Source organism: Microtus pennsylvanicus, chromosome 14 (assembly GCF_037038515.1).
Source record: "Microtus pennsylvanicus isolate mMicPen1 chromosome 14, mMicPen1.hap1, whole genome shotgun sequence".
Lineage (NCBI taxonomy): Eukaryota > Metazoa > Chordata > Mammalia > Rodentia > Cricetidae > Microtus > Microtus pennsylvanicus.
In genome coordinates this window covers 8,248,970-8,321,058 of record NC_134592.1, presented here as the reverse complement: position 1 = coordinate 8,321,058, position 72,089 = coordinate 8,248,970, and the positions used below count along the sequence as shown (strand labels likewise).

At 46.5% G+C, this 72,089-nt stretch overlaps 1 pseudogene; it reads right to left on the bottom strand.

Annotated features, from left to right (window-relative positions):
- Positions 1–40,923: 40,923 nt before the first annotated feature.
- Positions 40,924–49,541, bottom strand: LOC142835220 (large ribosomal subunit protein uL6 pseudogene; annotated as a pseudogene).
- Between the last annotated feature and the right edge of the window lie 22,548 nt (positions 49,542–72,089).

The window sequence follows — 72,089 nt, the reverse complement described above, 5'->3', positions numbered from 1 at the left end:
AGAGTACGACATGACATGGTTGATCTCTGTCCCACATACAAACACATATACATGTGCACTCATAACACTCAGGGGCAGAGAGAGACAGAGACAGAGAGAGGAGGCTTCACTTTCAGGTGTACTGGCCTAATTTCTGTAGCTCTGGTAAACACCACAACCAAAAGCCACTTAGGAGAAAAGCATTTATTTGGCTTATACTTCCACATCACAGTCCATCACTGGGGGAAGCCAAAGCAGAAAGGAATCTGGAGGCAGGAACCGTGGCAGAGGCACTGGAAGAATGTTGCTCACCGACTTGCATCCCATGGTTTGTGCTGCTACTTCCGTCCCTATATAGCCCAGGACCACCTGCCCGGCCGTGGTAAGACCCATAGTGAACAGATCCTCCCATATCAATGAGTAATCAAAAATGCCTGGTAGACTTGCCCACAGGCCAGTCTGATGGAGGCATTTTCTCAATTGAGGTTCCCTCATCCCAGATGACTTGAGCTTGTATCAAGTTGACAAAAAACGGCCTTGAGAGCCCAGGAAGCCCTCTGTCTCATGGGGTTAAGATGAAGACAATTCACTTGCATGTGTGGCAGGTGGGCAGGCTTTGCCATTCCAGATATATAAGGGGAATCTGTCACTATCCCATTCATAATTCTCCCCACACTGGACATTTTACTGCAGTGTTTTCTATTTCGTCCAACAACCCTTCCCTTCCTCGCAATAAGAGTTCCCTGCACTGTAGGACACCAGCACACTCAGCCAGTTTAAGGGGGATATAATGTGATCATAGACTGGATTTTAAAGATTCTCTTGTTCCCTCCATGTAGAAAAGCCAAGGCAGAGCTAAGAAGAGCAGGGAACTAGGAGGAAGGGGAAGCCCTGTTGGTGCTGGGTAAGTGTGGAGGCCAAAAAACTCAGGCCCATTTCCACCTGTCTGACAGTCAGAGACTGGAGATTTGACAAACATAGTTGCACGTCCTAACTCAGGAGGTGATGGCTCCGTTCTTTTGAAATTAAGATAGCTCCATTCCATCGTGGTATGTGGTCAGGATTTGCAAAACTTCCGCTCCTTCTGTTGTAACTATGAGATCACCTAGGGAAGGGCAGTCTTCAGCATAAGTGGTTTAGAGCATCTTCGTTACCTAGAGGACAGAATGCTAATGTTTTGATGTCTCAGAGTGATAAATCCATTGACAGTGTGAGTTGTCCTTTTGTGTCACGTTAATAAATTCTTTTGCTATCTTCTCCCCTGTTTATGTTGGGTATAGAAGCTGTGGAAAAGTAAACACGGGTGTATTTCAGGATTTCAGTCACTGGAATGCCCTCCTGATGCTTTTTATGTTTTCTGTCTTATTATTTTTATGGTCTTCATATTTTTTACTTATATTTCTTCAATTCCCACGCCCCTACCCTGGTAAGAAGTATTTTTGTCCAGGCCGGTCCTTGACATACAGCACCCAACATGGAACTGGCCTGGGAACCCCAAAGTGAATAGAAGTGTGGCCGTGCATACAAGGGAGAACACGAGGACCCCGTGAGAAAACTGCATCACAGGTGAAGAGAAGAGCCGTGAGCACCCGAAAAATAAATAGCAGATAATAAAAAATGAAAGAGAAAGGTAGGGGAAAATACGGAGTAAAACGGTCAATAGTTGTAAACACAGGACAAGGAAATAGCTTGTTCAACTACAGGTACAGTTGCTTGGATGTATTTTGATAGCTAGAGGAACTAAAGTGGAGCAGAAACAAAGGCAGAGATATTTAGAGTTTGTAGATATTTTATTCCCGCCCCTGTGCTGGTAGCATACGACACACTGCTGCCTTCGGGCTGCTCCGGGTCTCATAGAGGCCAAAGTTATGCCTCGCCTTCGCCCCCCCACACACACACCGTGCAGCCAGGAAAGGCAGGAGACAAAGAAGTTTAAAGGGCTGGGTGTGCCTCCCACAGGCAGCATCCAGAGTCTATCCATGGAAATGCCTAGAGGCTAATTGGTCCATGAGCCAAGGAGCCTATATGGATAGATCTATGGCTTTTAACAGAGGAGAGGACTCAGGAAGTCTCCAAATTTTATGATTACAAAATTTAAAATAAAAAAGCAAGGATAGTAAACCTAAGTTGTGGTCTAACAGTGCAGGCTCAGAGCCGCTACAGTGGCGGACAACGCCTGAGAGAGTCTATAAATTTATCAGCCACCCCTAACCCTGGCCTCTGATGGGACCGTCAAAGATAAAAAGTGTGGCCACAGCAAGCAATGAGGGACAGACACCTCCTGGTCCCTAGTACCCAAGCAGGACAGCCAAGGGGCAGAGGGGACATGGCTCATACCCTGTCGTGTGGCCCAGCTTCAGCTAAGAGCCTAGCCCGACCTGACAGCCAAGCTGCAAAAAGGTAGCGTCAGGGAACTGCGGCTCCAGGCCAGCCAAGTGTCTGTGAAAATGTGGAGGGGCAGGTTGAATGTGCTTCCTTTTTTCCATTTTCCATTTGTTCATAGGTGTGTGGATTGATATCCAGGTCTTTGATTTGGTTCCATTGCTCCTCATATCTGTTTTTATGCCTATATCAAGATGTTTTTAGTACTGTAGCTCTCTAGTGGAGTTTAAAGTCAGGGATTGTGAAGTCTCCAGACGTTCCTTTATTGAGCAAGATTGGTTTTTTGTTTTTGTTTTTTTTTTTTTTGGCTATCCTGGTTTTGTTGTTGTTGTTGTCTTTCCATATAAAGTTGAGTATTGTTCTTTCGAGGTCTGTGAAGAATTTTGCTGAAATTTTGATGGACATTGCATTGAATCCATAGATTGCTTTTGGCAAAATTGCCTTTTACTATATTAATTCTCTCTACCCAAGAGCATGGGAGATCTTTCCATTTTCTGGGGTTTTCTTCAATTCCTTTCTTCAAAGATTTAAAGTTCTTGTTGTACAGGTCTTCCACTTGTTTGGTTAGAATTACTCCAAGATATTTTATTTTATTTGTGGCTATTGTTAAGGGTGCTGTTTCTCTGATTTCTTTATCAGCCCATTTATCATCTGTGTAAAAGAGGGAAATTTAGGTTATTTCCAGATTCTGGTTATGACAGATAAAGCTGCTATGAACATAGTTGAGCACATGTCCTTATGGTATGATTGAGCTCCTTTGGGTATATACCCAAAAGCGGTATTGCTGGGTCTTGAAGTAGGTTGTTACCTAATTTTCTGAGAAATCGCCACACTGACATCCAAAGGGGCTGAACCAGCTTGCACTCCCACCGGCAATGCAGGAGTGTTCCCTTTTCCCCCACAACCTCTCTAGCATAAGTTGTTATCAGTGTTTTTGATCTTGGCCATTCTTACAGGTGTAAGATGGAATCTCAGAGTGATTTTGATTTGCATTTCTCTGATGACTAGGGATGTTGAATATTTCTTAAGTGTCTTTCAGTCATGTTAGGTTCATCTGTTGAAAGTTCTTTGTTTAGGTCTGTACCCCATTTTTTATTGTATCATTTGTTCTTTTGATGACCAGTTTCTTGAGTTCTTTATATGTTTTGGAGATCAGCCCTCTGTCTAATATGGAGTTGGCGAAGATCTTTTCCCATTCTGTAGGCTGTCATTTTGTCTTGTTGACCATGTCCTTTGCTTTACAAAAGCTTCTAAGTTTCAGGAGGTCCCTTTTATTATTTGTTTCTCTCAGTGTCTCTGCTATTGATGTTATATTTAGAATGTGGTCTCCTGTGTCAATGCGTTCAAGCGTGCTTCCTACTTTCTCTCTATGAGTTTCAGTGTGGTTGGTTTTATGTTGAGGTCTTTGATCCATTTAGACTTGAGTTTTGTGCGATGTGATTAATCTATTTTCATTCTTCTACATGTTGATATTCAATTATGCCAGTACCATTTGTTGAATATGCTTTCTTGTTTCCATTTTCCCGTCAGCTCGGCAGACTTAAAACTTAGATTAGAAAGATAGCTTACAAAATTTTAATAAGACATACAATGGCTAAAAGCTTAATTAAAATTTCTTATGGGAGACCTTGAGCCACTAAGTAAGATTCTTAAAGGGAGCAGGGATCTGAGTTCCACTAGACAGCTTACAGAAGCTGCCAGACAGGTACTCACCCAGGTTGAGTATGCTATACAGAAACAGTAAGTACATTATATTAATTACGATCAGCCTTAACAGGCATGTATATTACCTACAAAACTTACTCCTACAGCAGTTTTATGGCAAAACACTTTGCTTCTATGGCTGCACCTTCCGGTTTCTACCAATTAAGGTATTAGACCTTATTTTGAAGCAGTCGCTTGCCCAGCCCAGAAGAACAGGATGGAATCTAGAAGTTATTTTGACAGGGAACTGTCTATGATCAAAGTTCTTATACTAAGCAACAAATTAGTTGATTATTTCAAAATAGTGATTCTTGGGCAATTGTGTTTGCTCAGTTTGAAGGCCAGATTAACAATCTTTTCCCAGTTAATCCATTGCTGCAATTCTCACAACTGCATTCCTTTATTTATTCTTCCTCAAGTTGTAGCAAAAGATCCCTTAAAGGATGCTACGCTAAATTTTACAGATGGTTCTTCTAATGGAAGACCTGCATATATTGTTAATGGCGAAAAGGAATTGTGGAGCGTGCCCATGGCTCCTTGAAAACAACTAAAAGGATAAAAACAGGAGAATTAAAAATCGCCACCCAATGCCTTAAGTCATGCACATTTTATGCTTGTCCATCAGCAATCTGCTGTGGACAGATTTGGCATAATGACACCAAGACAACCTTTGCTCTGGCAAGGTGAAAAAGCCCTCGCACTGGATCATGGAAAGACCTGATCCTGTATTAATTTCTGGTAGAAGATATGTTTATGCTTTTTAAACAGGAAGAAAATAAAGCCGGATGAGATGACTGCATATACAGCAAAGGAGTGCCGGGCCTGATGACATCACAGCTGCTCACACCCCCACAGAGGAGTACCAGGCCTGATGACATCACAGCTGCTAACACCCCACAGAGGAGTACCAGGCCTGATGACATCACAGCTGCTAACACCCCACAGAGGAGTGCCAGCCCTGATGACATCACAGCTGCTAACACCCCACAGAGGAGTACCAGCCCTGATGACATCACAGCTGCTAACACCCCCACAGAGGAGTACCAGCCCTGATGACATCACAGCTGCTCACACCCCACAGAGGAGTGCCAGCCCTGATGACATCACAGCTGCTAACACCCCCACAGAGGAGTGCCAGCTCTGATGACATCACAACTGCTCACACCCCACAGAGGAGTGCCAGCCCTGATGACATCACAGCTGCTAACACCCCACAGAGGAGTGCCAGCCCTGATGACATCACAGCTGCTCACACCCCACAGAGGAGTGCCAGCCCTGATGACATCACAGCTGCTCACACCCCACAGAGGAGTGCCAGCTCTGATGACATCACAACTGCTCACACCCCACAGAGGAGTGCCAGCTCTGATGACATCACAGCTGCTAACACCCCACAGAGGAGTACCAGGCCTGATGACATCACAGCTGCTCACACCCCACAGAGGAGTGCCAGCCCTGATGACATCACAGCTGCTCACACCCCACAGAGGAGTGCCAGCCCTGATGACATCACAACTGCTCACACCCCACAGAGGAGTACCAGCTCTGATGACATCACAGCTGCTCACACCCCCACAGAGGAGTACCAGGCCTGATGACATCACAGCTGCTAACACCCCACAGAGGAGTACCAGCTCTGATGACATCACAGCTGCTAACACCCCACAGAGGCGTGCCAGCCCTGATGACATCACAGCTGCTCACACCCCACAGAGGACCAGCTCTGATGACATCACAGCTGCTCACACCCCCACAGAGGAGTACCAGGCCTGATGACATCACAGCTGCTAACACCCCACAGAGGAGTACCAGCTCTGATGACATCACAGCTGTTGATGATCCTGATCTTTTCGTACCACCATGTGCTGCAGGCTAAGGAAGGGGGAACCCAAACCAATGTTCCTGACTGACAACAGCTTGCTGTAGTCTGACAAGGGAAAGAAGATCACGGCAATGACTGGTGATTTCCAGCCTCTTGATGGACTTGCTACACAGACCTCCAGACCTCCTGAGTCCTATTTACCTTGGAGCCAGACCAGACACGCAGACTAAACATTTGACTGTTTTACTCTTTGGAACACAGAACTCATTTTGACAGTATGGTATTCAATCTGCTGTTGAAATATAGGACTTGAGAACTGAGACCTAAACTTTCCCCTCAGGGTAAAAGGGACTCATTACAACAAGTATGAAGTCCCTCTTCACAGATGAGGAGGGTAGCATAAGGGTTTTTGCTGCTGCTCAGAAACTGGGACAATTATTTAAAAGCAACATTGTGCTTGAACTCCTCACCCATCAGAAAAACCTTTTCTTGTCTTTTGATTAGAAAAGCTGTAAGAGAATTGTGATATGACAAACTGTGGATTTATTGTTCATTTCCCTTCTAGAATTATGGTGTTGACCTGGTAATGTTTATAACTGCTTCACTTTACTATAAGATGTTAAAAAAAGTTTGACATTTCCTATGAGTACTTGGAATTAAAGTATTTGATAAATTTAGATTTTGATACAGTAAAAAAATTGTTAAGAAGCACTTTAAACCATCTGAAGAGGACATTCCCAACCCTGGTGATCCGCCTCTCCTTTAACAAGGAGACTGTAGCCATTAGGAGCATGATTAGTCACAAAACATTGTCTAATTGCAGATGAACTCTCGTGACAAAAAAATTGGCTCAGAGACACAGAGCCCAAAATTATTTCTCTTCTTTAATCCTATGTTTACAGAGGTCGGTAGTCAGTGATGGGTTTGATCCTTTCTCCCCCCAGGCACCTAAGACATGGACTTGCATAGTTAGAATGCATGTTATGAAGACAAGTAAGTCTGGGAAATGGGGAAGTGTACACCTAAGACAGACTTAATCATCTGTCCTGTTACAGAAGCACAGGCTTTATTAAAATTAATAAAAAGGGAGAAATTGTGGAGGCTGAAAAGTGCAGACCCGTTTCCACCTTGTCTAACAGTCGGAGAGTTTGGAGATTTGGCAAGCATAGTTGCATAGCGTAACTCAGGAGGTGATTGCTTGGTTCTTTTGAAATTAAGTTAGTTCAATGCCATCCTGACAGGTGGTCAGGATATGCAAATGCACCTCTGCTCCTTCTGTTGTAACTATGAGGTCACCTAGGGAAGGGCGGTCTTCAGCATAAGTGACTTAGAGCACCTTAGGTACCTAGATGATAGAATGCTAACATTTTGATGTCTCAGAGTGATAAAGCCATTGACAGTGTGAGTTGTCCTTTTGTGTCATGTTAATAAAGTCTTTTGCTATCTTCTCCCCTGTTTATGTTGGGTATAGAAGCTGTGGAAAAATAGACGCAGGTGTATTTCAGGATTTCAGTCACTGGAATGCCCTCCTAATGCTTTCTATGTTTTCTGTCTTATTATTTTTATGGTCTTCATAGCCTTTACTTATATTTCTTCAATTCCCATGCCCCTATCCTGATAAGAAGTATTTTCGTCAAGGCCGGTCCTTGACAGATAGGTTTACATTTCCTGTGGCTGTGATAAAATACTCTGACAGGCACAACCTAAGGGAGGAGGTTTGTTCTGCCCCACAGTCTGAGTGTTCAGACTGCCACAGTGAGGAAGGCACAGGGGCGGCAAGGTGAAGCAGCTTGAAGTCATAGCACATTCACGGTCAAGAAGCAGAGAGCAGCAAATAAGGGTGCTCAGCTAGCTCCCCCCTTTCTACACAATCCAGGATCCAAGCCTAGGGAAGGGTGCCACCCATGTTTAGGGTGGGGCTTTCCCATCTCAACATAATCACCATAACCCCTCACAGGCGTGGCCAGAGCTCACATAATCTAAATAATGCCTTGTCTGGGCATATTCTAGTTGACCATCAACATCAACCATCACAGGCATTGCAGCTATACTTGAATCCAGAGACACCCTTGGATTTCCTGTAGTGATACTTCATTTGTATTTTAATAAATAAAGCTTGCCTGAAGACTAGAACAGAAAATAGCAACACTGGTCAACCATGCAGGCCAGGCAGGGGTGGCACACACCTTTAATCCCAGAAACCACACTAGTTAGCCATAGAGGCCGGATGGTAGTGGTGCACACCTTTAAGCGCAGAACTAGAGAGGAATATGAAATTGGAGGAGACAGGTCACAGTTCAGTCTCATTCTGAGGACTAGTGGAGGCAGGATCACCATTTTCAGTCTGAGGTAGCGGTAAGAACCAGTGGCTGGTGGGTTGCTTTACTTTTCTGATTTTCAGGTTGAACCCCAATATCTGTCTCTGGGTTTTTATTATTTGTGCTACAATTTCCCAGTGTGGGAAGTGAGTTTTCCCTTTAACTAGTATGATTTGTGTTTCTGCTGTTTGCAATGAAGCCTATCTACTCAGTTGCCTCATAGATGCCTAGGTGCATGCTGGGCACCAAGATGTAGTAATGAGCAAGACCCCCTGCGCCTCCTGCATCACAAGAAGCAAGCAGTTCTGGAACAGTCTGAGCCAAGAACTATCCCTGACACTTTTGATATATTTGCTCACAGATCTGCTGCAGCCAGGAGCCTCTGTGAGTCCAAAGTCCAACAGGGTGAAGGACAGACATGAGCTAGCGTGGGAAAGCCTGACTCAGGGTGGACAAAGGTCACGGCTTCTCTGGAGGACTGTCCAGCAAAGAGAGTCACAGGTGGACGGTCCAGAAGTATGCCAGGAAGCCAAGTGCAAGTCATCCAGAACCAGCAAAGAGAAAGAAGACCAAAAAACAGGAAAAGCAAAGTTTCAGAAGACCCACCCTCACTCGGAAAATGTGCACGCTCTCAGCTGCAGACGACTACACAGGACTGTGTGTGCCCTGTTCAGACGCCATGAAGAAAGAGCAGAAGGAAACGCAAGTGTTGACTGCAATTGCCACCGACAAAAGGAACGGAAGGCTAGCTTCTATTTCATTTGTATATTTTTCTGCATTTTCCAAATTTCCTATGACAAACCAAGTTATATATTTACTAGTAAATTAAAAGGCACCCCAAGCCCTCTTGGTCCTGCTCAGATAATCCCCACCGGCATACACAGAGGCCCAGCTCCCAGCTGATTCTAGGTTCTGCCAAGTCGACACTGCTAATCCTTCCCACCTTATGAGCAAACCCTGTTCACAGCAGGACAAAGGACACAGCTCCTAGACATGGGGATAGTGATCCCGGGCCAGAGCTCAGCTTCCTGTGGGCCTGTGAGTCAGAAGGTGGTGACAACAGGGCAGACACCTTCACTCCCCATCCCCTCATCCCACCATAGCTCAGGGGAGGCCTCAGAGTGAAGCTGCACTCAGACTTCAGCTCTGCCGCAGACCTACTGCCTACGCCAATGCAGCGATAGCCCTAACCCCTAGCTAGTCCTGGAGGAACCATACAGTGTCCACTCCATTTGGTGACAGCCTCAAAACATGCTCCACTAAGAAAGCATGTCAGATATGTTGATGAATGTCATTGGTGACTGCTTGACCCTTGCCTACGCCAAAGAGGAAGGAGTTCAAAGAAAGGCAGGGAGAGAAACGAGGCCTCTCCTGACCCTAGAATAGTCCTACCCTGGAAAAAGATCAGAGCTTCAGCCCAGCGCAGGCAGGTGCTGCCTGGCGACAGTGGAGGAACAGGTGCCGGAGAGACCCTGTCTAAGGTGCAGTGCCCCAGGGGACCCAGAAAGCAGATGGGGGCAGCACTGGAGAAGGAATGGGAACCCAGGCCTGCGACCTGCAAGTGCCGAGGGGAGGAGGACAAGGAGACAGACTGCAGAGTCACCTGGCTCCAGGAGGAGCAACAGGAGTCCCAAGGTGAGGTGAACTTGGAGAGGTTCAGGTGTGCTTCAGAATAAAGCCGGGGAGCAGTGCTGGGCGCTGTGGCCACTCTCAGTGCTGGGTTCTCCGTAAACCCGCTCTCCATGAGTCTCACTGCACCTGCCTTGCGAACAACCCCAGGGGACACATGCCTGAGGGATACCCTTGGGTCACCCTGCCCACATCCGCTGTGGGCTTCACCTGATGCTTCCATAAAATGGGTAGACACACAGAGAAAGAGAACTGCAAGAGGCCAGCAGAGTCCTCTGAACCTCCGCTGTTCTGCTCCAGGTGCCGGTGTGGCATCCTTGACTCCACACTCACCCTCTCCCTCTCTTTCATCATTTCTCTTCTCTCCTTTGCTTTACTCCTTGGCCATCAGTTGCAGGATGCTGTGCTCACTGACCTCTCCCATCAAAAGCAGCCCCGTTTATTTACCCTGTACCAGGTGTGCCTGGGCCTGAACCATGGCATCCCTACATAGCGACCTCAGCGAACTTCACACACAGCGGACCAGAGAGCTCCTGTGTTTCAGGTCCTTACAACGCTGGTCTTTATGCAAAAACAGCAGGCACCATTTTAACAAGTGTGCCCTTTATGCTGGCTATGTGCTCTTCTATCTCACTGTGTCAGATAAAGTTGGAGATGTGGTTAAAGAAATCTCAAGTCAATAAAAGTTCACAAGAGTAAGAGAGTAAGAAGGGCTTTGTTCAGGACCCCCCAATCTACTCTGCTCCCATTCCCAGGCTCTCAACTCACAGAACACAAGGCCCCAGGACAAAGGGAGATTCACCAAGGCCATGCTGGGGGCGTCTCCCCACAATCAGGACTCTAGCATCATTGGCTTTCCTGCCTCAGCGGCAGTTGCTTCTGCCACCCCCGCACAGGCCTGTGGCAGCTACATTTTATAACCTAGAAAGTTCCCCTCTTAGCTTGCCAGAGTGAGGCCCTGAAGCAGGACCTCAGCCTTCATAGCAGGCTCCCCTCAAGGCAAGGCAGGCATTACCCCACTGTGCAAACCAGCCTCCTTGCTGCAAACCCTCTTTCTTCTCTCAAAGGTTTATGCTTAGAATCTGTTGCTCACCCTGTCTCATCGGCTCATGTTCTAACACTTGCTTATTCTGAAGATGCTGTTTGTGGGAGCAGTAGAGTTTTTAGTAGACGGACCTATCTGGTGAATGTAGGTCACTAGAGGTCGGTGTTTGAAGGCCATGCATGCTCCCTAGGTCCAGACGCATTCTCTGCTTCCTAATCCACTTCATTTGAATAACTTCTGACACACTCACGTGGCCATGAACTGAGCAGCTCCCTTCTGACACACTCACGTGGCCATGAACTGAGCAGCTCCCTGGGGATGGCCTGGAGGCAAAATAAGTCTCCCAAGGAACTGGGAATGGTAGCACGTGCCTGTGATCTCAGCACTCGGGAGCTGGAGGCAAAAGGATCAAAGTTCAGGGTCACACTTGGCTTCACGAGGAGTTTAAAGCTGGACTGGAATACAGGAGAAAATAATGAACAATAATTGGGCTGGAGAGATGGCTCAGTGGTTAAGAGCATTGCCTGCTCTTCCAAAGGTCCTGAGTTCAATTCCTGGCAACCACATGGTGGCTCACAACCATCTGTAATGAGATCTGGTGCCCTCTTCTGGCCTGCAGACATACACACAGGCAGAATATTGTATACATAATAAATAAATAAATATTTTAAAAAAAATAATGAACAATAATTAAAGTAAAATAAAATGTGACCTTTCCTCCTTTAGGTTGATTATGTCAGGCATTTTGCCAGGGTGCCCACAGGTAACCAATACAGAGAACCGGCACCAGAGAAGTGGGGTTGTAGCTACGACTAAACTTGACCGTGCAGTGCTCAGGCCTTTGGAACTGACTTGCAGGGGGAGTTTGAAAAGGTCGAAAAAGTCCTACAAAGCCCTAATCAGATCTTGATGGGCAATTCTGGAAGATCAGCATAGAGGAAAAACTGTGTCCTGGAGCTCCAGGTGGGAACAGGGACTTGACTTGAAATTGTGATTCAGGAAATTTGTGTCACATTTTCTGTGGGGGGAAAAAAGTTCACATTCTGGACCTGTCCCCCAAATCTGATGATGTTAAGTTTTTAAAATAATGGACTGATGAATTAGCAGAGGAAATCTCTGGACAATATAGCATTCAAGCCACGGCATAGGTATGGTTCACTGTTCTTAGCCACGTTTACAATGAGAATTGGCAGCAAGAAGCAGATCAAAATTTTTGAAAACTGTGCAGGATGGGGCTTGAACATATTTAAAGTTGCAAACAAGGAGAAGGTGGACAGAACAGCGTAGTTGTTAAAGAAGCCCGTGTCACCAAGGCACAGCCATGCATTTTGCACTGGGACGATAGGAAAGATATCTTGAGGATGAGAGTTCAGACACTGAAAGCTCCAGGGAGTAAAGTTAAAAACTGATGGCGGGAGAGACAGCACAGGGGCTAAGGGCGCTTGCTGCTCCTGCGGAGAATCTGTGTTCAGATGTCAGAATGCACACCCGTGCTCATAACTGCCTGTAACTTGAGTTCTAAGAGGCCCAAAGCCCTCCTCTGACCTCTACAAGCACCAGCACACAGAGCGCACATACATGCATGCAGACACTCACACATAAACATAAAATAAAAAGTGATAAATCTTTTTCAAAACTGGACACTCATATGCAAGACTTTCATGTAAAAACAGAGGGCCTTCTGGAAAAGAATCATTGAGCTGGTTAGCTTTGACTGTCACCTTGACACAATGTAGGCTTTAACTGTCACCTTGACACAATGTAGGCTTTGACTGTCACCTTGACACAATGTAGGCTTTGACTGTCACCTTGACACAATGTAGGCTTTAACTGTCACCTTGACACAATGTAGGCTTTGACTGTCACCTTGACACAATGTAGGCTTTGATTGTCACCTTGACACAATGTGGGCTTTGACTGTCACCTTGACACAATGTGGGCTTTGACTGTCACCTTGACACAATGTGGGTTTGACTGTCACCTTGACACAATGTGGGCTTTGACTGTCACCTTGACACAATGTAGGCTTTGATTGTCACCTTGACACAATGTGGGCTTTGACTGTCACCTTGACACAATGTAGGCTTTAACTGTCACCTTGACACAATGTGGGCTTTGACTGTCACCTTGACACAATGTAGGCTTTGATTGTCACCTTGACACAATGTGGGCTTTGACTGTCACCTTGACACAATGTGGGCTTTGACTGTCACCTTGACACAATGTAGGCTTTAACTGACACCTTGACACAATGTAGTCTTTGATTGTCACAACACAATGCAGAACACAGGTCAAATGAAGGACTGCCCAGATCAGGTTGGACATAGTTATAGAAGATTGTCTTAAGTTGACTGATATGCAAAGACCCAGCCCACTATGTTTGTGTCTAGACTGTATAAGAGTGGGAAAAAGCACCTGCAGAGATGGCTTAGCAAGTAAGAACACATACTACTACTACAGAGGAGCCAAGTTTGGTTCCCAGTAGCTACACTGGATGGCTCACAACTGCCTTGAACTCCAGCTCCAGGAGCTCTGATACCCTCTTCTGAATCCCATAGGCACCTGCACTGGCACATGCATAGACCCCCACACATATGCTGGTTGGTTTTTGTCGACTTGATACAAACTAGAGGTGTCTGAGTAAAGGGAAACCCAGGTGAGAAATTCCCTCTGTCAGATCGCTGCCCGGGCATGTCTATGGGGCATTGACTTTGTGACTGATGACTAATGTCCAGTCCACTGTGGGTGGTGCCACCCCTGGACAGGTGCTCCTGGGTTGTATGGGAAAGGTAACAGAGTGAAGTGGATGGTTTGAATAAGAATGGTCCCCACAGGCTCATATTGGAATGTTTAATCACCAGGGAGTGGCAATATTTGAAAGGATTAGTAGATATGAACTTGTTGGAGGAAGTGTGTCACTGGGGGTGAGCTTTGAGGTTTCAGAAGCCCACACCAGCCCATTCTCTCTCTCCCTCCTTCCTGTAGACCAGATGTAGATAGAGCTACTGTGCTGTCGGGTGACTGCACCATCCCGCCACCATGACAATGAACTGAACTTCTGAAACTGTAAGCTAGCCTCAGTTGAATGCTCTTTCGTGAGAGTTGCCACGGTCACGGCGTCTCTTCAGAGCAGTAGAACAATGACTAACACCCCGAGCCAGCCCTGAGAAACAAGCCAGTATGGAAGGTTCCTCCATTGTTTCTGCTTCAGTTCCTACCTCTGGGTTCCTACTTGAGTCCCTGCCCTGGCTTGCCCTGATGATGGACCGTGACATGGGAGTGTAAACCAAATGAACTCTTTCCTTCCCACATGTCTTTGGGTCATGGTGTTTATCACAGCAACAGAGAGTGTAAATTAGAACAGTATCATCACTATTAAAAAGAAACAACTCTTTTAGAAGAGTAGAGAAGGGGTAGCTAGTAGTAGCACGCATGCCTTCATTCCTTCTCTCTGCTCTTGACTAAGGATGTGATGTGGGAGCTGCTTCAAGGTCCTGCCTCGACTTCCCTACGGTAGGCTGTAGCCTGGAATTGTGAGATAGAATAAGCCCTCCCCTGCCCCAAAATTACTTTCTGTCAGGGACTTTTATCACAGCAACAGAAGCAAAACTAAAGCTGCCAACTTCCGACGTGCCTTGGGGGGCGGGGTAACCCCCTAAGTGCTCAGGCTGCTGCCATCATGGTACAAGCGGATCTCACAACCCGTGTCCTGCAGAGTTCATGCCAACCAAACAGGCGGATGAAAGCCAGCTTCCCCTCTAGGACCATGGTCCTTAACCAGGGCAGGTGTGTGGAAGTTGCCTGCGATTCTGCCACAGCCCTGCAGCAAGTCACTTTCCTCCACTGTCCTACCCTGCACCCCTCTTTCAACAGGAGTGACCCTAACCAGAACCTGGCGCTCCAAACCCATCTGGTCAAGAGATGGCACGGAGGCCCCACTATGGGTGGTGGGTATGGCACAGGACAGGCATAATGTGAGAGTCTGGGTGTTAGAGTGTGAGAGTCGGGTGTTAGAGTGTGAGAGTCTGGGTGTTACAGTGTGAGAGTCTGGGTGTTAGAGTGTGAGAGTCTGGGTGTTACAGTGTGAGAGTCTGGGTGTTAGAGTGTGAGAGTCTGGGTGTTAGAGTGTGAGAGTCTGGGTGTTAGAGTGTGAGAGTCTGGGTGTTACAGTGTGAGAGTCTGGGTGTTACAGTGTGAGAGTCTGGGTGTTAGAGTGTGAGAGTCTGGGTGTTAGAGTGTGAGAGTCTGGGTGTTAGAGTGTGAGAGTCTGGGTGTTACAGTGTGAGAGTCTGGGTGTTAGAGTGTGAGAGTCTGGGTGTTAGAGTGTGAGAGTCTGGGTGTTAGAGTGTGAGAGTCTGGGTGTTACAGTGTGAGAGTCTGGGTGTTACAGTGTGAGAGTCCGGGTGTTAGAGTGTGAGAGTCTGGGTGTTAGAGTGTGAGAGTCTGGGTGTTACAGTGTGAGAGTCTGGGTGTTACAGTGTGAGAGTCTGGGTGTTAGAGTGTGAGAGTCTGGGTGTTAGAGTGTGAGAGTCTGGGTGTTACAGTGTGAGAGTCTGGGTGTTACAGTGTGAGAGTCTGGGTGTTAGAGTGTGAGAGTCTGGGTGTTACAGTGTGAGAGTCTGGGTGTTAGAGTGTGAGAGTCTGGGTGTTACAGTGTGAGAGTCTGGGTGTTAGAGTGTGAGAGTCTGGGTGTTAGAGTGTGAGAGTCTGGGTGTTAGAGTGTGAGAGTCTGGGTGTTACAGTGTAAGAGTCTGGGTGTTAGAGTGTGAGAGTCTGGGTGTTAGAGTGTGAGAGTCTGGGTGTTACAGTGTGAGAGTCTGGGTGTTACAGTGTGAGAGTCTGGGTGTTACAGTGTGAGAGTCTGGGTGTTAGAGTGTGAGAGTCTGGGTGTTAGAGTGTGAGAGTCTGGGTGTTAGAGTGTGAGAGTCTGGGTGTTACAGTGTGAGAGTCTGGGTGTTAGAGTGTGAGAGTCTGGGTGTTAGAGTGTGAGAGTCTGGGTGTTACAGTGTGAGAGTCTGGGTGTTACAGTGTGAGAGTCTGGGTGTTAGAGTGTGAGAGTCTGGGTGTTAGAGTGTGAGAGTCTGGGTGTTACAGTGTGAGAGTCTGGGTGTTAGAGTGTGAGAGTCTGGGTGTTAGAGTGTGAGAGTCTGGGTGTTAGAGTGTGAGAGTCTGGGTGTTACAGTGTGAGAGTCTGGGTGTTACAGTGTGAGAGTCTGGGTGTTACAGTGTGAGAGTCTGGGTGTTACAGTGTGAGAGTCTGGGTGTTACAGTGTGAGAGTCTGGGTGTTACAGTGTGAGAGTCTGGGTGTTAGAGTGTGAGAGTCTGGGTGTTAGAGTGTGAGAGTCTGGGTGTTAGAGTGTGAGAGTCTGGGTGTTAGAGTGTGAGAGTCTGGGTGTTAGAGTGTGAGAGTCTGGGTGTTAGAGTGTGAGAGTCTGGGTGTTACAGTGTGAGAGTCTGGGTGTTACAGTGTGAGAGTCTGGGTGTTAGAGTGTGAGAGTCTGGGTGTTAGAGTGTGAGAGTCTGGGTGTTACAGTGTGAGAGTCTGGGTGTTACAGTGTGAGAGTCTGGGTGTTAGAGTGTGAGAGTCTGGGTGTTACAGTGTGAGAGTCTGGGTGTTACAGTGTGAGAGTCTGGGTGTTACAGTGTGAGAGTCTGGGTGTTAGAGTGTGAGAGTCTGGGTGTTAGAGTGTGAGAGTCTGGGTGTTACAGTGTGAGAGTCTGGGTGTTACAGTGTGAGAGTCTGGGTGTTACAGTGTGAGAGTCTGGGTGTTACAGTGTGAGAGTCTGGGTGTTACAGTGTGAGAGTCTGGGTGTTAGAGTGTGAGAGTCTGGGTGTTAGAGTGTGAGAGTCTGGGTGTTAGAGTGTGAGAGTCTGGGTGTTACAGTGTGAGAGTCTGGGTGTTAGAGTGTGAGAGTCTGGGTGTTAGAGTGTGAGAGTCTGGGTGTTACAGTGTGAGAGTCTGGGTGTTACAGTGTGAGAGTCTGGGTGTTAGAGTGTGAGAGTCTGGGTGTTAGAGTGTGAGAGTCTGGGTGTTACAGTGTGAGAGTCTGGGTGTTAGAGTGTGAGAGTCTGGGTGTTAGAGTGTGAGAGTCTGGGTGTTAGAGTGTGAGAGTCTGGGTGTTACAGTGTGAGAGTCTGGGTGTTACAGTGTGAGAGTCTGGGTGTTACAGTGTGAGAGTCTGGGTGTTACAGTGTGAGAGTCTGGGTGTTACAGTGTGAGAGTCTGGGTGTTACAGTGTGAGAGTTTGGGTGTTACAGTGTGAGAGTCTGGGTGTTAGAGTGTGAGAGTCTGGGTGTTAGAGTGTGAGAGTCTGGGTGTTAGAGTGTGAGAGTCTGGGTGTTAGAGTGTGAGAGTCTGGGTGTTAGAGTGTGAGAGTCTGGGTGTTACAGTGTGAGAGTCTGGGTGTTAGAGTGTGAGAGTCTGGGTGTTAGAGTGTGAGAGTCTGGGTGTTAGAGTGTGAGAGTCTGGGTGTTACAGTGTGAGAGTCTGGGTGTTACAGTGTGAGAGTCTGGGTGTTAGAGTGTGAGAGTCTGGGTGTTACAGTGTGAGAGTCTGGGTGTTACAGTGTGAGAGTCTGGGTGTTACAGTGTGAGAGTCTGGGTGTTAGAGTGTGAGAGTCTGGGTGTTAGAGTGTGAGAGTCTGGGTGTTACAGTGTGAGAGTCTGGGTGTTAGAGTGTGAGAGTCTGGGTGTTACAGTGTGAGAGTCTGGGTGTTACAGTGTGAGAGTCTGGGTGTTACAGTGTGAGAGTCTGGGTGTTACAGTGTGAGAGTCTGGGTGTTACAGTGCCCCCCATGATAAACTAGAGGGAATGTCATGTCTATCATGGACAGTACACCTGGGATGCATATGTGACTGGGAAAAGAAAAGATTGCTGGGATTGGGACTGGTGTCTGTTGCCTGGCATCCCAATGCTCTATAGATAGGTTACAGTAAAGGCTAGTATTAACTTGAAGCCAATGTCAAACCCAGGGGCTTCTTTGAAGCGCTCCTCTCCTACAAGAGCAGGTCAGAGAGCCTTAAGGCCAAGACTAGGACCCAACCGTTCCAATGGCAGAAACTCAAAGGATGTGAAGTACAACCAAGGAGGGTCTATTTACCCTGAGGCTGATACACTAGGTCCCTAACAGGGGACATGGACGCAGAGGCTTTGGAAAATTTCCCCTTCAGCAATGGACCTCTCAGAGCCTGTAGTGAGATCTTCCTCCCAAGACAGCAGAGGGCCTCCCTAGAGAGGAATCCAGAGCCCACCTTCTCCTGGCCACTAGCCTTGGGTTAAGGGTTAGGTAGTAACATCACCCAGCAGGGAATATGCTGCCTCCAACAAGGCAGGTGCCCCCCAAAGAGCCATAGGACCTGGCAGCTCTACCCGAATACCACCTGCAGGCTGCTGGCCCCAGTAATGACTGAGTAGGGGAGGTGACGGGAGAGGGTCTGCATCTTAGAAAGCCCACTGATCGCTTTCCTTCCCAGGATCCCCAGAACCCACACAGAGGAGTACTCCTGGTCAGCAGCCCAGAAGTAGCTGTTCAGAGGGCAGGTGTCTCAAGGGTAGATACTCACCTCTCAAGGGACCTTGGCTGGGGTCTCAGGGACACTGCCAGGGAGGAGCACCCTGTGGTGGTGTATTAGGTTTCTGTAGAAGAACTAAGGCACACACACACACACACCTGAGGAAGATCCAGATTCATATGTATATGGAGCTGAGGGGTGATTCGGCAGTTAAGAGCACACACTACTCCTGAAGAGGACCGTCACTCACTTCCTTGCACCCACCTCAGGCAAGTCACCCCCCCCATAGCTCCTGCTCAAAGAGAGCAGATCCCCCCTTCAGGATTCTGCGGCCACCTCCACTCTCACACACATGCAGCCACACATATATACATAGTTTTAAAAAGAAACAGTTTTAAAAAAGGAGATTTATTAGTCTGGCATATATGATACAGTCCGGGCATGTATGGCCACCTTCACATCGGAAGATGAGAACCGGTAACTGTTCAGTTCATGGTGCTGGATGCCTTGCAGTCAAATCTTGTACTGAAGGCCTGGAGGATTCTGGAGGGTCTTCAGACCACCCTAGAAGAAGTCGAGTTCTCATGGCAAACAGAATAGTCTCATTTCTTTTGTGATAAAGTACCCCGACAAGAAGCGACAGAGGATAAGAGAAGCTGATTCAGCTTACAATTCCACGGTCTACCATGTGGGGCAGTCCAGGCAGGAACTTCAGACAGCTAGTCACATCATGTCCACCATCAAGAGATAAGTGAATGCATGTGAGAACACAGAGATGGCCCAGTGGTTAAGAGCACAGTTTGCTCTTCCAGAGGACCTGGGTTCAGCTCCCAGCATGCACATGGTGGCTCATAACCACCTGTAACTCCAATTCCAGGGAATCTGACGCCCTCTTCTGACCTCCACAGATACTGCATGTCCACGGTACACATGCATGCTGGCGAAACCCTCATACACATAAAATAAAACTAAAAGGGACTGGAGAGACAGCCCAACAGTTTAGAGCACTTGTTGCTCTTGCAGAGGACCAAGGTTCAATTCCCAGTCCAACATGGCCATTTACAACCTCTCATAACTGCGGTCATAGGGGGTCAGATGCCCTCTTCTGGCCTATGTGTGCACCAGGCACACACCTGGTACACATGCTTACATACATACATATATACGTGCATGAAGGCAAAATACTCATATACATAAAATGAATGAATTCAGAAAACTCAATTTTAGATGAATGCATGCGTGTTCTGCTTGCACTCAGCTGTATTTTTCCACTCCTCAACAGGTCAGGACCTCTAGCTAGAGAACAGCATAGCCCACAAGGGACTGGGTCTTCCTGTATCAATTAATTAAGACACTCTCCCACGGGCCAGTTCAATAGAGACAATCCCTCATTGAGATTCTTTTCCCAGGTGACTTTGAGTTGTATCAAGTTGATAATTAGAGCTGACCATCACAAACACCAGCCAAGTGAAGGTGCCACTCACTCTGAGGGAGGGTCCCACACACCCCTAATCCTCCCTGGAAATGCCCCCACAGATTTCTCAGAGGTGTGTCTGTTAGTTGATTCTAGATTCGATCAGGTTGACAATAAAGATGAAGCGTAGGGGCCGAGAAGGATGTGGAAGAAGACCGTCTCCCATGTGTACTGTGAGGTAGCCTAGGCTAGCCCTCAGAGTGAAGGGAGTCCAAACGCATGTCTGCTAAGCCCAGTACTTCCAGGTAGAATCCCTGGTTCCATTTCTAAACATCACCAAGGAATACAATGGAGATCCAACAAGACACACAGGCTGGTGGTGGCTCTGCCACGCCATCTGTGGCACTCGCCATCTGCGGCGCCCACTGTCTATGGCGCCCACTGTCCACAACATCTACCGTCTGCAGCTTCCACCATCTGCAGCGCCCACCCACCTGGTGGCCCTGGCCAGGCCCCTCCTCCTTTGGATCATCAGGAGAACCTACAAGGGCCTGAAATTTTTTCTCATCTTGAAAATAAGCCAATGTGAGTACCAGGCAGTGGTGGCGCACGCCTTTAATCCCAGCCCTTGGGCGGTAGAGGCTGGCAGATCGCTGTGAGTTCGAGGCCAGCCTGGTCTAAAGAGCTAGTTCCAGGACAGGCTCCAAAGCTACAGAGAAACCGTATCTCGAAAAGTCAAAAAGGAAATAAGCAAATTTCTTACCATGCCCCCACTCACTGATGAGGTCAGAAACAGTGGAATTAGAAGAAAGACCCAAAATAATAACAGGGAAAAGCGATGAATACAATTCCTAAAATCAAGCTTTGGCTTAAGCGCTGAGTTCCCCGGCAGTCAAAGCAAAAACAGAGCCATGCTCTATTATAAGATCTAATCTGTCCACATAATGGGGCCAGCCATGTCAGCACTTCAGGAGACGAGGAGCCTAGAACTTGCCTGTGACCCCGCCAAGCCAGGGACAGAAGAGGGAAGAACATATGGCTAGGTCTCCAGAGCCACCGGCATTTGTCAAGTCCCTGCACTGCCAGGCTCTGCGCCAGGAAGGCACATCAAATTCAAACCTTTCTCCTGTGCCTCCTCGGGCAAGGTTCTGTCAGTCAGGGGAAATAGGAAGAGAGTTCTGCTGAGATTCCAGTCAGTGTCCCTGGAAGCGGGATTCTGGGGGCTCTGGGGAAAAAGGCAGCAGGACCAGGATCACTAGCCTGCCACTGATTTTCCTGTTTGAAGCCTCTGCCCCCAGGAAACGGCCTGCAGATGCTCACTGATTGGAGACAACAGCATTGCTCGCCACAGGTGACCAGGCACTTGACTTGCTCAGCCTCTGATTTCTGGTCACACAGTGGTGTGAAATGCACTATGAATACTAAAAATTTACAAATTTTTCTGAGCTAGGGACATGGGTGTAATGGCCTCTCCTGATAATAGGGGACAGCAACAAACCACAAGCCACAGCTAATCTGCCCCAAAGTCCCAAGAGGAAAGATCTGGCACTGTGCAGGTGACTAACTAGGGCCCTTGGGAGGCCAGGAGTCCTAAATGTATCATTCCACCTATAATTGGGTCACCAGGATGTAAACCCCCCCAGGTCAGGGATTCCTGCGATGGGACATCATCACAGTGACAGCAATGTGGACGCAGACGCAAAGCCTGGTGTCTATTTGGAGATTCCAGGCTTTAGATGTGGCTCAGGTAATGAGTGTGCAGGAGGTTGTGTGGGAAAGGTTAGGCAGCGTTCTATCTAGCCTTGGAGTCCTTGGGAATAAAGTGACTTCTTGCCAGATGTTTGCTGACACAGACTGAACATGCACCATCTCCCTCTCCAGCCCCGTTAGCCCCTTCCAATGGCCCCATCTCTGACACAGGCTTCTTTTCCTTTCTCCTATGGTAACAGAATCCTGGCGTGGCTGGGCACGTGGTCAGTCAGAAGAAAAGCTACATTTCCAGAGCTGAGGAGATAGCTGGTAAATTGCTTGCAAGACAAGCATGAGGACCTGGGTTTGGCCCCAGCAACCACCTGGGAAGGCCAAGTGTGGTTCTCAGGTCTATAACCTAGTGTTGGAGCAGCAGAGACAGGGACCCCTGGGGACAGCTGACCAGCCAGCCTAGCTAATTAGTGAATTTCATGTCCAAGAAGACATCCTATATCAAAATCTACAGAAGGGCAGCAAGATGGTCCAGAAGATAAAGGTGTCTGCTGCCAAGTCTGATAAGCTGAATTCATTTTCTAGGACCCACGTGGTAGAAAGAGAACTGACTCTTACAGGCTTTCCTCAAACCTTCATATGTGCACAAACACGCACACACACACACACAACTCACACACTCACGCACATGCACACACACACATGTGCGCATGCATGCATGCACATGCATTCAGAGGCTACATTTTCCAGATTTCTTTGTGGTTGAGGATGACCATGTGACTAAATTCAGACCAATAGCAGAAGTGCCATATTCCACTTCCAGGTCACATTCTTAAAGGGCAGAGGAACCTGGTCCCTCATCTCTTTGCCATGCTCTTCCTCAGAAATGGGATCCACCTAGGGGCATCTACCCTGAACCAGGAACACAAGGAAGCATGCCGAGGTGCTGGAACTTGGGTCCCTGGTGTATTTTCAGCACAGCAGCCTGATACAGGCATTCTGAGTCTGCCCCATGTCAGATTCCAACTGCTATGCCAAATAAGGAAAATCTCAGCTGGTCTCTCTCCCATCATCTCCCAGGATGGAACCCAGGAAGTTCAAGAGCTGAGCTGAGGCCTTCAGAATCCTCGTCTCTACACATGGAGTTTGTCCCTCATGGACCACATTATCCCTCCTAAATAATTCAGTCACCTCAAGACAGCCTCAGAGAGTGATCTCATGTTGTACCCAAGTTGACAGTGGAAAGAACACTCGGGAAGGGCAATCTGTTTCCAGGGTTCCAGAAGGCTGTTAGAGCCCAGGAGGGAGTTCCAGGCTGAGGTTCCTGGACAAAGATTTGGAAAGGGGTGTGCACTACCAAGCCCTATGCACCTGCTAATCTTGATATCTCACTACCTTTCTTTCCTTCCCCATCAAAGTCACATTTTGTGACTGACTGGGACACTTTTCAGAGGTCTCACTCTCCTGTAGACACACCTGCAGCCCTCCCAAGGGCATCGTGCAGAAACAATGGCTGTCACGTCCTTGGCCCATTCAAGCCAAGGACTCTCTCCTTGGGGACCCAAGGAGCCAGTGGTGGGCCGAAGACGCCTGAGAGGTCCAATAGAGGAAGCCTTTGGGAGCCAGGCTGGCACTGACCCCTGACCCTGCCTGGGGAGGAGCCTTAAAGGAGAATTCATACGCTCCCCACAGAGCTGCTCCCTCCAGCTAGGGGCCTGGGGAGCCCCTCAGCCCTGAGCTCCAGCTCTGCCACCTGTGACATCAGGTTACAATGGGTCCTGCACTGCCCTTATCTTTCACAAGGAGGGCCTTCCTGTTGGCCCTCTGCCCCCAGGCCTGCAAGACCAGAGGATTGGAAGCTGTGTGGAAGGGTATGGGCAGTTGTGGGGAGGGCTTTGTGGACTGAGCGGATGTAGAGCCCATGCCCCCTGAGCCCTTACTTTTATGCCCAGGCCCAATGAACCCCTTGCTTCTTTACTCAAGTGTGTCATTGGGCTACTGGCCAGTGAACCAGGGACAGTGGTCCTGCTCTCAGCACTGAGATCCACATCCAGCAGTGAGCGGATGTTATCCAAGCCTGTAACTACCATCTACTTCCTACTTCTCTTTTCCTCTTATTTTTAATAGGTCTTTAGAAATTTCTACACTGTACTGTGATCCTATTCAACCCCTCCCAAAAGTCCTCACAAATTTGCTCCACCTCTATACCTAACCAAAATTTTGAGTCCTCTTTAAAAAAAAAAAAGACAACCACCAAGTGCAATTTGTGCTGCTCATGTACCCTTGGGTGTGTGGCTTTCCACTGAACATGTCAATCTACCAGGCGCACGCCCTTACAAATCGACCGCTTTCCAACACCTATCCACAGACAATCGTTCCTCGGCTGGGGGTGGGACTTCATGCCCACCCACCGTGCATGCTGGGCTTTGGCTTTCATGAGCTGGAGCAGGTCTTGTGTGTGTTGTCACAGCTGCTGTGAGTGCCTCTTCCTTGCTGGGTCTGGAAAAAAGAACAATGGTGTCCCCTTGCAGTCCTCCCCACTTCTGGCTTTCCTGATCTTCCTGGGCCCTCTTCACAAAGATGCCCCAGTCTTACGGAGAAGGCTGTGATGGATACGCCCCATCTAGGGCTGAGCACTCTGTCGTCTCTTAGTCTTTGTACATGGACCAATTATGAGTCTTGGTGTTCATCACCATCGTTTGCTAGTCTGTGGGGTATTGTCCCACTCACTATAGAGTCATTCCATTTAAATTCTTTTTCTATATGTAAATACTGGGGAAATTCTGCAGTAGTTGGTGGCTGTTAAGGAAGGATTAAGAGATATGGCCCTGTCAGGGGAAGTTTGTCACTGGGGCAGAGCTTGAGGTTCAAAAGGTTTCCTGCCATTCCCAGAGTCTCTCTGCTTTCTGCTTGCTCCTTGAGATGTGAGCTCTCAGGTGTTTCTGACACCATGCCTTCACTCCTAAATCATGGACTCTACCCTTCTGGAATCATAAGTCAAATTAAATGCTATCTTTTATAATTGCTCTATCACAGCAATAGAAAAGTAGCCAAGACACAGGCTGTCGCCACTACTCCTGTTTACCCTCCAGAACTTGATAGTGAGGCCCTGCTGCAGAGGGCGACCCTTCATCAAGTGGGTGCTGACCTCGAGGTCATGCCTTCTCGGTGGCTTCCAAGCACTGGGAGCCACTACTTAAGCTACCCTGATAGCATTAATAGCATGTTGTTGAGTGGGGAGTCGACATCTTACCCAGTGTGAGCCTTGGGCATTACGATACTGACTGGCCTGCCAAGGGACTGGCATAACAGTGGCCAGTATTATGGGAGCAATCAACCACTTCGTGATTGGATTTAAAGGCTGCTGCACCAGCCTTACCCACCCAGCATGCCTGGTACCGTGAAGTGGCCCACGGAGAGAATGTACTACTATTATTCTGCTAAACACACATAGTATTAAACTGCCCCAGAGTTCTTATCTTTATGCCAATAGATTAGTGCATTTCTCAACCCTCGTCAAATAAGCTTCTTTTTGCTGTAGGTGGAGACTAACACAGAAACCCATAACTGGTCAATGCGAAAGTAAGGTACTCTGGAATCAAGTCCTGAATGGGACACTTAGATCACACTATCTCCCCACAAGGCTCATTCTAATACTTTCAGATGTGATTAGATTTAACTTAGTCATGATTGACAAGAGACTGTGCACAAGGGGCCCAGGTGTGCAAATTTGCTTTCCAATACCATTTGCATCCGAGCACAGATGGGGTCAGGCGGCACGAAGTCCCACTCCTAGCTGAGGAGCGATTGGCAGTGGAAGCTGCTGGAAGAGGAAAAGTCAGCTTTCTTCAGGAATGTGGTCCCTGAGTATCTACCCTCGGTAAATGACGCTGCACCTAAGCGCATGCCCGCAGCATGAAGTGGATTCACAAGGCTTTTAAAAAGGGAGACAATGTGAAGTTGGGAGAGGAAAGCAGTGGCAAAGAATCAGATGGTTAGAAATAAGGAGGTGATTAAAACATTATGCGCATGTATGAAATTCTAGAACAATAAGAAAAGACATGTAGACAAATGGAATACAATAGAGAACCCAGAAATAAACCTGCATTACAACACCTGACTCTCAACAAAGAAATCAAAATGAATGTTGGAGAAAAGAAAGCTTCTCCTGGTTCTGAGGAAACCAGAGACCCACACATAGAAGAATAAGACCAGATCCCTGTCGCTCACCCCGTACAAAAATCAATTCAACATGGATCAATGACTTTTATGTAAGACTTCAAACTTTGAGACTTGGGGAGAAAAGGCTCTCAGACGAGAGCTTTCTGCAAGGAGCTGCAGTAGCTCAGGAAATAGCAGCAAGGGTTGACAAATGGAACTGAATCCAATTTAAAACATAGGAAGCAATTACCAGAGTGAAGCAACAGCTTACGGAGTGGGAGAGAAACCTTTGCCAGTTCTTCATGTGGTGGGGTTAATACCCAGAGTACTCAAAGAACTAAGAGTTACTAAACCAGGAGAACAAAGAAGGCAATAAGTAAACGGGAAAATAAACACACTTCTCAAGAACAAGGGTCGATGGTCAACACATGAAGAAAAAGGTCCAGCATCCTCGTCTGCAGGGATCCACAAATCAAAACTGTAGTGGGGGCGCTCACTTGAGCAGCACGTAAGCTAAAACTGTAAACCAAGACCCAGCCCTGTGCAAAGACGGCGTGCAAATTCATGAAGCATTTCTTATCTTTACAATGGCAGAGCTTCGTAGCTGGCCAAAGTGCTGAGAATAAGTGACAAGAGCTCAGTCATGAATGGGACATCCATATCATGCATGCACACGCAACACATGCACACGCATGCACAAACCCTCTGATGCTCAGAGAATGCGATGGAAGAAAGGGCGGAAAGGATGCAAGAGCTGGAGAAAGTGGGGCGCGGTTTTAGAACATTGATTTCCAAACGTGGCTGCTGTGCTGTTGACCTCACAGCTGTTGGGATGACCTGCCAACATATGACTGCTGTTAATAGCAGTGTTTTGTATTCAGTTGATAACAACAGGTTTCAGCTGTTCTCACCACAAATAAATGATATGTATGTGAAATAAGACAAGTATTAATCAGCTCTAGTTAGCTATTCCACAGTGTATACGTACTTCCAAACTATGCACTGCACATCACAAATGCAATTTAATCAATTAAAATAAATTACTTCAAAATAAAAGAGAAACCTAAAATCTATAATCTACACTTGTATCTTAGGAAAGTTTGAAAATGAAGATCAACTCAAGTCTATGGTAAGCTCAGAGAAATAATCATAAATTGAGCAAAAATTAATGGAGTCAAAAATAGCATTACAGTAGAAACAACAACAAAAAATGGTCTTTTGAAAAGATCAATAAAATGGATTAAAAACTCTCACACAGCTAGCCATAGAAAAGATGAGAGAAGATATAAACTATTGACATCAGAAATAAGAGCTAAGTACCACTGAGGCCATGGTTGAGAGACCAATAAAGGAATTACCCACAATTCCATGCCTATCGCTTTAAAGGCTTGCATGAAACATGCCAGTTCTGAGAGAGACACATTGTACCATAATTCACACCAGGAGAACTAAACAATCTCAACTTCACCAAAGCCCAGCCATTAGGGAAGCTGAAGAGAGAGTCAGAGAGAGATGGCTTAGTGGAGAGGAGGGCTTGCATACAGGCCTGAGGGCCTAAGTTCAACCTGGATCCCAAGAAGTGACAGAAGAAAACCAAGTCCTGGGAGCTGCTTTATGATCTAGACATATATGCTGTGGCACATGCATGGCTACGTGTGTTCACACACACACACAAAAGAAAGAATGAAAGGAAGGAATGGAGGAAGAGAGGAAAGAAGGAAGGAAGGAGGAAGGAAGGGAGGGAGGAAGGAAGGAAGGAAGGAAGGAAGGAAGGAAGGAAGTTGAATCAGTAATTAACAATCTTTCAAAAAGGAAAGTCCCAATCCCAGATAGTTAAAGAGTTAAGAAAGAGATGCTGTCCATCAGCTCTCTACCACACCTCCAGGAAATAGAAACAGAAGGCGCATGCTCAGACTCATTCTACAAGCCCACCATGACCTCAGCACCAAAGCCAGATGCGACATTGTAAGAGGAAAAAGTTGCACGCCTGTGTCCTCTGTGCGGTCTTCCGTCATTTATGAATAAGTTAAATTTCATCATAAGAAACATGTTATATAGCATGTCTACAGCTGATTTGTTTCAGAATGCAAGACTGGGGCTGGCAAGATGACTCAGTGTGAAAACACTGTCACCCAGCCTGAGTTCAATCCCTAGAACCCATGTGGAGGAAGGAGAGAACCAACTTCCAAAAATTGTTTTCTGAATTCCAAATGTGCTATGATTGTGCACACACACAGATGCACAAACACACACACGCATACACACGTATACACATGGGCACATGGGAGCATGAATGCCCATACATATGTACACTTGGGATGTATACACACACACATACAATAAATTCAATAATATTTTTTTAAAGAACACAAGACTGAGTCAACGTTTGAAAAGCAATTAATGTAATTTTCAACAATAGCAGCATAAAGAGCAAAACATACAATCATATCAACTGCAGAAAGGGCATTTTAGAAAAATCTACATTTGTTCCTTTTTATTTTACTTCTCAGCAAACTAGAATGAGAAGGAACTTCCTCAGCTTCATTTTAAAGCACCTGAAAAACCCTACAGTTGATATTACACTTGACAAATGGGACACCGGATGGCTCCATGGGAGACCAAGATGAAGGCAAGGACACCCCTTCACTGTCCCCGTCAACAGCACGCTGGCAGCCTTAGGTAGTGCAATAAGAAAAGGAAACACAAAACACACATACTCCAAGGGAGGAAATAAAATCGTCTTCACCCACAGTTGACATGATTATCTATAAAGAAAATTCCAACAAATCCACATACGTGCACAGACAAAACTTTGCAGAGCTCCAGGCAATCACAGCAGGGTCGAGGGGGCAGCGTTCAGACACAAAAGCCAGTGGCTTTTCTCCGAGACAACAACAAACTACTGGAATTTAAAATTTTAAGCGGAATGTCATCTATGATAGCACCAAGAATGAAATGCTTAGCTATAAATCGGACAAAATACACTCCGGATCTATATACAGAAAACTACAAGTCTTTAATAAAAAGATCAAACGAAAGAATATCCGAGTAAATGGAGGCCTCTTCTGTGCTCACAGATACTCAATATTCTTTTTTAGTTTACCCACAGATTCAGTACAACTGCAAACAATATCTCAGCAAGCTGTTGTGCTGCTATCGACAAACTGATTCTGAAGTTGATTGAAAGACAAAAGGCCGCAAGAGCCAAAGCAATCCTGGAAGAGAAGCCAGCACAGGAATGACACTAGGTGACACTCAGATTTACTAGAAAGCTACAGTAGACACAGCTGTCCGGCACTGGGAAAGGAAGAAGCAAACAGATCAATAGAGCAGAAAGCAGTGCAAAGCAAGAGACCCACACAAATGCATCAGCTGATCTTCCACGGGAACAAATGCCGCTCACTGGAGGGCGTGGACTGTCCCATCAGAAGGTGCTGGAGGATCTGGGACCCACTTGTGAAGAAGAAAGGAAGCATGGAGACAAGGAGGAGTGGGAAGAGGGTGAGCTGGAAGAGGAGAAAGGAGAGGAGGAAGCCCTGAGTGAATGAGTAAGGATTGGATTATAACTAAGCGAATGTGTATTCTTGGACATGAAACATGCCATGTCAAGGACCAAAGCCTTGGATGCATGGGAAATTAGCAAAGGACCCACAGAAATTAGCAAAGGAACCATGGGAAGTTGACAAAGCCTCCTGTATATGTGAATCAAATTCAGAAATGTAAAACCCTCCTCTGGTCCAAGTACAAGTTCCTATAAGGATTGGTCAGTGTGTGTAACAACTAGCAGCTGCAGGTTCCTCTTCCTGGATGTGTAGAGCTGAGAATGCTCCCCTACAGAGACCTCCCTCAGAGACTCACTAACTCCTCCTAAGAGTCACACGGAGCTGTGGGTTCTGGGTTGTGATAGCAATCGGTGCTATTTCATCAGAGTGTGCACAGCTCACCTGAGTCCAGCTTTTCTATGCCTCTCATTTCCTTAGTGTCCTTATCCCTTCCACCTCTAGTCAGAGTTCCAGGACCAAGTCTTGAGGGGTGAAAAAGAAGTTGGGGAATAAAGAAGAGGAGAAGGAGGAGGCATCAGCTAAGAAAAGAGCTCATATCTTTCACAACAACTAATTCAAAATGATTATAAGCCAAAATATAAAGCTGCCAAACTTCTAGAAGAAAGTAACAGAAATTCCAGGGATGAATTTTTGGACACAAGACTGTAAGCTGGATTCATGATAAACTGGATTCATTGACCAAATAGAGTTGATTGAAATTCCAAACTTCTCAGCTGGGGGTGCTTCAGTCAATAGGAAAGCGCACTGCTCTGGCAGAGGATCCAAGCTCTGTTCTCAGCAGCCATAGTCACAGTCTCCTGTAACTCCAGCTCCAGGGGATCTGACACCCTCTTCTGGTCTCTGGGAGTACCTACACTCATGTGCACATACCTCATAAGACATGTTTATATGCATGAGATAGATAGATAGATAGATAGATAGATAGATAGATAGATAGATAGATAGATAGATATAGATGGATAGATAGATAGAGATAGATGGATAGATAGATAGAGATAGATGGATAGATAGATAGAGATAGATGGATAGATAGATAGATATAGATGGATAGATAGATAGATATAGATGGATAGATAGATAGATAGATAGATAGATAGATAGATAGATAGATAGATAGATAGATATAGATGGATAGATAGATAGATATAGATGGATAGATAGATAGATAGATAGATAGATAGATAGATAGAGATAGATGGATAGATAGATAGATGATAGATAGATGATAGATAGAGATAGAGAGATAGATATAGAGATAGATGGATAGATAGATATAAATGATAGATAGACAATAGATAGGTAGATAGATAGATAGATAGATAGATAGATAGATAGATAGATAGATAGATAGATAGATAGATGGATGGATAATAACTCTCTTTAACAAGAGAATGCCAAACAATGTGTGTGAGAACTACACATCCATGCTGAAGGAGCAGACTCCCACTCCATCAGTTTGGCATGTGTGTGGTGATAACTTTGCAGATGGCTCAGTGGGAAGGTGGATAAAGGAGCCACCTTATGATGGTGGCATCCCATAAGCGCCAGCAGCAGGCGTTTATGTTGGAAGTAGGTCAAAATGATCCAGGCACACTTCACCTTGGCAGGCTTCCTTCCCAGCCTAGGGACATTTGAGGCTTGGCCACACCCTCAGAAGTGTCGCAGTCATCACAAACAAGGGAAGGCTGAAAGAGATAAAGGCTGGGAAGAATAGACTGCTGAATGGAAGACAACATGGGGGAAGGGGAGCTAATGAAGTCTGGATGAACTGCAGAGCGTGGCATCAATATTGGTCCGTTAATTGTAACAGAATTAGAGAACAGTCAGTGAGCTTCCAAACCAGTCAATAAAAACTATTGAACCTGCAGTGTGGAGAGTGGGAAGAGGAAGAAGCGAATGGAGCCTGGGCCTGCACAGATATGACGAGGTCAGACACAGATGCAGAAGGAGGAAAGAAATAACACCAAACTCATTTCCTAGATGTGGTTAAAAAGCCAAAAAAAAAAAAATTGAGAATTCCAGGAGCAGACCTTACACAGAACTGAGTTAAAGTAAAAACTCGCCAGATTGGCAGCTGTTTATGTCCACGGACAGAAGCTAGAGCGATCTGGGAGGGAGGAGTCCACTGAAGAAAACGCCCCCAGAGGGCTGGCCTGGAGGACTGGCAGGGCTGGCGTTGTGGAATAATCTTTTTGTGCACTGTGAATATGTGTCGCTCAGACTGACCTAGTAAAAAGCTGAACTGGCGGTAGCTAGGTAGGATTTCCAGGGCAGAGAGAATGCTAGGAAGAAGAAGGGGTGAGAAGTCAGCCAGATATGGAATGAGCCAGATACAAGAAACAGAATAGAGGTGAAAGATACACAGTAGAATGTAGATTAATAAAAATGTGGTTTGAGTTATAAGGACTAGTTGGAAACAAGTCTAAGCTATCTTCAAAGCATTCACAGTTAATAAGAAGTCTTTGTGTGGTTATTTGAGTGCAGGCTGGTGGGACAGAAAAAGGCTGCCTGCAGTCTGGAGGGCATTTTCTAGACTGGTGACTGATGTGGGAAGACCCAGACCACTGTTAACAGTGCCTCCCATGGGCAGATGGTCCTAGAGGGTGTAAGAAAACAAACGGAGCAAGCCAAGAGGAGCAAGTCAGTAAGCAGCATTCCTCCATGGCCTCTGCTTCAGGTCCTGCTCCAGCTTCCTGCCCTGGCTTCCCTCAGTGAGAGGTGTGCTGTGGAACCTTCCTCCCTGGACTGCTTGTGGTCACAGTGTTTCATCACAGAAACAGAAACCCTCACAAAGACAGATTCCTATACACACAGTAGTCAGGGCCCTAAAACGAGGGGGGACACTCAGAACTCTGGGTTTTTATTATTAAGAACAAGTAGAATTTGTGCTATGAAAAGATCCCAAGTTCCAAGGCCATGTAGGCTACAGAGGAGTCTAAAGCCAGACTGGATGAACTGGTAAGATCACGTCTCAGAAGAAACAGTAAAGAGGACCGAGGATGCAGCTCAGTGGGAGAGCACTGGGCTGCTTGAGAGTTGCAAGGCATGGGTCCAGTCCCTCCCACACACAAACATGGGTGAAATAGAACGTTTGGAGACCAAAAGGAATCAGAGATCTCATACCTGTCTTTTACAAAAGCCTGAAATGGGACCATTGCTGAGGTGGAGGGCAGAGAGCAAGGGGGAATGGCAGAGTACTGGAAACCTGAAGGGGGACATGGGTGAAAGGAGGGACTCTAATTAGGTAGGAGAGGGGGCCAAATACAGAGGACGGCGGAGGGTAAAGTAGCAGTGAGACCGTCAGAAAAGGTCACAAGGCAACTCACTACTAACTCTCCACCTAGATCACTTATAACACACGGAAGTCTGGGTATAGACAAATATATATCGTTTAAGTGAAACTTTACCATCTGGGCTGATAATGCTCCCTCCAAGAGCCAAAGACTACATAAGAAAAAACCAACAGCAGGCATGAGAGCCCTCTTTTAGGTTGCTGAACAGCCTGTCCAAGAGACTCCCAAAACATTATAGCCTATCGCTGTCACCCTTAGTGACCCACCAAGGGTGGAAGGTTAGCCCCTATTGCTGACAACATCATGTCTGACCCAGGGCCCAGAGGCCCCTGAGCTGCAAATGGCTTGAAAGCCTCCTTCCTGATGACTAATTTTCATGGGAACAGAAGATACCTTGCAAGCTTCCAAAGGATGGAGGCAACCAACAGCCCTACTGAGCTGTGATGCCTATGAACCCCAACAACCAGCATGGCACGGTAACCCTAAGTGCACAGAGTCTCACATACCTTGGTGGCAGCCAGCAGCTCTCTAGATGGACTCAGACTCACTCGACAGGAGGGAAATTGTGCCTGGCACTGGCAACCTTGTCATGGATTTTATAAGAGAACCTACAACGCCGCTTTGCTAAACCAGCATAGCCCCTAACCACTTTCTGAATATTTGACTTTGTGTCCACAGATAAGTGTAGTTCTCAACCCTTGTCAGCAGACAGAGACCATTACAGAAAACCACAACCAACCAAATGCAGAGTTGCAGGGCCCAGTCTCCGCTGAAAAATCTACAACATAACTCCTGAGCCTTAAGGCCCATAGCCCAGGGAGACATCCTATCAACCTGAGTCATCAAAAGTCACAGGAGATGTGGATACTGAGGTCAGTTTGGGGGACAAGGGCATATTTCCGAAGAAGCTAATTATGAGAGTGACAGGCTCCAAGCCTGAGGCATGGGTTAGAGTATCTGGAGGATGAGAGCCACCACCAGGAGCTCAGAGGGAAAGATGCCGCTTTTGGCAGGGGAGGGGGTGAGAGATAGGATAGAATGGCCCCCAGGTAGGAGATGGCCCAGGCCACACTAGTAAGGCCTCGTGGCACTTAGGCCTGCCTCCCAGGTATGTTCCTTCCACAGAAGGTCTCCTTCAGTGTGTATATAGTACCTGGACCTTGGCATTCTGGGGGGAATAAAGGCGAGGCAGGTCCCAGTTTAAACTCATATCCCTTGGGAACCCTGGACAGGGAGCCAAAGACAGAGACCCGAGTAAGCTGCCTTGCACTGAGGGGCAGGCTTCAGTCTGCATGTCTATGCAGATCCCAGGACTAGGGATTCCCTCAGAGGGGGGCACAGAGAGGAAATGGGGGACCCTGGGCCCTTTGCACCCTGGGGATGGGAGTCTTGAATAGGAGAGGCCAGGGCTGGGGGCCTGTTCGCACTCCACCTAGAGAGCAGTCAGAGCCTCCTTAACCCAGGATACTGTCCCTCATGGACTTGGCAATTCACAGTCCAGAGAGCAGTTCCGGAGGCTTCCAGGATGAGGGGAGGATGATGGGAAAGATTATCAATTCCTCCCATATGGTTATTGCCCATTTGTCTGAGTTCTTTAGAGAACTGTCTGTTCGGTGCCTTTGCTCATTTATTGATTTGATTGTTTGTGGGGTTTGCTGTTGGGTTTTTTGTGACCTTTATGAATTCTAACTTCTCGCAGACACAGCCGGCCAGGATTTCGCTCCATTCGCTCCGGCAATCCTGTCCTTCGCTGTGCAGGACCTTTGTCATCGGGCACAATAGCTTTTGTAGACTCTCCCTATTGTCCCCTGAGCTATTGGAGTTCTAACCAGGAAATCTTTGACTGCACCTCGTCTTGAAGTGCTTTTGCTTTGCTTTCCTCTTTGATCCCTTCTGAATTGATTTCTGTACAAGGCAAGAGAGAAGATCTCGTTCCATTCTTCCGTGTGTGGCTATCCAGCTTCCTCGGCACCGTTTGCTGAAGAGGCTCTTTTCTTCCATGTATGTGTTTAGCGCAGTTGTCAAAAGGCAGGGTGTTGTAGCTGCGTGGGCCTATTTCTGGGTCTGCTGTACGCCCTGGTCTGGTGTCTGATCCTAGGCTTTTGTTATAGACACTCTGACATCTCTGGCATGGCTTTCTTCTTACGATTGCTCTAGCTACCAGGGTCTTCTGTGCTTCCACATGGATGTTAGCATTCTTTTTCTAGATCTGTGAATATCATCAGAGTTTTGGTAGACATTGTACAGAGTCTGTAGGTCATTTTTAGATGTGCGTCTTGGGGTGCGGAGATTTAGCCCAGTGGTAGATCACTTGCCCAGCAAATGGAAGGCCCGGGTTTCATCCTCAGCAAGCGTTCATACGTATATAAGAAGGAAAGTTCCTGAAAAGAGCTGCACCTTCCAATGGACTGCTGCCTGGCAGAGCTGGACTGCCTGATGTTGCTGGTTGTTCTTAAAAGCCTGGATTTATGACTGTCTGTGTCCTCTTACTACAGAGGTTTTATGAAACTGCTCTCACTCGGGAACATGGAATCTGGGGAAAACAAACTCTGTGTCCCTGGGGCCACAGTCACTCATGTTTGGCTCCAGAGGCGAGAGTTGGCTTTTATACAGACGATAATGGTGCCCGAATGAAGCACTCCAAGAATGATCCACTTTCCATAGAATAGGTCACCCAGATGGAAGGGACATCTCTGCGACACGGACCCCTTGTGTTCACAGCCTTCGCAGGGGCTAGCTGCCTGGTGGAGTTTGGTGCTTGCTTTCTGCTCCTCGCTAGGACATTTGTTATTTATTCAGAGTGGTTTGATAGGACCCTGCTTGGCAGATGCCTCGTTGAGGTTTGCGTTCAAGGCATTTGATCTGCGGCATCTTTCCTGTTTTGAAATTGATTTGGTTCTGAGAGTCGGTTTGTTTTTCTGTTTGTTGGCATCTGGTTCGCTATGGTCGCTAGCCGGCTCTCTTGTTCCTCCAGCCCCACCTCCCGTGTCTAATTTAAGGAAGGAGACAATGTCTGGAGAAAAACAAATAGATGTTCGGTACTGCCGCTGGTTTTATGTTTAGTGTGTTAATTCAACGCGTAAGTATTTAAAAAATGGGAAACTCCAACTGAAGAGAAGTTGGCTTCAGCTTCCCTCAATAGGCAACATTTATTATCTCCAAATTGGTTTATTTTGCATGCTTAACTAAAAGTCCTAGGCAATAAAAATTTTTAAATCACAAACAAGCAGCCTGCTTTAATTGGGATTTAAAATCATCTAAAAAAAGAAATGATAAAATAGGTCCTTTACAAAAGCAACAGTAAGAGCTCTAAAGACTATACGTGAGTTAAAAAGGAATGTCGCAAATAAATAAGAAATTAATTAGAGGCTCCATCAAAACTAGAGATAAATCCTGGGATTAACTCCCCTCCCGTCTCTTTCTCTGACCTTCCCTCATCCTTCTTAATCTCCTAACAGAGCAAGGAAAATTTGTGAGCTGCTGTAAGATAACAGTTAGAGAAAACTCAGGCCACCTGAGCCTTGACAACGACCCACTGTGGGGCACGCACACGCTACCTGGAACAAAGTAAGAGTCGGGCTGACATTGCCAGAGGTAGGAGCCTGTACCCCAGACTGACAGAGGCCCGATGCCTGGCCCAAGAGTCGGTGCCCCTTTGTTTCTTTCCCTTTCTGTTGGACACCCAAGAAGGCATGGGGAATATTAAATTATCACCATAAACTAAAGAAATAAAAGTTTGGGTCTAAAGTAACATTAAGAAAGATATTTCTCACTGGGCAGTAGTGGCGCATGCCTCAAAAAAAAAATAAAGACAATTTTCTTCCTCTGCTCTTTACCTCTTAAGAGGAAAATGTAGCGCCTTACGTTCACAAAAAACGCTGCCTCTATCTCTTATGCTACTGAAACTCGTTACATCCCAAGGAGATAAAAATATAAACTTCAGGGCTAAAGAGATGGTTCAGAAGTTTGGAACACTGGCAGCCCTTCCAGAGGACCGGGGTTCGGTTCCTAACACACACACACACACACACACACACACACACACACACACACACACGGTTCTGTAACTCCAGTTCTCTGGGATCCGACAGCCTCCTGATTCCCGCAGGCATTTACACACACCTGGTGTGCTTACATACAAGCGGGGAGACATTCTTAAAATTAATTGAACAAAGAATGGTGTAACAGATTTGTGGCTACTTTACAGTTGCTTCATTTTTTTCATTAATTTTTATTATTTGTTATTTTATCTTTTACATGTCCAATTAAAATGCACATAAGCGTATTTATAAATGCGTGTGCTGGGTGATAGACTAACAGGCCTGCCTGATAAATACGCACTGCCTTGTAAACTTGGGAACTCTAAACATCTTAAAACCTACTCAAATGGTAAGTTAGGGTCTATTAAGTGTTCATAAAACTTTAAAACTTCTTCAATCTATTCGAATGATATCTTTGGGTGTATTAAGTGTTTCATAGCCTCTAAAATGCCATTTGTTCATGAAAACTGGCATATACTGGAGTCACAAAATAAAAGGTTCAGTAAGTTATGAAATTCAATGCTGTAATCAGGTTCCAAATTATATATAAATAAAAGCTATAAAATAAATATATGTAAGTATAAATTAAAATTTTATTTTATTTGTGTAACAGTCATGGGTAACATAAAAATCATATAATTTCTTTTCTGGCAATGTTCTTAATACAAAATTGTTAAATATAAAATTTTTATTTGTTTGCCAAAGATCTTTGTGTTGTGTCCTTTCCACAAGGAGATTACAAGAGATGTAACATGAAGTAAAGGAACATTCACAATCTAATTTTTTGGGTTTTAGACAGGGTCTCACTATGTAGATCTCATTGGCCTGGAACTCACAGAGATCCTCCTGCCTCTGCATCCCAAATGCTGCGTTTGTAGGCATGTGCCCCACCACAGTTGGCCCCAAAATCTAAGTTTTCAAAGTTCTTATCCTAACTTTTAAAAAACCCTAGATTGTATTCTTCACGTTTAATCTTTTCCCATTGAACAAAGCTTTGTCTTGTGAGGTGACCACTGCCTCGACAGCAAGAAAATTCCCTTTGGGCTGTGGGACAGCTCAGCGGCTAAGATTATGTACTTCTCTTACAGATAGCAGTATTTTAGTACTAGCATCATGTCAGCTGACTCATAACTCCAGCTCCAGGAAACCAGACCTCCCTGCGTGCACACACACACACACACACACACACACACAAGCATGCACGCACGCACACACACGCACACACGCATGCACACACATGCACGCACACACACATGCATGCACGCGCACACACACCATTAAAAGTAAATCATAAAAAATAAAAAAGAAACTATTCCTACTTGGGGCATTCCTGTTGAATCACATAGTGACGATGGAGAGGATTTTCATGGACAAATCTACCTTTAAAATCTGGCCTGTTAGATAAACAAATGACACTAATACATTGTCAAAACTGACTAACGTTTTAACTTTCTTCAAATATTCACCCATTTTTGACAACATTCACCTTCTCCTTATAAAATAAGTCCTCTGCTCCCTTTAAAAGAATTGAGAATGACACAAGCCATAAAAAAAACACCATACTATTACAAAGGACTTTAAATATAATAACCAAAAATTTCAGAATGAGTTACAGAGTCTTCCTCAAAAGATTAAAAAAGCAATCGACGATTCCATCAACTAGAAGAATAAAGGACATCGCATCAAAGGCTCCATCCCGCCTGCAGGAAGAGGGTGCTCGGTACTCCTAACCTACCACTGACTGCAAGCCCCAGGAGATGAACTTCTAGATCCACAGCCTCATAAGAACATGTGCCCACTTCACTGAGAACAGCCCCAGCGGACTTTAAACACTGTGTGTGCTGCTTGTATTCGGTGCCCTTGACAGGTGAGGGTGCCGAGTAACCAAACATTTCTCCCGCCTTGTATGTTTCTCAAATGTTTCCAAAAGAGTATGCTTTAGGTTTGTCTAATTTATTTTATGTGTGTGACTGTTTTGCCTGCACCACATGCAGGCCTGATGTCTGTGGAAGTCAGAAGAGGGCACCAGGTTCCCTGGGATTGGATACAGGCGGTCGGGAGCCGCCGTGTGGATGCTGGGAACCCAAACCCTGGCCCTCAAGAAGAGCAGCCAGATCTCTTAACCACCAAGCTGTCTCTCCAACCCTTGAATCCTTTTATCTTTAGATATTTTTAACTGCTTGTAATATTTAGCATTTAATCTCATATGCTCATACGTAATAAAACAGTGTTAATTGTGGTTTCGGTGACGATAAAGTGTGTCCTCTCGTTTGTCCTGACTTTGGGATGGCTGTTCCCTGACCTTCCTCAAATCCTGTTTTCATGTTTAAAATATTCAAGTGTTTTCACTATCTTTGTAAAAAGAAAAAATCTCATTTTTCAGTAGAATTTGAATTTTTTATTCTAATTTTTCAAATTTACAAAAACTACTTCTAATCTTCCAGAAGAATTCACGGGAGGGGGGCTATATCTTAATCCAAAGCGCCTAAGGAACTTCTTTCTGGCTGGATTTGGGGTAACTGCTTCTATTCAAATTATACAAAAGATATCGATCTCTAAAAATAACAAAAATCATATTTTATACCTTAAAACATGATGTTTCTTAATTAAATGAATATTTAAGATATCCCATAGTATAACTAGCTAGGATTTTAAAAATAATTAAACAAATTTGCATTATGCTACTAAAAAGGAGATGCGTAACACTAAAGTAACTCCTACTAGAGTCCTGTTTCCATTTCTAACCACTAAAAATAAGAAACAAAATTTGAGGGCTGGAGCAGATGGCTCAGTGGTGAGGAGCTCTGGCTGCTCTGGCAGCAGATCTGAGTTCAGACTCGGACCCACAGCCACCTGGAGCTCAGCTTCGAGAGGTCTGGTGCCCTCCTCTGGATTCCCTGGGCATATCATACGGCACAGGTGGTATATATTTACGCAGGCACACATATACACATAAACAAAACAATAAAAGTGAGTCTTACGCTTAAAAGAATAAGATTTGATTATTTCTACAAGAAATATAAAACTCAACTTCTAACAGATCTGACCTCCTGTCTTCTACCCCATTATTAATAATAATTTTTGGTACATTAGGAAAAGACAACCCTGGTAAAAAGTGTTTTTAAAGAATGCTATATTGGGGCTGGAGAGGTGGCTCAGTGGCTAAGAGCACTGGCTGTTCTTCCCGGGGATCCAGGTTCAATTCTGAACACCCACAATCATCTGTAACTCCGTTTCCAAGGGATCCAATACCTTCTTCTGTGCCCTTTGGGCGGCAGGCACATGGGTGGCGTACAGACGTACAGGCAGGCAAAACACCTGCGCACATTAAAAAGGAAAAAGAGAAGAATTCTATGCTCCTACCCAGTCTCTTCCATAATGTAACTATTCACTTGCTTCTCCAACTCAAATCTGGTTAAATACTAAAATAATAAAGCAGAAAAAGTCAGTATCCAAGTAAGACTTAAGGTAATTTAGATAGTAAAAGCCAGTCTTTCCTAGCTGGCAGTGGTGGTGCACACCCTTAATCCCAGCACTTGGGTGGCAGTCAGGCAGATCTGAGTTCAAGATTTGCCTGGTCTACAGAGCATGTTCCAAAATTGCCAGGGCTACACAGAGAAACCCTGTCTCAAAAACAAAACAAAAAAATCTTTCACAAGAATTAAGGTAGCCACTCCATATAAGATTATAGTTATGTGTAGATAAGGTTAAAGAAAAGATTATAGTTATAAGACCATGGCCAAAAGGAAAAATTAGAAGGTAATAGGTAAATAAAATACAAATAACTATAAACACAGGGAAGAAATGCATAGTCAATCTACTTTTAAATATGTTTCATATATTCAAATATATAAATGGTTTAAGTCATCCATTTCCTTCCTCTGAGCCCACTCCCCTTGTTAGGCCAGACAGTGTGCTTGGCTGTTTCAATTTTAGGTATAAAACTCCTCTTTCACGTCATATGTTATGTCAAATACAGATAACTAAGACAGTGGCTAGGATTTTAATCTGGTCCACAAGCCTCTTTCTTAACGTCTTCACCCGCTGTCCCCCTTCCATGAAGACTGCTCCTGCCTGCTGCTCAGCCTCATCGGTAACAGACCCTAGGAATGGGTATTCCTAGAAGTGAGAGAAAGTTAGTATCTGGGCTCTTTGCAAACAATAGCATGCTTGGTCGCTGGGGAAACTGTGAAGGGAATTCCTGAAAGGATGGACCCTCGTCACCCACTGAACCTTCTGCAGAGCCGATCAGCGAGTCAATCAGTTAGAAAGGCTGGAATGTGGCGCATCCACAGCCAAGTAATCTTGGAACATCTTTAGCCTTTGTTTTTTCAATACAAGTCTTTCATTGTCCCAAAAGACACCCCAAATCATATCAAAATTCAGGATCTTGTTTCTGGAACTGGTAACTTAGGTCTACTCATGAGCCTGCTGCACTGTTCCCTTTTCAGACACATAGATACCATCCAAAAACTTCCTGACATCCTTGTACTTAACTGTTGTGGCCTGCTGTATCAGAGCCGCCGAGTTTGAAACAAGTTCAGTATCATTTCCTTCAAGGATTAATTCATCCTTCTGGGCTTGAGAGACAGAATAAGCAACGCCTGTCCTCATCCGAACCCTGCGGATATATTTTTCACCCAAGAAATTTCGGATTTCAACCAAAGACCCATTCTCCTGAATAACGACGTTGATGGGGAAGTGAGTGTACACAGACCTCATCTTGTAGAGGAAGCCCAGCTAACACCCTTGATCGTGTTTTGAACGTAGCTGCAGATGGTTCTGACGGTGGCCAGTTCCTTCCTGTTGCCCCGCCATTTGTCAACCCAGAGCCTCTTCTTCTTCTTACCAAGAAGGCTCAGCTCTACATTGATGTGATAGAAGTCCCTCTGGAGGGTTCCTCTGGGGCCCTTCACAATGACGGTGCGCCCCTTCAGAGTGATGTCCACATTTTCAGAATGTCGACTGTCTGATTGCTGAGAATGGTCCATTCTCGCAGTAGATGGGGCAAAGAGAGCTATCTTTAGCCTTTTTTAAAAGACATTTATTGCTCCCCTCCATATGTGACCTAATGTGCTTGTGGCCATTTGGTAAATTCTTTAGACTGTAGACACAGACCCCTGGTTTCCAGCCAGTTAAACACTGCACACAACGTCTCAGGACTATGGTAGCTGTAACCCGTCTTCCTTATGTTTCCAGCAACGTGTTTGAAAAGCACCTTGATTTATTACCTTCTTGTTCTCTTACTATACAAACTTCATCAAGCTATTACCAAGTCAAAGCACGGAATTTGGGGTGACTTTCGAATATACTGAGACCCCATGGTCCCACAGCAAGTGCCCTGCCACTTAGGCCCCCACAGTCCGTGTCCTGATGCAGCCTGGTGGGATTTCCAGCCCCACCAGCTCTGTCGTTGCCACCAAATGTAGATATTAACTAAGTATCGTTCTATTTGCCAATAAAGCCTCGGGAGTCAGATGTTGGGGTGAAAATCTGCTAGCTCAGAGAAGGCAAGAAGCAACAAGTTGACCTTCCCTTTTGGCCTGACACAGCAAGAGAATGTCTCTTCAGTCATCCCAACCCAAGAACACCAACAAACTCCAAGTCCCTCCCTACACCTCCCTATGTGTCTCTCTATCGGTCTCCCTGGGTCCTCCATACTGTCTATGGCTAATTTCTGTCAACCAGTTACCCCATCATCCACGGTTGGTTTTATTAAGGTAGTGTCAGGTTTCACGGTATGATCAAATATCCCAAAACAGCAGCCTTTCTTCTATACATTGCCTTGGTCGTGGTGTTTTACCTCAGCAGCAGAAAAGGAACAAATACGGTCCATAGCTCTGGCTGAGACTCCAGTCTGTACATTGAGAGTGGAAAGCAGAGATCCTGGTTTTAGAGGGGTCGCTTTCATTCTATTTGATTTGAGGATATTTATTTATTTAATTATTTATTTATTATGTATACAATATTCTGTCAGGCCAGAAGAGGGCACCAGACCTCATTACAGATGGTTGTGAGCCACCATGTGGTTACCAGGAATTGAACTCAGGACCTTTGGAAGAGCAGGCAATGCTCTTAACGACTGAGCCATCTCTCCAGCCCCTTGAGAATTTTTTTTAACTTCCTCCCTGATTTCTTCAAAAATACATCAACTCAGCCGGGCGGTGGTGGCGCACGCCTTTAATCCCAGCACTTGGGAGGCAGAGACAGGCGGATCTCTGTGAGTTTGAGGCCAGCCTGGTCTACAAGAGCTAGTTCCAGGACAGGCTCCAAAACCACAGAGAAACCCTGTCTGGAAAAACAAAAAAAATACATCAACTCTTCAAGGGTATATTCTCAAGCTCCAGATGTTTCCATAACTTCTGTTGTTTTTCTTGCTATTGATCTTTAGTTTTGTTCTACCACAATGTAATAGAATATAAGAAATTATTTTAATTTTCTTTTCGCTTGTTAGACTTGTTTTAAGGAATAAAATATGGTCTGTTTTAGAGAATATCTTACAGGTTTCTGAGAATATTGTGCACTCTGTAGCTGTTATACAAAATTTGGATAAATATCTGTTAAGCCCATTTTATCTGTGGTGATATTTAATTCTGTAGCATATTTTTTTCTGAATGATCTAGCTATTGATGAGCAGAGAATTGAAGTCATCTACGATTATTGGTTTTGTACTTGACTGTCTATGTCCAGTGTTTGCTCTATGAAATAGATGTCCCAAAACTTTGACTTGAAGTCTGCTTTACTATATATATATATACTAAAGGTATGTGCCCTTAATCCCAGGGCTCGGGAGACAGAAGCAGACGGATCTCTGTGAGTTCAAGGCCACCCTGGGCTACGTGAGATTGACTCTGTCTAAAAGAGAAAGAGAGCTCACATAAAGGTGATCCCAGCTCTTGAGATCCCATGCCTTTAATCCCAGCACTAGGAAGGTGGAGACAGGAGTGATATGGCTGGATGGAGAGAGGAAGATAAGGAGGGAGAAGACAGCTCAGTGCAGTCTGAGATTCATAGATACCGATGCAGTCTCAGGTTTTGTAGAAACAGAAACCAGTCAGTCTAAGGATTCATAGAGACAGGATCGCCCCTTCGGTCTGAGCATGGGTAGAGGTAAGAAGTTTCCAGTGGCTGGCTGCTCTGCTTCTCTGCTTCTTCAGCTTCCGCCCCTGATAAAAACCCTGTCTGGGTTTTTATTATTAAGACCAATTAAAATTCTTGCTACAGAGAAGGCTACTTCTTCTACGCCCAGCTTTACTCTGTTGCCTGTAGATCTTTGAGAAAGGTTGCATACTTGTGAACTTTGCCTATGCAGTTTGGCGTGTTTGTTGGTGTCCTTGTTGGGCTCATGTTTGGGCAGTCATGTTAGTGAGACTTTGTAGGTGTCGCTTCTGATGTCGTGGAGACAATCTCACAGCAAATCCCTGCTGCTGCGGCTCTTACAATCTCTCCCTCTTCCACCATGTTCCCCAAGCCTTAGGTGTGCAGTGATTTTTAGGTGTATCCATTGGGACTAGGCGCCCCAACTCTACATATTGATTGGTTGTGATTATCTGTAGTGATCTCCATCTGTTGCAAAAAGAAGTTTCCTTGATGAAGGGTGGAAACTACACTTACTATAGTTATAAGTATAAATGTCCTATTGATTGGTTTTAGGGATTATGATTGCTTAGTACATTAGTGGTTATAGATTCTCCTTCAATAACCAGGATTTTACTAGCACTGAGAAGTTTTCTATGTTTCCAGAAGTTATCAGTGGTCTCCTTCTTATCGAGCCAATATTAAACCCAATTAGAGCGCTGTTGGTTACCACCAGATATGCATGCCACTACAGCACTCAGTAGGTCATTGCATGCTGCTCATTGATGTCATTCATAGGCATCACAGCTGGGTAGAACTGCTGGCTACCTCCCCCTGTGGTGCCAGGAGAACTAGCTCACGGGGTGGGCACTCAGGTCAGTCCCAGCTCGGCCTCTGGAGTGCATGGTGTCTTCAGGAAAACGAATTTACCTTCCACATCTAGAGTATAATCAACAGCAACAAAAATAGGCTCTATGTTTTGGGAGTCTCTTAGATAACCCTGGCCAACATTCAAAAGAAGGCCTCTTGTGTCTTGTTAGAGGGGAATACCATAAGCCCAGATGAAAATTTCTTATTTAACCTATATATGTATATTTATATACTGAATTGCTTGCATTGTAGGTTTTGGGGTTAAAAGTCAGTAGTATGATTCCTTTTGTATCTACTTGTTCTTCTATATTTATCTCCCTTTTCTTTCGCAGAAGATCCTCCATTTTCCCTTTCAGGTCAATCGAATCCTGTTATTTCCCTCTACTTTCCTCCACCTTCTTCTTATTAACCTCCGCTCCCTAAGGAGCCCTCCTTTCTCCTGTCTCCACTGTCAGATCATTTCTACTTTATCTCGGCTCCTTCTCTACTCTGTGGATACTTCAGTGTGGTTCCTGACCATGTCCTATAGTTATTGGGAGTTGTAATCTTGCTTAATTTTTAATATATTCTGTAGGTGATAGGTACATAGATAGATAGATAGATAGATAGATAGATAGATAGATAGATAGATAGATAGATAGATGATAGATGGATGGATGGATGGATGGATGGATGGATGGACAGATAGGCAGTATTTTCTCAAACTTGCCTTTCATCCCTGGTACTCTTTTTTTCCCTGACCTCATCATCTACTGGTGTTATTTTTACTGGTCCTCATTTAATCATGTTTTTGTTTCCAACATTTTTTTCAGTATGTTTGTCAAAAATCTTAATTTCCCCCATGAACTCCTCACCCAAGTTGCCAATCTCTTCTCTCTCTTACAAACTTTCTTACCCATATCCTGAACTTACCCTGGTCATCCATTGGCTTCTTTCCTTTTTGAAATCATTGGTCATTTTTGTAAATAGACTTTTGAATTCTCTGTCTATCATCTCAACCACTTAAGGCGTTGTGATCTTTTGAAGGTGTTGGGTTGCCTTGTTGATTAATGTTTCTTGGTTTGCAATGTGAGGGACTGTTGGTTTGGATCGCTCTCCCAGCTTTATTTGGGGACTCTTCTTAGGGAGACATCTACTCTTGGGCACTCATTTCCCAGTACCACTCAGGGAGGGGGAACAGACTGCATTCAGGCTGATACTGAACCCAGACTGGTCAGGTGTCAGACGTCCCCCTTTGCTTTGGGAACATTCTTTCTTTGGATGCCAGTGTAGCAGAGCAGACTGAAAGTTACAGAGGAAGTGTAAAAATGAATTTATAAAAGAGAAACCACGTGATACCGGAAAGGATCCGCCTTTCTTTGGCTGATGCATAGTGTAAAAGGAGCCCAGTCAGCCTTCCCTCCCTCTTTTTCCCAATCCTTGTTATTCCTTTTTCCATCGCTTGAGGCCTTTTTTTTTTTAAATCCACTTGTAAAATGAGTGTGTTAACAAGGACTTGGTCTAAAGTTGAATTTCAAAGAGAAAGTTTTACCAAATCTCCACCTCCAAATCCTGCAAAGAAGTTCTCCAGAAATTTTCCATCACCCCTCTGGTGTTCTTTCCTCCTGAAAATGGAAGATGTTCTTCTGTGAAAGTCTCTACCTCATTTTCGCAATCCTGAACTTACCATCTTGACCACCGATGTCTGTTGCTTGCTTTCTTTGCCACTCCGCAAGACCCTGCCTTCAGAAGCACCAGGCAGTAGGACCTCCAGGGCCTGGTAACACAATGAGGTTGTCACTCAAACTTAGTTTTGCAACCTTCCAGCAGGACAGATTCTCCCACACTGAGATTTACCAGTTTGTTCACACTGGAGTGGCCCATGTGCTAATCAAGGAACATCACCTGGGTGTGCTGAGTGGTAGAGGAAGCAAGAGAAACACTGAGATCCATTCAGATCAGGTCTTCATGCTTCAAAACCCACAGTGCTTTCAACGCCCTGGGAGAGGGCTGGGGCCATAGAAGCCCAGTGCTTGAGGAAGCTTCAGAGTTCTTTGTGGCAGAAGGGTAGATCCAGAGGTCACCTACTGACTTCAGGTGACAAAGTCATCTCCTTGCCCCATAGGCCAGGCTACTGACCACTGTACTGTTCACTGGCCAGGCCCCGTCTCCTGCTGTATAAACATCTCAGCAGCATTTGGCCTCCTCCTCCTCCCCACCACTGCTTCTCCCTGATGTAATATGGGCATGGATCTGAGTCCCAGGGCAGCCACCCAAGAGTCCCACGGACATCTGTTGAAATCCCCAGTTTCTTGTGTCCAAGGGCAGTAAGCTGGACTGAAGACAAAAGGATAGAAATAGAAACAGAAACAATTCATTATGTAAAGGAAAGCGCTCCTGAGAATGGGCGTGAACGGAGGAAAAGGTCCAAAGAGTGCTGAGCCATGAGGCGCGTGACCGTTTATCAGACACTCACAGAGCACCCACCCCTTCCACGCTTGTACACCTTGGGCTTTCTCATACACGTTTCATTTAATGTAGGAAGTCCTGGTGGGAATGGGCATCCAGTCTCTCTCTGCCACCTGGCTGTTCCTGCGGAGACCACAAAAGGGAGTCGGAGCCCCTGGAACTGGAGTTGCATCCCAGTGTGTGTAGCCATGTGGGTCCTGGGAATCGAACCCCGGTCCTCTGGAAGAGCAGCCAATGCTCTTAGCCACTGAGCCATCTCTTCATCCTACCATATGTCAATCTTGATGGTGCCTTTTTTTAGTCTCTACTCTCTTGCCACATCACTCTAGGGCTGCTAGCCAATCATAGAGGAGTCATAGTCTCACCAAAACCTCCGACCTGGTGGAGTCTTAAAGAACGGCGCTTGCCCCGTAGGTAGAACTGTCAATCTCTTTTCAGCAGGGCTTCATGGCTTACCATGTAGATCAGTGGTTCTCAACCTTCCCAATGCTGCGACCCTTTAGTCTAGCTCCTTGTGTCCTGGTGACCCCCAAGCATGAAATTACTTTGTTGCTACTTCGTAACTGTAATTTTGCTACTGTTATGAGCTGTAATGTAAATATCTGATAGGCAGACAGGGTATCTGCTATGGGACCTCCAAAGAGGTCACAACACGCAGGCTGAGAGCCACCAATGCAGATGAAGCTTCCACAGCCAGGGCCTGGGCCACCCAGTGTTCTTCTGCTTCCCTGGACTTCTCAGCCATCCTGTTGTTACCCCCTTGTGATTTGTGGTGCTCTTTGCTCTTTCTCTCTTTGGAATGGATCCGATCTGCCACGCTACCCACTTTGTTGTATTTTCGCTAGTAGCCAGTCTAACCCACTTAGTGAGCTATGTCCTTGTAGTCTGATTTGCCTTTCCCTAGCAGCTGACAGTAGTGAGAACTTCCTGTGGACTGTCGGACAGCTGCACATCTTCTCTTGGTGTCTATTGAGATCTCTTACTTGTTTTTAAATGGGATTATGTGGGTTTTTACTGACTTGTTTGAGTTCCTTGTAAGTCCTAGCTATCAACCCTTGTCAAAAGTATGCTATTAAATATCCCTTTACTGTGTTCTGCAGTCATTGTCTTTGCTGTACCGAAGCTTTTCAGCTTGTGCAGCCACAATCCGTTCCCAGTTCAATGTAATGAAGTCTTTCCACTTTGTTTTCTTCTAGTATTTCCATAGATTTTATATCTTTGGTTAAATTTTTGCTTGGAGGAGGTTACTATTGATTATACATATCTGTCATGTGATCTACTCGGTGTGTGGTGATTCAATACAGTTATACAATATACTGGTGATTAAGTCATGGTAACTAGCCTCTCTGTCCCCTAACCCCCTTTATACTGTCTCAAGCTTCGAGCTCTTCTCTTCTGCTCTTTGCACAGCAGTTTCTTCATGATGCTATCCCACACAAGACCTTAGTGCTGCTATCCCACACCAGATCTTAGTGATGCTATCCCACACCAGCCCTTAGTGATGCTATTCCACACCAGCCCTTAGTGCTGCTATCCCACACCAGATCTTAGTGATGCTATCCCACACCAGATCTTAGTGATGCTATTCCACACCAGCCCTTAGTGCTGCTATTCCACACCAGCCCTTAGTGATGTTATTCTACACCAGCCCTTAGTGCTGCTATTCCACACCAGCCCTTAGTGATGCTATCCCACACCAGATCTTAGTGATGCTATTCCACACCAGCCCTTAGTGCTGCTATTCCACACCAGCCCTTAGTGATGTTATTCTACACCAGCCCTTAGTGCTGCTATTCCACACCAGCCCTTAGTGATGCTATCCCACACCAGATCTTAGTGATGCTATTCCACACCAGCCCTTAGTGATGCTATTCCACACCAGCCCTTAGTGATGTTATTCTACACCAGCCCTTAGTGATGCTATTCCACACCAGCCCTTAGTGATGCTATTCCACACCAGCCCTTAGTGATATTATTCTACACCAGCCCTTAGTGATGCTATCCCACACCAGATCTTAGTGATGCTATTCCACACCAGCCCTTAGTGATGCTATTCCACACCAGCCCTTAGTGATGCTATTCCACACCAGATCTTAGTGATGCTATCCCACACCAGATCTTAGTGATGCTATCCCACACCAGATCTTAGTGATGCTATTCCACACCAGATCTTAGTGATGCTATTCCACACCAGCCCTTAGTGATGCTATCCCACACCAGATCTTAGTGATGCTATTCCACACCAGCCCTTGGTGATGCTATCCCACACCAGTCCTTACTTTCACTATCTGACCAGCTCGGGTACCTGTTAGCCAACCTCCTCTACCCTCTCTCCCCTACTCCCAGCCTCTGGGGACCCACATTCTCCCTGGCTTTCTCTCAGTTTCACATACAAGAAAGGACATGGAGCGTTCGCCTCGCTGTGTCTGGCTGATTTAACTCTATCCATTTTGTTACATTCCCTTCATGGCTAAATAGTATTCCGTTGTCTTGATTCATTCATCTGTCAGCAGGTACCTGGGTTGATCCACATCTCGGCCATCACATACAGCGCCACAGTAGGTGTGGGACGTACAGCCATCTCCTTGACACACTTTCATTTCTAATATATTTTTAGAAATGGGATTTGGGATTATCTGATAGACTCACATATAGAATTTTGAGAAAACTCCTTACTGTCCTCCATAAGGAATGTGGTTTCTAACCTTTCCACCAAAACGGTTTAGGACTCCATTTTCAAGAGGCTGGAGAGATGACTCAGCAGCTAAGAGCTCTTGCTGTTCTTGTGGAGGACTGAGGTTCAGTTCCCAGAGCCCACATCCAGCAGCTCACAATGACCCAGGCTCCAAGGGATCCGACACCTTCTCCTCGGGCACCAGCACACCTGTGCTTAGATGCACTCACAAGCACATACATAAAAATAGATCTTTTGGAAGAAGAGTTCCTTTTTCTTCCTATCCTCACCAGCAGATCTGTTCTGTTTTGCTTTATTTTTAACTATCTTATTTTTATATTTTCATATTTGTTTATTGTGGTATGGATTGTGGATGTGGAGTCATACTCCACGGCATTGTGTGGAGGTTGGGGCTCTCCATCCACCACGTTCAATCTGGGATCAAATTCAAGTTGGCAGACTTGAGGGCAAGTATCCTTATCCACTAAGCCCTCTTACCTGCTCCTCTAAGGTTTCTTTTAATTTTAGGTGTGTGTGTGTGTGTGTGTGTGTGTGTGTGTGTGTGTGTGTGTGCCTGCAGAAGCCAGAGGGGTTGGATCCCCTGGAACTGGAGTTGCAGGTGGTTGGGGGCTGCCTGACATGGGTGTTCGGAATCAGATTTGATCCTCTGGAGGAGGAGCAGTACACACTCTTAACCTCTGAGCCATCTCTCAGCCCTTTGTTTTATTTCTGAAACAGTATCTCATTATTTAGCCCAGGCTAGCCTCAAACCAAAATCTTCCTACATCAGCTTCCTGAGTCCTGGGATCCCAGGTATAGGCCACGACACCTAAACTGTAGCTTTAGTCTTGTTTGTTTTAGTCCCACAAACTCCTGCGAGATGGCTCTTCCTGTGACTTCGGTTGCATTTCCCCAGAAGCTAATGATGCTAAGCATGCTTTCATGAGTTTGTTGCCCTGTTGGCTGTCTGAACTGAGAAATTTCTGTTTAAATCATTTGCTGGTGTTAACTAGATTATTTGCATTTTGTTGTTCAGTTTCTCTTGAGCTGTTCATATATTCTGGCTATTAATCTTTTTTTCAGAATACATGACAAAAACTGATTCCTCCCTGTCTGGAGGACAGATTCTCACCTCATGATTGTTTCCCTTGCTGGCAAGAGCTTCTCAATTTGATCTAATCCTACTTGTCTGTCTTTAAGATTTTTTTTAAGTTACATGTCTGTGTGTATATCTGTGTGGGTATGTGGGTATAATTACGTAAGGAGACCAGAAGAGGGCATCAGATTCCCTGGAGCTAGAGTGCAGGCAGTTGTGAGTTGGCAGACATGGGTGCTGGGAATCTGACTCTGGTCTTCTACAAGGACCTGTGCTTCCAGGGACTCATCCTGAAGCATCATTGCCTATACCAATGTCTTCAAGCATTTCTCCCTTTTGCATATTGCTTTGCAGTGTCCCCAGCACCATTTATCAAAGAGGGCATCTTTTCCTCAGTGCATGATGCATCTCTGTGGAGCTGGGGGCAACACTGCATGTGTGGATCCTTTCTGGACTCTGTTCTATTGCTCTGTATGCTCACTGGTTAGTGCTGTTTTGAGACAGGATCTCACTATGTATCGTAAGAGCTGGTCTTGTTACGTGAATTGGGCTATGTATCCAGCACCGTGCTGTCCTGGCTCCTCCAGGCCTACAGCTCTACCCGTCTTGCTCAAGCTTGCTTTGTCTGTGCAGAGTTGTGGGTAGCTCCATAGGAACCTTAGGAGCATTCACTGATGAGGGAGATGAGTGAATGACTGTGTGCATGCACTCCTGGGTGAATGGGTAAGCCACTGGGTCTTCGGCTGGGCCGCTGAGTCCTGGGTAAGTGGTAGGGCGGCTGAGTTGGCAGCTGGGTCTCAAGTGAAGAAGCATATGGAGATGTTTCTGGGTGAGTGGTCTCACAAAGATAGACCTCACTTTGGGTCTTGTCACTAAGGCTTCTCCAGTCTGAAACATGAGGGCACTTCCCTAGTCCTTGTGTTACTTACTCTTGTTCCTGAGCTAAAACACCATATAAAAGGAAGCTTATAAAAGGAAGAGGGAAAGTCCATGATCACAGGGGAGGCACGGTAGCAGGTGGCAAGAGCAGAAGACAGAGATCACAGCTCATCAACACACCGGACGCAGGGGGAAGTAGGGCTAGACTATGAACTCTCCTAGTCTGACTGCCATGATGTTCTTCCTCCAGCAAAGCCCCATGCCCTAAAGGTTCCATGACCTCCCCAAAGAGCACCACCACCTGGGGATCAAATGTTCAAACCCCTGAGGCTACAGGGGACATGTTTTCAATCAAATTCCTGAGATCCATGACACTCGGATGGGCCTGGAGACTCTAGTTCAACCCTGAGCACCTGCCTGGCATGCACAGGCCCCAAGGTCAACCTTCAGCCTGCGGGAGAGACGGGCTGTAAAATCTGAGCTGGCTGCATGCCACCCTCATGAACCTCAGTGTTCCCTATTTCAGACAATGGGGGTAGGCTTGTCTGTCTGTGTTTCAGGATGCTGGGATGGATGAGCACAACACCACCTTGAAAAGGGCAAGTTCAGTATGTCAGAAGACCATGCCAGCCCTGCCAGGGCACAGCAGGAGGCAGGCCCGACCAGGCATGCTCTGAGTATGGGCGTGGGTACACCCAGGTTGGCAGGGCGACAGGAACAAGGAGCCAGAGCCTCCCAGGCACTCCTGCCCTCTGACCCAGTTGCTCACTTCTAGGAACCAAGGCTAAGGAGGTAATCAAGGATTCCTGCGGAGCCAGGCCAACGGCCAGTATGGTCAGGCAATAGCCCAAAGCCAGTGCCTCCTCAGGGAGGCCTCCGTGGAATACTATGCAGCTGTGGGCACCAGAGTTTCTCAGAATGACCAGATGGCATGCGAGACATTGTCAGTAGAAACAGGAAGAAGGTCAAGGTAAGAACAATTGCACGCGATGTCCTTGGTGAGGACGCTGTTTGGACAACCGTTTGGAAATGTCCCAGATGGAAGGGCCCTGACCTTCCTGCTAATCCATAGGTTTCCTATTTTTTTAATTCTTCCTAATAATATTCAGTATTACCCATGCTACACTCTGGGTTACACACCTCAGCAGGCCTGGCTTTGACCCTCCTTGCCTGCAACCTAAGCAGGTAGCTCCACCACCAACCCCCTCCCAAAAGTTGGTCCCTAAAGCCAGAGCCCCCACCTCTTCCTGCTGTTTCCTAGTCCTGCCTACCGCCCCTGGACAGCTGAGGAGAGAGTCTTACTGGTGACGCTTTGCTGACTGCACCGTTTCTGTTTAACCTTCCACATCATCTGCAAGAAGCAGAGAAGCGAAACAAGCAAGGGCGTTGGCTGGCTGGGGATTTGTCCAGACCCTACCTCCCTCCTGCACCCCGCCCCGCCCGCCCGCTCCCCCCTCTTCCCTCCTGTTCAGGGCTTGCGGCAGCCTGCTCTGAAACACACACACACACACACACACACACACACACACACACACACAAGAAAAAAAATGCTTGGAATCAACCAGCTGAACAAAGCCGGACTAATGGCTCTGCTTCTGTGTCTCCCCTTCCAGACTCAGTTTCCCCACCGGAGAAGGGGGCATAATCACACACCACCCCTCGGACCAGTGTGCATCTGTGGAAGAAAGAAACAATGTACTTTGGGAAGGGAGAACCCTGTGAAAGGCAAAAGCCAGTTCTCCTGGGGGCCCCCCAGGTCCTGAGAAGCCAAAACAGAGCCAAACTGATAGCTAGCTGCTTTAAAGGCGAACAACTCCCTCAACATCCCCGAGGGCAAGGTCAGGCACGAAGACGGGATCAAGACCCCAACAGAGTTCTGTAATGAACGCTCTGCTGTCTCAGTTTATGAGAGAATACATAAGACGTGTAATTGCTTTTGTATTTTGGACACTCATTAGGAGAATAATAAATGTTATTATTTATTAATATGGCAATGAATCATTCAGTTTTTTAAATTAAACATTAAACCGCTAACAAATTAAATGTAAATTATTAGGCCCGCGGATGATGGAGAGGCTCCCGGGGGAGGGGGGCAGCTAGCTGGCTGCGCAGAGGCTCGCCGCATGGCCCGGGACACAGCCGCAGGGCCGGGGTGAGCCGAGGACATTGCGGCTCGTGGACCCAGCCTGCCCTCTGCCGGCAGGCAGCGGGAGTGCAGCGGTCCCGAGCGCCCCATCCACCCAGCGCCAGACCCGGTTCTTCTGGATCTTTCCAAAAGCAGCTACGCCACTGGCTGTCAGGCGCCTCCGTTCACGTCCCGCATAAATTTTGCTGCGCAGACCAGCTAGGGGAGGGCTGTCTGGCTTGGAAATGTGTGCACCCTTGGAGAAAATCGCTCCCCTTACCCGCTGCAGCCTAAACCATGGCCCCCGGTACATTTGCACTACTAATATCCGTGCACTTGAACCACAGAGATTCTTTGTGACTAGCTGAAGTTACACAGCCAGCAGATGGAGGGTTGGGGATGCATTACAGCTGTGCCCAGCCCAAAGTGCCAGCCTGCGATTATCTTGTGTTGCTATTGATCTCTGAGGAACTGCCCCCCCCCCGCCAGAGCCCATAAAAGGCACCCGTATAAGGAGCCACCGGAGTTCTTCCCAGAGGACTAAATACAAATTCCAAGTTATCTAGTGCCCATAGCTACCCAATAAGGTGCCCAAACCCATTTCCAAGATGAGCAAACTGAGGCACAGAGGCTGCAGCAGCCAAGAAATTAGAACCAGTACTCCATTCCAACCCAGACTCCATTCCTGATCACTCCAAACTCAGACCCGATTCTTCCGGGAGCAGTGGACAATTCCCCTGCCCACTCCTCGTGTGCCCACTACCTTGTGTATAACACACACACACACACACACACACACACACACACGACAAGACCCGTGCCTTAGGGGAGCACTAGGCTCAAATCACACGAGTCTTTGTCCATGTTTCCAGCGCAGTGTGGGGACCTGGTTGGGTCGCTGTCACAAAAGGGGCTATGGCTATGGCCAAACTCTGGGGTCTCCAGATTTCAGGAATTGAACAGCTGGAACCCCAGTGCCAGGTGGTAAAGGTCCTAGGAAAAACACCTGACACCCAGTAGGAAAGAGACTTCCGGGAAGGGGCTCCCGGGCCCACCCCAAACAGAAAAGGGTAGCGCTCCGGAGTTAGTGAGTCCTGCTGGTGGGACAGGAAGTCCAACTCACATACAACCCTGGCTCCTGACATTTTCTCCGATGTTTTTTACGCAAGCCCTGGACTTGCTATGGGGTCCGAGGTTAGCAGCACAACGGGGGGGGTGTCCTTGGGCCTCTTTCTTTACTCTTTATCTGTGTGTGGTCTCTGTCCCGGGCTGCCTCCCTTGGTCCGGCTAAGTGGGCACTTGCTACGCAGAAAGCCCCTCTCCTTCACCCTGGCACTTTCCTTTCCTCAGATCAGTCCCAACCTATGAGTACGCAGCAAACCTGGCTTACGGACCCTACATCGTTTTTCATGGCATAGATGGAACCACAGTTTGCTTCCCTTGAGTCGCGCCTGTCCCTCTGACACCTGCCCCTGGGGGAGAAAGATTCGGAGAGAGTCACTGCTTTTTGTTTCGGGGGGGGGGGGTGCAGGCTGGAGATTGAGCTGTGAGTTTGTCCTAGCTTTCCTCTGGGCCCGGATGTTCCACTTTTGCAGAAGGGCGCTGCAAGGTGCCTCAGTGGGACTCGGTGGGACTGTCCGGAAGTCGGGAGGGGCTGTGCCCAGGTCCCAGCTCCAGGTCAGATAGGGCCAGCAGCGTCGCTGTGCAACGGGCGCCAGAATGAGGCTTGTGCGTCTGCCTCCTGTCTGGGTCCTGCCCCAGGAGGGGCTGACAAGGCTATTATTGCTGCTCTCGCTCGGGGCCACTCAGACACCAGCTAATTTGTTTCAATCGCGCCCCCTCCCTTATTGATCAGTGCTTTCGTAGGGTGTTGCGTTAAATGACTTGTTACCATAGCAACCATCAGATACTCCTGGGGACCGATGAGTCTGCTTCCTGAGCCAGATCGCCCCCTAAGAGCGCCCGGGAACAAATCTCCTTTCATATCGTGGCTGTCTCCTGAAAGGCACAGGATATTGCTCAGAACGAGTCATTTTGAAAAACAATATTAAAAAAGAACATAACCAGGTTTTTCAACAGATTATGAAGTTGTCTCATAAGGTGCCTCCCTCTTAAGAAATATGAAATCAGATTTTAAAACCTTTGACCAAGTTAATCTTTCTTCTGACTACTTTGTCTCTCCTCCGGAAATAAGCTGAAATATGGAAGCATTTCCCTGCATAAAGGCATCAGCCGTATCCCTTCTCGGAGAAAAATTAAAACAGACTAAAAGTGCAATAATGGACGATTCGAATAAACTGCAGTCACACACGTGTGAGCATATCGCAGAGGGGTTTAAAATGAGAGAGGCACTTATGTCGACAGGGAAAGGGAACCGAGATTTTAAAACCTGTCTGCAGGGTTAGCAGGAACGCAAAACAAGCCCAGGCTGTGGGAGGGGAGGAGCCCCTTGGGCACCCACTGTGCGTCCAGCTCGTTTCTAGCTCGTGCGTTTCAAAAGAATTAATGTGCATTGTTACTTTTTAAAGAAAAGGGTGTGTGTGTGTGTGTGTGTGTGTGTGTGTGTGTGTGTGTGTGTGTGTGTTTTAAGCTAGGGTACCTGTTTCAACCTCCAGGTTGTCAACAAAAACAAGATCACAAATTCTGTGAGGAGAGAATGAGGGACATAAGCCCCCTGCCCGTCATCAGTGGTCCAGCCCTGACAAAGATCAGCAGCTCCCCCACCAGGATGCTCGCATGTTTTTGTGGGAGGCTCCAGCCAGGTGCAGTTCAGCTGGGGTTGTTGCTGCAGGGCGGGTCACTACAGACCAGGACCTCTATACAGATGACCCTGGTAAGATGTTGTGTGTCATCCCGAGACAAGGGCTCTGGGGGACAGAACCTGGAGAGTATCCCCCATGGGGCAGGGGAGTTTAGATTGTACACACTTGCACCATTTGTTTCTAGACCAAAAACATTGATCTACCATTGCTCTGGTCTAAACCGCAGCTCCTGCAGCATGGTGCCTTGCTGTAGCTAGTGCTGTCCCTGCCTTCCAGCTGAAAGGACCTGGTATTAGGAAACAAAAAGTTTAAGAGGTGCTCTCATTCTAACCATTGTCCGGGTGGTTAGACAGTGGCTGCAAAGAGTGGGGCGCCCCCAGCCCCGCCCTGAGTTGGAGAAGTTGCACCAGGCTCAACTCTTCCTAAATCCAGCAGCAAAACACAGTATCTCCCCCCCCACCTCCCGATGCTGCCAGGCCAGAGATGATCAGGCTCCCAGAGCCTGCAACACCCTGAGCGCCACCTGTAGTTCTTCCAGAGCAACTACAACACACCAGCGGTTTTTTTTTTCTTTTTCTTTTTTTCTTCCAGGTAAGAAAAGAGGTCAGACCAGCTTGTCACTTTTTTTCTGCTGGGTACAGGGGCAGTGGCAGCTGGAACCATGTGCCAGGCCACACTTATTCTGCTGCTTCCCACCTCCACGTACCTCTCCACTGCCCACTGTCTGCCCAGATTGACAAGCAGTCGGGTTTTGAGCGACACAACCTAGTGGGCTGACTTTAGCGGGAACTGCCGATGAGACCTCAGGCAGGCTGTCCCACTGCTCAGAGTCTCCACATCCAAAGCCATAAGGCAGAGGGGCAGAAAAACACAACACTTTGTTTGCCAGCTGTTGGTATACAAAAGAATCGATGTTTGTGAAGCGCATGGCACACACTAGGTGCTCAATAAAGGGCAGCTGTGCCCGCGGGCCCCCTCCCTGCTAAGGCCTATCAGAAAGGACCTCCTCCCAGAGGAGGGTTCTATTCTTCAGTCCAGGCAATTAGAGGGTGAGGTCCACAGGCCTGCACCTGGCTGATGATCCTCTCAAAGCCCAGGCCCCAGGGAGCCCCTCTGTGCAGAAAGGCTGGCTTTCCCCCCCGGCTTGTCTGATCTTCGGGTGTGGAGGCAGCATGAGGAGATGGGTTTAGGCAGATTGCCTTTCTGCCCCATGCTACTTCAGCGAGCCTAAGCACGTTGCTTCACCTCTCTGACATCTGCCTCCTCTTTGGCACAATGCAGATGCCAAAGCCTTCTTGGCAGGCCTCCTGCTGGGATTAACTGGGCATTAGGTGCGGCCTGGTAAGCCTTCCACCTAGGCAAGCTTTGTGCCCAGGCACCCAAGGCTTTGTTCTTCCTGACAGATGTCACCAGCAGGCTTCTGAGGCAACCCCTGCGCTCTTCTGCAGATCTACAGGGGTAGCAGTGGGGGCAGAGAGTGACCCCCTTAGTTTAGGCTAAGCAAGAGGCTGGACAGGTGATACATACAGGATCTAAAGGTCAGGGAGAGCCAGCCTCTAATTTTGTGTTCCAGGGTCTTGGGCAGGCTCTCAAACTCAGCTTAGCCATGTGGGTGGAGGCTTAGCCATGTGGGTGGAGACTTAGCCCTGTGGGTGGAGGCTTTGCCCTGTGGGTGGAGACTTAGCCCTGTGGGTGGAGGCTTAGCCCTGTGGGTGGAGACAGCCCTGTGGGTGGAGACTTTGCCCTATGGGTGGAGACTTAGCCCTGTGGGTGGAGACTTAGCCCTGTGGGTGGAGACTTTGCCCTATGGGTGAAGACTTTGCCCTGTGGGTGGAGACTTTGCCCTGTGGGTGGAGACTTAGCCCTGTGGGTGGAGACTTAGCCATCCTCTTCCTGTGTTCATCCCTGTGACATTTGGCTCACACTAAGCCTTCATTTTGGGCCTACTTTCATGACCACTGCTCAGTTGTTCCTGATAACTGGAGCCTTATAAACCTTATCTTTAATAAGCTCGCTGTCTTCTCCTTAAAAAGAAAACACTTTGGTGTTTTCTTAAGAATCCCAACAGTGGGGGTCTAGAAAGATGACTCAGTGGTTAAGAGCGCTGGCTGCTCTTCCAGAGGACCGGGGTTCAATTCCCAGCCACCCACATGGCAGCTCACAGCCTTCTGTAACTCCAGTTCCAGGAGACCCAGCACCCTCACACAGACCCTCACACAGACATGCATGCAGCAAAATACCAGTGCACATAAAAAAATATAAATAAATTTAAAAGATTTTTTTTAAAAGCAGTAAAGAAAAGACATATAGAATAGAGAAAGGTAAAAGCCCAGAGGCAAAAGATAGATGGGCTAATTTAAGAAAAGCTGGCTGGAAACAAACCAAGCTAAGACTGGGCATTCATAAGTTTTTTAAAAAGAAAAAAAAATAAAGAATCCCAACAGTGGCTGCAGAGTCCAGGCTTGAAGAAAGGACAGAAGAAATGACTTGGGTAGCACCAGCACTGGTGCTCCCTCTCCCCTTCCTCAGAGCCACCTGACTCGCCCTGCATGAACTTTGACCCAGGAAGTACTTCTGGGAACCAATGGTGGGAATAAAGGATGTTTCCTAGCCTGATAATTGCTTTGATGTTGAACGTGGTCAAAACAGGAAGGGCAAGAGGGGTTAACGTGAGCAATCTGTACTTCAGCCATACCCTAGACTACAGATAAATATGGAGAGATAGCTCTGGGGTGAGAACACCAACTGCTCTTCCAGAGAACCCAGGTTCAATTCCCAGCACCCACATGACAGCTTGCAACCACCTGTAATTCCAGGGGATCCAGCCCTCTTCTGGCCTCCTCAGGCACTGCTTACTCATGGTGCACAGACATACATGAACACAAAACACTCATGCACATGAAATAAAAACAATAGCCATGCAAAAAAAATGTCTCACAAGGCAGTCAGTGACCACAGCAGACAGCAAAGCATTGTGATCTAAATTTCATGGGGTTCCAGAAACGTGGGGATGTGTAAACCTGTATCTAATGTATGCTAATTGTACTCATCTCTGGGTGAGTTCCTTGGCTTTTTAAAAATTCTCTGCATTTTTGATGCCTCCCAGAACAAAGGAGCAATGTATCTCTCTTTCTGTGGCTGGCAGGGGCTGCTTGGAGTCAGTCCTCCCTGTATGCCTGGGAACAAAACAACTGACCTCTGGGCTTCTAGTTTCTCACCTGGACAATGCCGACAGCAGCTGTCTCAGCCTGTGCGGGGGTTAAAGTTAATGTATGCAAAATGTTCAGCTTCTGGACTCAAAGATAATAACACCCCAGTGCCAGCTGTTTTTATTATTTGCTTAATTTTCTACGTATAAACATGTCACTGTACTGCTCTAGGGACATCACAGCGCCAGCTAGACTCCAGTGGAGAGAAGATTAAAGCCGGCACTCACAACCGATTAATCCGCTGTGGTTGGGAGCAGTGATTAATTCATCACAGTTGGGGTGACGCTGTGCAAGCCCTTTAAGGGGACCCTTGTTGAGGGTTTTGATCATTTTCTTAAGAGTATAGAAAGCGTGGCTCTGAACGGCTTCAAGCAGGGCCGTGATCAGTGTGCACTGAGTTGAAACTCCTTGTCTACACTGTGTGCGGAGAAGGCTAGAATCTTCCTGTACGGCTACAGAGGGTGGGGAGGCAAACAGAAGAGGCAGGCCACCCTAGGAAGGCACCCCCCACCAGACTCCAGCACCCCAGGACCTTCAGGAAGTGGATTTCCACACTTGGGAAGAATAGTCTGGGGATATAAACAGGTCAAATCTGGGGTTACCTGTGGTACCGGGAGCATGCTAGAAAGTCCCAGAGGCTATGCCATCCGGAAGGCCACCTACAAGAGAACCACATGGTCATTGCTCTGCACAGAGACATCCCACAGATGGATGCCAGGGACTTGGGTGGCCTGGCTGCGTGGTTCCTGTAGGCTGAGACCCCTCACATGTTGGTGCCCCTACACAGGCCCAGGCCCTTGGGCATCTCTGAATTCTGGCAGACCTCAGTAGAGCTGTAGGCTGTCAGGGTGTTGACTCCTATCATTCAGATCTGTCCTTTCCCGACTGTCCCTTCATGGTCCCAGCCCTCCAGCCAGGCAGCTCTGCCCCCTTGCTACACATCCCTCCTGACTCTTTTAGGACTGTGCACACGGAAGCCAGAAACTGACCGGTGCTGGGAGGGGACAGTCCCGGGACATAGTAGGCACTCAATACATATTTAGGGAAGTGAACTGTGCGGGAAAGAGGACAGAAAGGAGAAAATGGAGTCACATGGGTCAGCTCTTTGGAGGACGCTTCACACTGCCCACGGCTCACACTGTGAACTGGTATCTATATGGGAGTCAGAGACCGTGATTACCAGCTGGAGTTCTCGGTAGGTGTCAGGTACCAACTCAATACCAGAGGCTCGGGAGTGGACACAGGGCTGGCGGGCTCTGATATTAGCTGTCCAGAGCAGTCTCAAGGTTCCCCTGTCACCTACCCTACCTTAGGAATGCGCAGGCCTAGCTCTGGCTACCCCACATTCGAGCACTTGCTTAAAACCCCCAGAAGCTGGCCCACTCAGGGAAGCAGACTCCCTCTGGCAAAATGCGGGACTCTGTAACACTGGCTGTTAGTGTCCCAGGACCCCACGTGATGTCCCCTGGGGGGTTGATGCTGTTTAGTGGACCATTGAGAGCATGGCATCTGGGTGGTCAGGAGACATCCCCAATTTTTCCAGGACTCCCTTTCTTTGTGTAGGACCAAGTATCAGTACTTCCTAGTGGGGCGTAGCATACAAGAGCACTCAAGACACGCATCCTCTAGCTGCTTGCCCAGAGTTTCAGACAGGGACCAGTTGCCTGCTCCCTGGGCAGTGTGACTTGCTGTTTCAGGCTGGCCGGCGAGGGGGTGGCTGGGGATAAAACATTTCCTAAGAAAGGCCATCTGACAGCTCCACGGCTTCGGTGACAAGTTAATGAATTCCACCGCGGTTACCCAAGGCACACGTCTGGGCCATGAGGCCGGCTGTCTGCCGTGTTGACCTTTAAAGGTGAGCATTTAACGCCCACGATCACTCACATCTGATCGAATGTTCTGAAGATGAAGCCTGTCTGCAGGGAAAGCGATCACTCACTCTGCCTCCGCCCCCACAAGACACTGTCCTCCCTTCTGAGTCATCACACAGTAGCTTTGCAAGACTGGTTCCCTCCGGCTCTGACTGGGAAAACAGAGCACTTCCTGCCCTGCCTGATGTTGAATGCCAACCCCAGTCCCCAGTACCCCCACCAGGCCTCAGCCTTCTGCACATACCACTTTGATCCCAATCCCTTCTTAAGCCCCTTGTCCATCTTCCCACCCATCTCTGCAGCAACAGATCAGAGGGGATCACATCCCAGGAGGCTCACTAGAGAAGAGAAGCCAAGCTAATCCAAGCAAGCAAAGCACCTATGGGTATTATTTCATACAGCAGGAAACTCAGATGTAGCGTACATTCCAACATGGACTGACTCGACAGTTGTGTTCACCCCAAAGGTTGACTTCCTTGCTCTGCCCTGTATTCTTGTCTGCAAAGTACCACTGTGTCCCCTATCACAGCTTGGTCCCAAAAAATGCATGTGCTTGTCTGCTGGTAAGAGCATAAATGGACAGCCGTTATGAAAGAACTAGATGTATAGACTCAAACCGTGATACACAGAACTGCCACAGAAGCCAGCAACCCCAAGGAAATGAAATCGTGACACCAAAAACACATATACGCTCCTCTTTACTACAGAGAAAACCATTACAGAAGACCACATCCGATCAAAATGCAGAGATCATGTGAACAGGGGACCTGGCCCTAACTGCTTCATCTACAATTCCTTCACTCGAGGCTCAGGGAACATTACAAAAGAGGAAATAGGAAGATTGCAATCGCTAGAAGATCAGAAAATCTGCTGTGAGATTGTGTCTGCTAGAAATAACAAGGAAATTTACCCGTGGTAACTCAATAATACGGCTACCCAAACAAGACCTGAAGAAGGACATCAGTAGACATACTAATACAGAAAGGGGACATCTCCCAGGGCCCCGCCCTCCGCAGAGAACCACAGGCAGCTAAAGAGGACAGCTGAGGTTGAATGAGTCTTCCCAGGGATGAGTCCCCTAATGGTTTAGCCAACAGCAAGTGGTCAGCCCTGAAATCATATACACACAAGTAACTGTAAAGGGGCTGAGCAGGCTATATTTGTGTATATTTATGCATGTGTGTGTGAGAGAGAGGAGGGAGGGAGGGAGGGAGGGAGAGAGAGAGAGAGAGAGAGAGAGAGAGAGAGAGAGAGAGAGAGAGAATGACAAGGGGGAATTTGAGGGGGAACAAAGAGAAACATGAGAGAAATTGGAGAGAGCAGAAGAAAGGGGAGAAATAATAAAATTATATTTAAAAAGCAAATAACATAGTAAAGACAAGCTCCATTGCCATGTTTAAGGCAAGAGTATTCACAAAAGGCAAAATATAGACTCATCCCACACACACAAGTAACCTTCAGTGCATGGATAAAGAAAATATGATGGAGAACGACTACTCAGCCACATGGAAAGACGTAGAGGTCACTGTGTTAAGAGCACAAGCCACATGACCAGCACATGTTCCCCTCATTTGTTGGTGGTGCAGAAGAATTGGGTGAAGACTGAGAAGGGAGAGGACAGGGGTACAAATGAAGTTCAAACCCACAGAATACAGGAGTCACCACGGCTCTTCCTCGGCACAGTGGGCTAACTATTGGTGAAAACCATCAAGACTATATCTCAAAATGACTAGGAAATGCCTGTGTGAGTCCCAACACATAACATGGTTACTGATAGAAATGCCAAGAGCTCTAACTTGATCATGCACATACAATGAATAAAATAAATGTCTCAAGAAAATATTTTTTAACAGGTCAGGTGTTGGAAACTTCATCCCTAAAGTCATATGTCGATGGTGTCCCAACATGGAACTTTTGGAACATGGTTATGACTAAATGAGGCCACACAGACAGAACATACAAGGTGGCGTTGATGGTCCCAAAGAAAAAGAAAACAACCAGACGTGGTGGCATACACCTTTAATCCCAGTGTTCAGATCTCTGAGCTTGAGGCCAGCCTGATCTACATAGCAAGTCCCAAGCTAGCCAGGGCTACATGGAGGGAGCCTGCCTTTAGAGAGATCTGAGCTGGCTTGCTGGCTCTGTTTGCTATGTAATTATCTCCAGTATGTTTTGATTCAACCATGGCCCTCACCAGATCCTGGTACTCTTGGACTTGTAGCCTCTAGAACCACGAGCTAAATTAACCCCTGTCCTTGGTGTCTTAGTCTCAGGTACTTTGTCATAGAGTTGGAAACAGTCGCTGCTTCTCTGTCTTAGCCTTGGTGCTGCCCGCAACCTGAAACCAAGGTGTTGGCCTCTAGGCTATAGACCCTCCTGTGACAGGAGCCTGTCCTCAACACAGTCCTTCTTCCTGGGCCTGAGACTGCACGGGGAGCCTGCCCACTGGGCACCTCGGAAAGCTGGTTTCCCAACCACAGTCAGATGAGCTCCTGGACCAGTTGTTTACCAGCCCAGTTCTTTATTTTGCAAGGAGTGAAAAAACGTCCTTCTCTTCCTGGTCAGTTTATGGCTTCCACAACCTTCCTTTCTGTCTTCCACGAGCTGCATTTTGTTTGGCCCCCACCGTGGAGCAGGTTTTCAAGTAAAGAATAATTGATTTTATAGTTGTCCTCACTGTCACTTCCTGATTCATGGGAGGTGGGGGTGGTGTCAGGGGGTCACCCGTATCTCAGGCTGGCCCTGAACTCACTAAGAAGCTGAAAAGGACTCTGAACTCTTGATTCTTCTACCTCCACTTCCTGAGTACTGCTGGGCTTACCCGATGCTACCACCTCAGATTCCTGCCGAGTTGGTGTTGGTTCCCAGAGCTTTGTGCTCAGGGAAGTGATGTCAACTGAGCTACATCCCAACCTGTAGATGTGAAGATTTTTACATTTGTATCACAATTGGTCAAAGTCTGATTCTTAACAAAATTTCATAATGAATCATAGAAATTAAAAGCTGTTTTATAAATTAAAATCTTATTTTACTACAAAAAAAATCTAATTTACTTCTAACAAATCTACTCTTTAAGGTATTATGGGGAATGACAACCTCAAGAAATCCGTTTTTTTTTCCTCAGGATACATTGTCTAATACCCATATGTAGAGGGGATGGTTATATCTTGGGAAGTTTTCAAACATTTATTTCCTGAACGAGATGCCAACCAACATCTTCCTGCATCCTATCTCACTCCACACTTAAGGCTTTTAAAATTATTTACATTTTTAGTCATTTAATAATGCAGGCAATTTTTAAACTCTTAAAAATTGTTATTTTTCAGAGGCTCTAAAAGCCTCGGGTCTAATGAAGTATTTCTTGTCTAAATGGATGTAATTCTACAGATATTTTTATTCCCTCTATAATTGACAACATTTTAATTAAAGCTGGAAAGTTATCAGAGTCACAAGACAAGCAGTAATCTCCCCCCCAAAAGCCTAAGTCGTTAATTAGGCTACATAATGAGAATTGTTGAACGTTGGGATTCATGTGGCCCAACAATCAGCCCCAAAGACAGGCTGCAGACCTTATTCGGATAAAAGAGTCATCCAAGCAGGCAAGGGCAGCAGCCACTCGGTTCCACCCCAGAGCCAGGCCACGTGTGCTCCGTGACCTTTTCTAAGTACACCCAAGCACAAATTGAGAGGCAAAGTTCCTTACTAAGATCGATCTGCCCGGTACCCGGTACCCAAAGAGCTGCTCACAAGGTCCAGCAATTACGAGCTAAAGCAGAAATGACTTGCGTAATTGCAGAATCGCTCATTTTAACAGCCTGATTGGAAACTGTCCACACCGTGTGTCTAAGACTAACGAAGCAAGGGAAATGGAAAAGGTGACATTTTCCGATAATATTATTAGTAAACGAATTGACTACACGTCAGATGACAAAAGAAGATGCCATTCTGAGGGTTTATTAACCACCCCCCCAAGAAGTTTTCATTTGTAGATCGATGCATCTATGCATTAATACATTTCTAATTGGGCTCCATTAATAGCAGAGATCAGAACCCCTAAAGGAAGGAGCAAGAAGGATGTAGCTTGCTCTTTAAGGCAATCCCAAAACAAATCACAGGCATGAGGCGTCGAGACTGCTAAGTTAATACCTGGTGATGCGTGGCTCATGACAGAGGCCCCACGGTGTCCCGTGCAGATGCGACCCAATAATGGAAAGTGTAACCGCTCTCCTCCATTAAGACTGTTCTAGAAAACCCTGAGATGCATGTAATATGCGGTATTATTCACAGCTACTGGCGTAGAACCTTTGCATGACAATCTGACATCCCCATCAAATAATAGGATCGCATGGGTGCGTCTCATAAAACCCATACTGTGACAGCACAGTCTGCTTCAACGTGATGCGCAAAAAATGACACCCCCTGTGCCTGGCTGCACCCGGCCAAAGTGGCCATCCAGAGGAGATTTGTTGAGTTTAAGAGCTAAGTGATGAAATGGAGGCAGAAATGTGAAAATGATTCTCACTTAGTACGTTGCACTCGGTTTCAAAAAACGGTGTACTTAGCTTGACACCTTTGACACCTGAATGAACTTAATTGGAAATTGCAAGGCCCATCAGGCCAGGCTGTCCTTCAACTACGCAGACTGTGAAAAGCACTTTCAAATGTGCAGGAATCCAGGAAATATATTCAGCAGCCCTTCCCCGGGAATCTACTGGAGAGCCAGTGGTGAGTATTAAATATGCTTAATTATGGAGCCATGGCTAACTGGATGGAAGGATAAACAGTGCTGAGCGCTCAGTCAGAACAGAAATAATACACCTCCAAGAGGGAGGAGCGGCACGAAAGGGACTGGAAACAATAAGCCTGCTGATTGTCACAGAAATTAGCAGGTGGAGAACAAAGGATTGGCGCATCAAGCTGACCGGACAGACCTCATCAGTTGGCACCATCTGAAATTGCTCATATCTGATCATCGTTTACCTACAGAAAGTACTGGTTCCGTGTTGCGCGAGCTAATTAAGCATTAGAATGAAGACAGTCACTCAGATGAAAACACAAACTTTGAGAAATCGCAAATGAAACGGAATAAAACAAAAACATGCCATCCTCCGGATGAATCTTGAAAACATGGCGCTCAGGGAACTAAGCCAGACACAGAAGGACAGATGCCATATAAACCGGCTTCCACAAGAAAGATAGGAGGACGTGCAGTCTAAAGGAGGTGGGAAACAAGATGGAGGTTAGCATTGGCGACAGGACAGGAAGGGGGTGCTGATGAGAACAATCTTTTCCTGGCAGTGAAAGTTTTTGGAAATAGCAGTGACGGCTGCAGTCTTGTGAGTGCCCCTAGTGTTGCAGAATGGAACTCGAAAATGGGCTAAAGTGATAAATTTTATATAATGTAAGTTTTACCAGGTTTTAAAAAATCAATAACACAGCAATCACAAGCCACTGAACTGTATCATCTAAAGCGTGGGGGGGGGTGGGGGGGGTGGAGATACATCACAATGAAGCCGGGTTTGTTTGTTTGCTTTAAGTGACAAAACAAATATAAAGAAAGCTTTTGAAGAAGAAAGAAAACAGAGCAGATGGGGAAAGAGACGGAATAATCGCCTTGCAGTGGGCACATCCAGCGGATACTCTGCGCATCAGCCTAGCGGGGCGGAGAGCGAGCTCAGGCGGAGCAATGCCTGGGAACAGGCTTAACGTGCAGATTAGGAGAGAAAGATCTGCAAATTGGCTCAGAGAGCAAGCCACCTCTCTAAGCAGAGCAATTTAGAAGGGTGGAAAAGGCAGGCAAATGGATTTGATTCCACTATCAGACAAGGTGCAACTCGGGCCAAAAGCATCCGGAGCGGGAAAGGTGCGAAACTATTAGGTCGATGGAAATTTAACAGGCCTGAATGCCAACGAAGGAGACATCTCGTAAAGCCACCGCCAGGAAACACAAACACCCCGCCAAAGTACACTTATCCACTGTGCTTGGTCAAGTGAGTAAAAAAGGGCAGGCCAGAGAATAAGTATTCTAATCAGTTAAGGAGATGTCGCGTTGGATGGAAATTTTATACCATGTCTGGGGAGGCAGCTCCGCAAAGAATACAAGTTTGGCACTGAAACTCCTGAGTTCAATCTCTAGTCCCAAAAATAACATATATATTGTTATTTTAATGTATAAAATATATTAATGTATATTTTATGTGTAATATATTAACATATATTAATATACATTCAACATGTAAAATATATATTGAATGCTACATGCTTTTAATTATTTTTAATATGTATTATATAACACGTTATATAATGTTATATATTATTTATAACATAAAATAATAAAAGCATGTAGCATTCTCAAACATACATGGAGCATACCTTAAGTCATAATTCCTTGTTTGTAGCGCTGAGGATTGACCCCAGGGCCTTGCATATAGGCAAGGACCCTACCACAGAGCGACAGCCTTAACCCAGAAATAACCTTTCATTGATTATAATGAGTTAAAATATGGAATTAAAGGCTCAAAAAGAAACAGGTTTTGCCCCAACTTTTAAATTCTCTCGAAGGGAAAGCAAAATACAAATTGAAATATAAAATGGCAGAACGCTCTTACAAATAACAAGGCTGCACGCCAGCATCTAGGGACGGGACCAGCTAGTTATCCGAGGAAAACATCACACTCAAATGCTTGTCTCAGCACAACAATTAGTGGAAATGCATGCAGTAAGCCACTGCTAGTTATTCTGACAGCACTGTCGCAGATTCCCCGGCAGGCACGACCCAAGGACGAAAACAAGGTGTTTTGCTTCCAGGATGGGAGAGTTCAGCCCCTGGTCACTTGGCCCATGCAAGTGGCAAGAACATCATGGTGGCAGGAAGCAAAGAAAAGGCCAGAGTCAGGAAGACTCTGGGACAAGCTCCAGGCCTAGGACATGCCCTCAGGGCACACTTCCTCACGTAGGCACCATCTCCTCCTTTCCACCGGCTCCCAATATCTCTGGCACGTGATTACTCCATTGATGGTGTCACAGCCCTAAGGTCTGTCTGTCCAAGGAAAGAGCATCACAGACACACAGACGTGGGCTCTGCTGATCCTCCATCTATTTCTCATACCAATAAAGTTGATTAAAAGCAAGCTTCATAGCCTGGATAGATGGCTTAGCAATTAAGACCGCTGACTGCTTTTCCTGAGGACGTGGGTTCAAGTCCCAGCACTCACATGAAGGTTCACACAGTCTGTAATCCTTGTTCTAGGGGAATCTGAGGCCATCTTCCAGTCTCTGCAGATACTGCATGAACATGGCACACTGACATACATGCAGGCAAGACACCAATACACACAAAATAAAAATAAATAAGTCTTTTTAAAAAAAATCAAACATCACAGTTCTAGACTCAAAAAAAAGATAGATGGCTCTGGGGTGTAGCTGATTTGTGCAGTGTTTACCTGGCACGTGCAAAAGCCTGGGTTATCCAACACTGCAAACAAAACCCTAGATATGCAAGAATCCAAACAAAAAACACAATAAGGACCTAACAGATATTGAGGCAGAAATTAATAAATAATGCAAATATAAAATAATGCAGCCATTGTTTTATAATGACAGGCACACAGTTCCTCAAAAAGCTAAACATAGAGAATGACCACAATCCCAGCTACCCCATGTCCAGCACAAAAGTAGTGAAGGCGTATCACCCCAAAAGGCCACATGAATGATTCCTAGGGGCCAAAAGACAGACGCAGCCGCTGTCCATCAAGGGAGGATGAATGAAGCAGACGTGAGTGATGCACACGGTGAAGCCTGGCTCAACATCACAAAGAACAAGGTACAGCAGGCTACAGCTGGAATGTCCCTCCAAACCAGTTTGCCCAGTGAAGGTAAGCAGACACAAAAGGTCACCTAGCCCACGATTCTTCTCTGTGATTATACAGAACAGAGCCCTTGGAGGCAGAAAACAGCTCGGAGGAGGCTGAGGGAAGGGCTAATGAGCAGCGGGAAATAATTCCTCAATGCATATGAGGTGTTTCCATGGAGCGGTAAGAACTTATACTGGAGCGCATGATGGTTTCCCAGCGTTGCGAATGCAGTAGATAGCGCTGACTTTTACTGTGAAAAGGTTAATTGTATGTTATGTGAGCTGTATCGTGTAGTACTCAGACTTTCTTGTCACCGGACAAAACACCTGACAGAGCAGCCTAAAGGAGGAAAACGCGTTCTGACTCTGTTTCAGGGGTTCAGGGGTTCAGTCCAAGGCTGCCTGGCCTCATGCACTCAGCAGAGAGTCATGGCAGAAGAAGCCCATGGCTACTTTGCCTCGTGGGAGATGGGAATAGAAGCTTGCGAGCCTTAATGCTGAAATGCAAGGATGATCAGCATATGGAAATTAATCAACACAACACATTTTAAAGTGCTGGAGAAAGACAGTCATCTCTGCCAATGTGGTGAAACTTCTACAACCAAAAAATAATACTTGCCAGGCATGGTGGCGCATGCCTTTGATCACAGCACTCAGGAGGCAGAGGCGGGTGGATCTGTGTGAGTTCAAGGCCACCTGGTCTACAAAGTGAGTTCCAAGATACCCAAGGCTGTTACACGGAGAAACTCTGTCTTGAGAAACCAATAATAATAATAATAATAATAATACTCAGCATTAACCACTTCCCTCTGCAATAAGAAACATCTCTGACCAAAGTCAAGAGCGGCACAAATCTATGAATACAAACCTAAACATTTAGGAGTCAGTTTGACAACATGACCTTTAGAAAAACAAGTCACTATGTTCTCTCTGAGGACCCATGGGTTTACCTAGCCATGAGTTCTGACCATGCTTTCAGGACCAAGCACCAAGAAAGCAGTTGGTTGTCCCTCCACACAGTCCTGCCACTGCTGCACAATGGGTTCATCTTGGCTGGCTGGTTGGTTCTGTCGCACACAGGGTGTAGCACACAGGCAAGACCCTGGACCTTTCTTCTCCCTCGGTCACCTCCGTAGCACTTCCCAGCAGGATGAGAACCAGCCAGCAGAAGCTTCATAGTCAGCTAAGGCAGAGTTCTCTGTGCCCGGCACCTGAAGCATGTGACATCTTTTGCACTGGTATCGTCATGACATCATCTTATCATGGTAGGCACCGAGAGCAATGGCAATAGCTCGTATTGTCTTGGGGACCTCTGGGGCCTCCCTGACTACCCTGTGCCTGGCACTGAAATCTTCATTTAATAACCATGTCTTGGGAACAGCACTGTTCACCCATGCAGGGAACCTCTGTTCAAACTCTTGTTCAAAGATGCTTTAATTAGCTCACAAGCGAGGGGAGTTTCTAAGGGTCATGCGTTCTCAGACCTGGTTAACCCAATTCCTGTCACTCACCTCTCCCAGGCCCACCATCAAGCACATCTAAGCCTTTAGCTCCCAGTATTCTGCCCCCTCCCTGTTGCTCCACATCAAATGTGTTTTATTTTCTTCTATTTTATCTTTCACGGAGTTGCCATGTAGCTTCCTCGTGTACACATTACTTTAGTTAGCCCCTCCCCAGTCCCTCCTTTCCCATCCCCATTACTCCACTACCTGCATCATAACTGCTCCAGCTGCCAAAAATAAACTCCAGAGAGTGCTCAGCTGTCAACGGGCTACCCCAAATCCTGGACCCAAACTGCTTTCATTATTGTTCCTCTGGAACAAAACTGTAAATCAGGAGCTCCCAGTGTTGTTTGCTTTCCCAAGGTTGTTTTGTCTACATGTGATCGCTGGTAGCGCCGCACAAATTTAATACTTTTTTTTTCTATTCCTGTAAGAAATTTCCAGCTGGGCAGTGATGCTGCATGGCTTAATCCCAGCACTCGAGGAGGCAGAGGCAGGTAGGTCTCTGTGAGTTCAAGGCCAGCTTAGTCTACAAAGCAAGTTCTGTGACAACAGAGCCACAGAGAAACCCTATCTCAAAAAGAAAGAAAAAAAGAAAGAGAAAAGAAAAAAAAGAAAGAAATTTGCTATTGATATTGATTTCATAGAACCTGCAAGTTGCTTTGGGCATTTTTCTAGTATTGATTCGTCCAGTCTATAAATATGGGCTGTCTTTCCTCCTTTGTTTTTACCTTCTGTCCCTGTTTAACAATGACATAAAGATCTCTGGCTCCCATGGGTGGTTTGCTGCTTCGATGCCATTGTTGCTTTATTAATTGCTTTATTAATTTCTATCTGAATGACTTTCATTGGTATAAAGGGTTACCAGTTCTTCCAGTTGACTTTGCATCCTGCAATTTCCCTGAGTTCATGTTTGAGTTCCAACAGTTCTGTGGCAGCCTTGTGGCTACATTTGGTCATCAGCAAACAGGCAGTTTTCTTTCTTCTTTTTGGGTGCAGATTACTTATCTTTTTCTTGTCTGGTTACTCTTGCTAGAACTTCCGGTGGTGTGTGAATAGATGAGGCAACCATGACAACCCTGCTTGTGGCATGGCCTAGTAGAACAGCCTTGGTGATTTATTAGCCTTGGGTTTTAGCAAATGATTCTCACCTGCTAAA